General features: G+C 36.1%; 2 protein-coding genes across 2 annotated transcripts; one reads left to right on the top strand and one right to left on the bottom strand.

Moving 5' to 3' along the window:
* The first annotated feature begins 53,751 nt into the window (after positions 1–53,751).
* On the top strand, positions 53,752–58,065 carry LOC145133309 (uncharacterized). The gene is made up of 7 exons (XM_079068253.1): positions 53,752–54,153; positions 54,883–55,059; positions 55,164–55,313; positions 56,188–56,289; positions 57,181–57,251; positions 57,356–57,423; positions 57,541–58,065. The coding sequence occupies exons 1-7, from the start codon at positions 53,917–53,919 to the stop codon at positions 57,774–57,776; spliced, it is 1,041 nt and encodes a 346-aa protein (XP_078924379.1). The 5' UTR covers positions 53,752–53,916; the 3' UTR covers positions 57,777–58,065.
* Positions 58,066–58,667: 602 nt separating this feature from the next.
* Positions 58,668–64,313, bottom strand: LOC145129353 (Major facilitator superfamily protein). Its single transcript, XM_079064051.1, has 4 exons — positions 64,095–64,313; positions 60,433–60,650; positions 59,810–60,354; positions 58,668–59,733 (listed from the first exon to the last, which is right to left on the bottom strand). Exons 1-4 carry the CDS (start codon positions 64,228–64,230, stop codon positions 58,860–58,862), a joined length of 1,773 nt encoding a protein of 590 aa, XP_078920177.1. The 5' UTR covers positions 64,231–64,313; the 3' UTR covers positions 58,668–58,859.
* Between the last annotated feature and the right edge of the window lie 7,776 nt (positions 64,314–72,089).

Here is a 72,089-nt window from a genome sequence, read left to right as displayed (position 1 = left end):
TTTTTGCAAGGTTTGGAACACCGAAATCCATCATCAGCGACCGGGGCATGAACTTTTGTAACCGCACCCTCGAGGTCGTTCTAAAAAACGTATCGTGTCACGCGTTGGGTGTCAACTGCCTATCACTCGCAAAGCAACGGTCAAGCTGAAGCTTCAAACTAACAAATCAAAGGAATAATTGAAAAAACCATAAAGTCAATCAAAAAGAATTAGAGTATCCGTTTAGATGATGCATTATGGGCTCACAGAACAGTATACAAAACACTGATTGGCATGTCACCTTACAGGATGGTTTTTGTAAAACCATGCCGAATTCCGGTGGAATTGGAGCATAGAGTGTACTGGGCTATTAAAAAGTTGAACATGGTTATGGATGAAGCTGGAATGAAGATAAGGTTGGATACACAGGAGTTAGAAGAAATTCGGAACGATGCTTACGAGAATGAAACCATTTATATAGAGAAAACAAAAACCTTCTATGACAAGATGATCTCATGAAAGGTATTTGTAACACCCGGAAAACCAGAAGGCCAATTAAGGAAAGAAAAACCCCAAATCAAGAAGGCAACTCGTCGAGTCCATGGAGGAGAACTCGACGAGTAGGAAAAGATTTGGGACGCGGGTTGGGAAACCTAATCGACCAGTTGGAGGGACCAACTCGACGAGTTGGTCTAGGTTTGGGAAACCTTAAATCTGGGTTTTTTGTACCCTATTTAAGCATCCTATTCCCCACTTTTCAGCCTCATTTCTAGCTTCCATTGTCCAAACCCTAATCCTCGAAACCCTAATCCACTTTGAGAGCTTATGAGTCATTTTTTAGTGAATGTTGAGTGCCTTGGAGCTCGAGGAAGAAGGAGAAGCTTGGGGATCCAAGAAGAAGCTAGTAGATCCAGAAACACCTTTCCTTTCTCATCATTTCTGGGTAAGAAAGTCTTCACCTTGATCAATGAGTACTTAGATCTTCTTAGCACCTTTTCTAGTGGGTTTTGGTCCAAGAAGCTTGACTCTTGGGATTTGGACATCCCAAGTAAGGTACACTTCATGGAAGTCCCATGCAACCTCTAAGCCTCTATTTTGGCCTTTTTAGCTCTAAAAGGCCATGCATATAGATAAAGCTTGAAGCTTTACGTGTTTTGTAGTATCTAGAGCCCAGATCTTAGTTTATATGCCTTGGTTTAGAGTGTTGATGATGGTTGGATCAAGATCTAAGTCTTAAAAGACTAGGGTTTGAACTATAGCCATTATGTGAAAGTATAAACGGGTAAAGCTGGAAGCTTTACCCTTAAAAGGACACTTTCAGTGTTTATGGGAAGTATGAAGCTTAGATATGAAGAGTAGGGGATTAATCCATTCAGAAGGCCCAAACACACGAAGGAACTCAACGAGTCCAGAGCGGGACTCGACGAGTTGAAGCGAATTGTCCCGATTCTGTACAAGGTAGAACTCGACGAGTCCGTGAAGGGACTCGATGGGTTAACGCGTTCAGTCATGACTATGAATAGCATGGGAACTCGACGAGTCAGGGGGATGACTCGACGAGTTGAGTCAACTCAAGGTTGACTTTGACTTTGACTTTGACCTTCACTTTGACCAAGGTTGACCTAGTTTGACTTTTGAAGGTATTTTGGACTAAGTGTTATTTTGGGTATTGATAGCTCGGGGAGCTGAAGGATTAGCAGTTCGGGGAATTGCCAGTTAGCAGCAAGAGGATTATCTGCAGGACTTCAGCAGTGCAAGGTGAGTCTCCTCACTGTTTGCATGGGTCTACGACCACAATGCCGACCCATTTAGTTTATGTATGGTAGGAAGATGCGGGGGTTAGCCCTAGGCATTGTATGATAGTATGTTATTCCAGACTAAGGTCCGATGCCAGGCGGTGCCCGAGGAATGTTTGCATGTTAGATTATACTTGTTGTCTGTGTGATACTTATATATGCCTGGTAGGGAGGTGAGTGTGGGCGAGGTCCCGTATCTCATCACTAGCTGAGTGTGGACGGGGTTCCATATCTCATCAGTAGCAGGACAGGGGCGGGGCCCAAGTTAGGCGAGGCCTTAGGGCATGAAATACATCTAGAATATGATTTATTTATGGGCTAGTATGATTATATGATATTGTTATATGTGTATAGCAGGCGGGGCCTAAGAGAAACAAATTTGTATACCGAACGGGGCTCGATGCTAGGCGGGGCCTGATGCCGGACACGGTCCGATGCCAGGCGGGGCCCGATGTTGGGGCGGGTGCCCAATATATGTGGTTATGTGTATGGTATGTGGTGGTATGGGGAACTCACTAAGCTTCGTTCTTACGATTTACAGTTTTGTTTTCAGGTACTTCCAGTTGCAGAGAGAAGAGCTCGGGATGACTACATTACACACACCAATATGTTTTAGCCTGGGATGGTTACTCTGATGTTTTGATACTATGATAATAACGTTTTGAGATATTTTGACTATACTCTGATGAAATGATATGATAACTATGGTTTTATTTAATGATTTAAAATGAAGTTTTTGGTCATGACTTTTGGGATGTTACAAGTTGGTATCAGAGCCTTGGTTTGAGGGATTCGGGCATACTCTCGGGTGTGTCTGAACTCAAACTGAGGACTTGGTATGAAAGTTTTCAAAAGAAAACCATTTTTATAAAAAGAACTTTGAAAAGAGAAAATAATTTTTAAAAAAGCGAAATGAATTTTGAAAAGAGAAAAGGGTGTGGTGCATGCAATCAGTCGAGCTCAAGTAAGTCTTCCCAAATTACCCATACAAGTTTATGTTATGATATGCTTACGAGAACCGCATGCTAGATTAGGGCTAAGGATCTAGGAAGGATGCCTTATGTGCCTGTTATTTGTGTATGAGCTTTGTGAACTGCATGCTAGTACAAATTAGTCAGTGATGTGATGGCCTGATTAGGATATGCTTGATTATGTTTACTCAATGCTCGAATGCTGCTTGCTTTGTGCTTTTAGTAGTCTTAGTTATCTTTTACTAACTAGTAAACGAATATGTTAAGTTACATATTGCGAGGATTAAATAATTTCGGAAGGTTAGGTTTAACTCTATTTTGTAGCTCTCGTTTAAGTCTAATCGTTGTAGGGTAGGACCTCTCATTCGAAGAATTATCTAGTCTTAGTGATATGTAATGGTATTCACGAGCTAGTTAAGGGGAGATAGCAGGGACTTCTTATGCAGATAATGGTGGAGAGTGGGTTGGTGATTACCCTAGGGCAAGCCTAGGATGAGATTAGTAGAGAGCAGTAGTAGTAGAAGGGACTTGGTGGAGTCAAGGCAGTTCTTGAGGAAAATACGAATAGATGTGGAAGGTAGTATGGGTCGTACTACTGAAAGCAGAGGATCCGTACTCAAATCAAGGAAGGCTGAGTTGAATCCAGGGAACTTTTAGTGTGTGTGATCCCTCGAGTTATGATGAGTATTCTAATGTTTATTATGGTGTATTTTCAGTATGGTGACGCTACGCACCAGACCAGTTGGCAGTTCTGGTGACGGTGAGGTATCAGGCTCGGGTTCTGGAGTCGGGCAGCTGGATGAGTAGATAAGAGACTTTATATCATCTGAGATTACACGCAGTATTATGGACCAGACTCCTGTGATCTTCGGTACGGTCAAGGAGGGCATATTGGGGATTTTGGACGAGAGGTTGGGTGCGTTTCGCACCGAGATGGCGGCCATGTTAGGGGCGTGCACAGTGACATTTAGGGAGTCCACAGCCTGCAGAGCTCTAGACTATCATGTGGCTAAAGACCCCATCGCTAGCAGCCGGTGGTTGGCAGATGTCGCCAACGCCTTTCGTTCTAGCCGGTGTCCCGAGGGGGACAAGGTCCGAATCGCCTCCTGTCTTCTGAAGGACAGAGCACGTGATTGGTGGGAGGAGGTTGGACATGCTATTGGGGATGATTCCGTGTTGGACGCGATGACATGAAGTGACTTCTCGGTCAGGTTCAGGGCCGAGTTTGCACCAGTGATTGAGGTGCAGCAGTTAGCACGGGAGTTTCAGGATCTCCAGCAGACTACAGAGACGGTGAATGAGATCACCGCTAAGTTCAGGGAGAGGGACCTTCTTGTTCTGTAGTATGTAGCGGACGAGGAGATGAAGAAGGCCCATATGCCTCGGAACTCTCTTGCTTAGGTATCCTTTATCACAAAAGATTTCCGATCAAATCGTCCAATTTGAAAAACTTGTGTAATCGGCCTATAACCTGGTTATAGAAATCGCGAATACACCCCGACCATCAAAAGATAACACTAAGCGGTTAGGTATCCTTTATCCCACCAGTGCACACAAGAGACGTGCGTGTGTTTTTCAAAAGGATTGCATAGATTTGAGGTTTGTAAAAAGGGTATTTATATGTTTTATAATTCTAGTTTAAAAACATATGATATCATGGTTATTACATGCATATAATAAACCATGGTATCAATTTTCAAAAGAAAATTACCTTTTAAAGGTTCTATATAAAAAGCTTGTTTTATATAATTAGACGCAATTCAATTTTAATAACCGGTATTAAGTTTGAATGCATTTGAACCTTTTACATCTTTAATAAAACTTCCTTTTATTACTTATATATTTTGAGTTTGTATAAGTTATAAAAATCACCATTTTAAACTTATAATGAAGTATTTCAAAATTTGCCGTTATTAACGATTTTATAAAACCGGGTTTTATTTTAAAAAATAATAACTTGTTACATATTATGTCCAATTTTGAAAACCCAAACTCCATGTAATGTTTATTTTGTCCAAAATTATTTAGCATGTGAAAAAACTAATTTTATCAACCATACAAAATAATGCATAAAATAAACAACACAAACATGCATAAAAAGATATGTGCATAAACATAACCAACTAATGACATTTTTGTGAGCCAACACAAAAATGTAAAGTGCATTCCTAAAGAGACATTTAAAGGGACATGTGTAGCATTCATGACACTTTTCAGAAAGTGTCATGTTCTGCCCGGCACATGTTGAAATCGAAAATTTTCCTTTTGTCTTAAAAAAATGGTTCAAACTTAATTTCTTGTTACATCTTTGTACAAATAAATTATTTCTAAAAACTAATCTATTACTTTATAAAAATAAACAAGAAAAGCTAATCTATTTAATTATTACATACCATATGAATAAATAAATTATTACAACCGTTTTATAACAAAAATAACCAACACAACAACATAACAACACATTGGTCATTGGCTAGTTTATGCACATCATATACATCATTATACACATCAAACAACCTTTGTTTTTCTAAGACAACTTTAAATGACAAAAGATGCATGAAGCTTTTGTCACATAACAAAAAAATTGTCATAGAAAATAGGTATGAACTTGTTTTTATACAAGAACAAGTTATCCATATTCTCCAAAAACTAAGATTTCCAAAAAATCAAAAATCTAACCAAACTTGCAAGATGGCTCTGATACCAATTGTTGGGTTTTAGTTCAAAAATAGTTTCATAAACTTGAAAGATATGGCAACAGAAGACTTTATAATTTGAAATAACATAAACATTTTATACCCACCAAGAATCTTCTTGCAAGTTATAGAAAGATTTAAACACCAACCAAAGAAGAGGTGAAGAAATAACAACCTTTGTAGTTCTTTGGGTCCTCTTGGGAGGCTTGCAAGTTGATGAAGAATGTGGAACCTTTGAGACACCAACAATGACTCAACTTGATGTAGATGCTAGTCCAAAATTCTTAAACCCTCAAGCTTGAAGTTCATAACCAATATAAACTTCAAGAGAGAAAAAGATATGCAAGTAATCTTCAATAACTCAAATCAAAGAAGATAGGGAGAGTCTCCTAGAGAGCTCTCGGCCATGGAGAAGAGAAGAAGAAATGAGCACTCTTTCAAGAATGCAAGCCTCATATTTATATGCAAAAAGTAAAGGTATTAACCATTAGTCCTTAGCACTTTAAGCAAACTTGTCCCCATTGTCATAAGCATATCTCCCATGCCTTTAAATCATGATTAGACAAGTCATACACTTCTTCTTTTTATGCATATCTCGAAAATTGCATAAAGAAGAAGAAAGAAAGTCAAACTTTTATAAACTCTTTTATAAAATATAAACCTTGTCTTTTAGGAAAAAGACAAAAGGATTCAACTAGTCCAAAAGTTTGTACATGACTTATAAATCATACCATATGATATATATATATATATATATATATATATATATATATATATATATATATATATATATACATATATATATATATATATATTAAGTTACTTGCTAATGGAATTTATTATTTCCATCAAATAAATAATTTCCAATTTAATTATAAGAGTTTTATTAAATATTTATTAAAATCAATTTCTAATAAATAATCAATTGTATCAATTTGTTATTAGTGTGACCCATTAGTATCATATGTTATTTAGCAATATCACTTTAATATGACTCTTCAGCATACTAGATCTTTCAGCGTCTTTATGGGCTTTTTGTTTAGTCCATTTTGTATCTAGGTTGGGCCTGTCCACCCGTCATTTACTTTTAGGGTTTTACTATTTAAGATGCATGCATACATCGTGTATTAGTTAATCGTGTCATTGTAAACCCTACATAGCCTCTACAGTAGCAGTTCTTTATCGAGCTCTTTTGAGGCTGTGACTTTTAATCATTCGACACATTCTTGATTCATATTCTGTGTTTGATTGCTTTTTCCTATTTGAATCTATTCGATCTTTAGAGTTTTATTCTCAACAGTTGGTATCAGAGCAGGAGACTGTGTAATCTATACGCATCTCTTCTGTTAAAAGAGTTTTTAGGGTTTCTGCTATTAATCTGGTTCAGCCGTCATCATTGTTATTGACGCTGATCTTTGATCTTTATATTACCCAAAAACAATTTTAGTTTACACATCTGATTCATGCAGGTGTTAATCGATCTTTAAACATGTCAAACGATTCTCACGTTAACTCCATAAATCTTTCAAGCAGCATTGGATCAACAACCAGAATCCCTATTCTTTTCCCCCCGGTGATTATGAAGTGTGCGCGTTGCACTTTGAAGATTACGTCCTAGGGCTTGAAGACAATGGCTATCTGATATGGGAAGCCATTACTATCCACATGTTTGCTCATATAGGAACAATAAGAGAAATTAAAACGCAAGCCGGCTACAACAAGCTTCTTCTTGATGTAATAGACGTACCACAAGATGAGAAGGATAAGTTGATAAGCAACGTTAAAGTGATGAGGATCATCAGGTTTGCTTTTCCACCAGACACTTTTCGTTTGGTGAGTTCATGCGACACAGCAAAAGCCATATGGGATAGGCTCAAGGAACTATACTCAAGGGATGTTGATCTTTAGCATTCTACTCAAACTCTACTGCTTTCAGAGTTTGGAGCCTTTGTACAAAAGCCTGAAGAGAGTCTAGATCAAACTTTCAATCGCTATAATCATCTTCTCGGTAGGATGATGAAGCACGAGATTGGATGTGAACTTAATTAAGCAAAAAGTCATGTTCATGAACGGGCTAAGATCTGAATGGAAGGCTGTAGTTTCTACTGTAAAAGCACATGAGCAGTTCAAGAACTACACGTTGGCAAAGCTTGATGGAATACTGAGGTCACATGAAGATGAAGTGACGAAAGAATGGAAGTTAGTTTCTGGGATGGGATCACTGGCACTTGTTGCGAAGGGTAAAAAGGTTGTAGATAATGATGGTTCGAAATCTGATCTCTCCGATTGTGAACTTTCTAAGGAGGAATTTGCTATGATGGTGTCTAATCCAAAGAGATTCGCAAAGAAAAACTTCAGTCACAACAAAAACCGAAATTGGCAGGGCAGTTATCGCTCTAAAAAGGTAAAGGAGGAGATGCTACTAACTCTCAAAAAGAAGAAGCGAAGAAGGATCAAAAGCTTGTGGGGGACTCCGGCTATGATTGTAATTATTGTCATGGCAAAAACCATCTAGCCAAAGAATGCATGCTAAGAAGAATGAACGAGAAGAAGGAGGGAGAGGATGACGAGACATACTATCTCCGAAAGTTGGAGGAGATCAAAAAGAAGAAGAACGCTGATAACACCATGCATGCTTTGATTGTGCAGGAAAACGAAGCTGAAAATGAGTTTGGCAGAGTCGAGGTCTGGTCGACTGACTCTGAAGATGAAGAGGTTTGCATACCTGCTCATGGAAGGAGCTTCGCGGCGAAGGATGAAGTTTCACAGTTTAATGGAAGGTGTTTGATTGTTACCAATGAAGTGTCAGAGATGAGGGGTTATGCAACTGATGGTGGACGTAGCGCTAATAGATGTTTCGCTGCGAAACTAGTTCTTGAGTAGATAAGCGAGTGCGAGCAGGTGATCAACAAGATAAACTCTATTCTGGACTCTCTGAATATACATGTGTCTAGATATGAAACTGAATTGAACGACTTAAAATACACATTTTCAAGTTTCAGTGATAGTCTAAAACGAACTCGTTTAACAAATTCTAACTTAACCGATCAACTCGGCAGGGTTTCGTCAAAGAGTGAAGAGAGGTGCATATGGATTGAAAAATTGGAGTTAGATTTGTCTAGATCTAGGGATGAGTTAATCTATTTGCAAAGAGACAATTTGATGATTTTGAAACAGAGAAACATATTTTGTTTAATTGCTAAAAGGCTTTATTTCAACATCACCCAGTTACATCTTGATTGTGAGATTGGTAAGAAAATTCATAAAATGATTTTGCCATTCCTTGAATTAAAAGAGGACGAAATAGATGTTGACTGCTACAGGTGCGAATCCATCGTCTCATCAGACGAAGTTTCGGATGCATACAAAATAGGACTGGACAAAATCGAATCTTATATACAGTCCAAAGACTACAAAAACATGCTTAAACAACTTTTGGATGAAAAAGACAAAGAGCAAATTAAATCTGAAACTGTACAGAAGTTTGACTCATTAAGCACCAAGTTGAGTTCAAAAAATAAACATGATGTTGAAAATGTTTCTGAATTCTACGATGAAAGTGATATGAGTGAAATCTATGTGGAGGATGAGGTTGACTGCTCTGAATTTGTTAAATGCAAACCTGAACCTACGAAAATTTTAAGAGAAAACGTAACTGTTTTTCCAAAGGTTCAAACTGTTCCCAATCAAGTTTTCGCAACTAAGGGGCTGAATAAAAACCAAACATCAAAATTAACGTCCATGGTTGAAGACGACAATAAAGATGGTTGCGATGAGTTTTTCTGGTAAGCTCCAATCGATAATGTAAACGAAACCAAAGGTCTATCTAAAATGACCTCTTGGAAAACAAAGAGCATGTACGTAGCAGAGCCGTTGAACAAGTTTAATTCAAGCTACGAAAAAGGGAGTCCAAGTGGAACTAAGAACGTTCCAAGTGACACATCGTCTGTTCGGATCGAAACCCCTACGAGAAAGCCAAAACCTAGAAAGCAGTTCGCAGCTCAAAAACGCCAATCCTCCGAATCCACAAATCCTCTGAGCAGTTCGCAGCTCAAAACGCCAAAGGAATGCTAGATATAACAAAAATCTCAAGGAAAGAAAGCAGTTCTGGCAATCTACGAATCCCAACTTTGTTCATAAAGAAAAATCCAATACAAATGCGAAAGTCTCTTCACCTGTGAAACCTAAGAATTTTCAGCGAAATCAGTCTCTACAGGTTTCAAATCAAAAAGTTTTTCAAAGCCCATCCTTTTCAAATCATACGAAACCTGTACATAAAACCAAATATCACTTCTCTCCTAACACGAATGCTTCACATTCAGCCAAGACATCGCAGGATGTTAAAGGCAATGGAAAGATAGTTTCGGAGCCTAAAGTTCCTCTCAAAAGATCTGAAACTAATCCCAAGATAGTTGAGAAGAAAATTGTCAAACAACAGATCCATAATAAGCAAAGGAAAATATCCTCTAAGGATATGAACCTAAACGATAATAGGATCATAGTTTTTCAAATTAAAAGAAAAGATAGCACCACGTTGGTTAAAATATCTTACTTAGTTGATGTTGCTATTACTTTTCCTGTGAAAACCTCATGAGGGCCCAAACAACTTTGGGTTCCTAAATATGCTTGATTTTTGCAGGTGATTCGTGACGAGCAGTTTGACTCCGAATGGTACATAGACAGTGGTTGTTCGCGTCACATGACAGGGAGAAAGGAAGAACTACGAGAGTTTAGAGCACTGAAGGATGGAGGAAGAGTGAAGTACGGCAACAATTCACTTGGTGAAATCAAGGGTTATGGGATGATAACAAATGGACATTTTCCAATTCGCAAAGTTGTGTATGTGGAAGGACTGCAACACAACCTCATTAGTGTTTCGCAGTTAGTGGTGGGTATAGGATTAAAAGTTTCATTCGACGACGAAGGGTCATAAATCATTGAAAAGGCAACCAAAAATGTTATGTTAAAGTCAAAGCAAAAATGAGAAATGTACCCCCTCAATCTGAACCTCATCAAAGGGAAGCCTTCAATTTGCTTATTTACGAAAGCTTCCACTAATGATAGCTGGCTATGGCACCGAAGGCTCTCGCATCTCAATTTCAAAGATATCAACAAGCTTGTTCTTAGGGATCATGTGCGAGGTCTTCCTCTCTTGAAGTACTACAAGGATCATCTATGTGCAGCCTGCAAAATGGGGAAGCAGAGCAGGAAAAGTCATCCAACAATTGTAAACACGAAAGTCATTGAACCACTTGAACTTTTGCACATCGACCTTTGTGGTCCTTCGGCAATTGAAAGCATTGGTGGTAATAAGCATATTCTTTGTATTGTAGATGATTTTTCTTGATTCACTTGGATGTACTTTCTTAAGCAGAAATCTGAAGCCACTCCAAAGCTCAAGGTCTTCATAAAGCAGATCAAGATACAACTATGAAAGTTGGTTCGCAATATTCGTAGTGACAACGGTTTGGAGTTTAAAAACCAAGCGTTTGAAGAATTCCTTACTGAAAAAGGAGTAACTCACAATTTATCTTCTCCTTATACTCCACAACAAAACGGGGTCGATGAAAGGCGAAACCGCTCGTTGTGCGAAGTTGGGAGAACCATGTTGTCATTCGCAAATCTGCCGCTATACTTATGGGCGGATGCTATTGGAACTGCCTGCTATACCCAAAATCGCTCAATCCTCAATAAGAGATTCTATGTCACTCCATATAAGATTATAAAAAATCGAAAACCTAATGTCAAGTTTTTCCATGTCTTTGGTTCCAGGTGCTTTATCTTCAATTCAAAAGAGCAAAGGAACAAATTCGATGTAAAGGCTGACGAAGGAATATTCTTGGGGTATTCTTTAACTTCTAAAGCATATAGGGTTCTCAACAAAAGTTCCAAAAAGATAGAAGAAACCTACTATGTCACTTTCGACGACAATTATTTGAAGAAGTTTTAGAAGGATAACAATCAATCAAAGGAGATCTTTCCCGAAACAAATCCAGTTACGATCCTACTCTCCAATCTCTACGATGAGTTCATGAACTTATTCGACAAGCCAAAAAAGGCCATCTCCTCCGAATCCAAAGCAACAGACAACAAAGAAGACGAGCTGAAGAAAATCATTGATGAAGCTGCGAAAGATATGGAACACGAACACCCCACTCCAAAAGACTCTGAAAATCAGTCTCAATCACAAGATGCGAATGCTACACCGCAGGGAGAGAGTTCTACATCAACCTCCACACCTGATTCACCTTTGCAGGGGGAGCACTCAACTCCTCCAGACACCCATGAAAATCCTCTCCAGGGGGGAGAATCCTATTCCGAATGAGGAAGTAGAATATACATCATTCGAGGGGGGGATGAAAATACAAATGATGGTAATGATGATTCGGATGCGCAGTCAGAATTTGAAGAAGTGAACGCTGAATTGGATCCAACATATGATCCCAATTATCCTCCGTTGACTAAATGGACCAGAGATCATCTAAAACTCAAGTGATGGGAGATTCATCTTTAGGAGTTCTTACGAGAGCACAACAACAGGCGAAGCGAACTGCATTGTTCTCTAAAGTGGAATATTGCATGTTCAATTCGTTTATCTCGAAGAATGAACCTTAAAACGTTCAAATTGCTCTTGATCATTCTGATTGGGTGCAAGCAATGCAGGAGGAGCTCAATGAATTCGAACGAAACAAGGTCAGAAGACTTATTCCCACTCCAAATGATGCATCTGTTGTTGGTCTAAAATGGGTATTTCGCAACAAGCTGGATAAAGAAGGAAATGTGATAACAAACAAGGCGCGACTCGTAGTTAAGGGTTATTGTCAGGAAGAAGGGATTGACTACAAAGAAACCTTTGCACCAGTTGCAAGGTTGGAATCTGTTTGCATCTTTCTGGCATACGCAGCACACAAGAACTTTGAAGTATATTAGATGGATGTCAAGTGTGCCTTTCTGAATGGGGAACTAGAAGAAACAGTGTATGTGGAACAACCTCCCGGGTTCATAATGAAAAGTATCCGAACCACTGTTACATTCCGGACAAGGCAGTTTACGGTCTTAAGCAAGCTCCAAGAGCCTGGTACGAAACTCTTACTCTCATTTTAAAACAGGCTAAATTTAAACAAGGATCGGTCGACCCAACCTTCTTTCGCAAGAAAGATAGTGACCACTTAATGATCGTCCAAATTTATGTTGATGACATCATCTTCGGATCAACTAACCCCAGCTTAACTGTTGAGTTCCGAAAGTTGATGGAAACTAAGTTTGAGATGAGCACCATGGGTCCAATTAACGTTTTCCTTGGTTTGAATATAAAACAGAGTCAGGAAGGTATCTTTATCAATCAGGAGGCTTATACAAAGACCTTACTTACTAAGTTTGGAATGGTGGGAGATTCGAAGGTGAAGGTTCTAATGGCATTCGGAACGAAACTAACACCATCTCTGGACAAACCGGCTGTTGATATTGTTGGATTAGTGTCTAGGCCCGTAACTATTTAGGTATGTACTTGACCCGGTTGTGCATGGTCCTTTTGGGTTGCCTTCACCAAAGCAACTTGATAGGATGATTTATGAAGAGAAAAGTTTATTATGATTTATTAATATATTATAAGAATAATATATTAAAGGAGAAATCATATTGTTTAATTAATATTAGTCAAGAATTAATAAGAATTAATTTTGTGGCTAAAAAACATTAATTAAATAAAGGGGACTAGAATTGTCAATTGTGTGATAGTTGAATTTTGGGCTAATGGAGTCCATAGAAGTTGGAGTGGACGAAATCTATGGGGAAACCCATTAGAATTCGTCCAAGGCTTCTAAGGAGGGAGTCCATGGGCTGCTTAGGGCCTAAGCAGTCAGATTAGGGTTTCCTAGTTCAAAACCCTAATAGCCTCACTATATAAGGAACCCCTAAGGCCCCAAAAACGTATGGAAGTAATCCCTAAGGGTTCTTAGACGTTTTGGTGCATCTCATCCTCTCTCTTCTTCATCATTCTCTTGCTTTTGGTGTTTGTGAGCCATTAGAGGTGTGACACTTGTGAGACTAAGCTTCTTGAAGATCAAAGAACTCTTGTAACCATTGAAAGGTAAGATCTAAACCCAAATTCATATGTTAATTCGATTATTGTATGCTAGATCTAGGGTTTATAAGCTTTGGATGATTATTGCATGTTCATTAGACAAACTAGATCCAAAAGCTTTAGGGTTTGCATGTACACCATAGGATTGTTGTAGGGCTCAAAACCCATCAGTCGTATCAGAGACTAGGCTGTTTGTTTGATGTATTTGATGCTTTACATGATTATTCAAAGCTGGAAATCGCAAAATCTTGGATCTGAAGCCTGGACTCGCCGAGTCCATAGTTGAACTCACCGAGTTCACTGGCAACTCGACGAGTCCAATGTTGGCTCGACGATTCGGAGTGTCAAATGCCATATTTTTCGGGATTTTTACTGTTTTGGCTGTGGGATAATTACCATAAACGTTTTTTATTGATAAAAACCGATTTTCATTGATATTACGTGATTATCCTTACCAAAATAGTAGATAATTGTCAAATTAATTAGATAACCATTGCCTTATGTGATAAACTTGATTTATTTGAATTATTTGATGAATTATCTTGCAAGTAATTAAATTAGGTCAAATTTAGATAATTACCAATTATTTGATTAATTAGATTATTTGTAATTTGATCTAGATAGTTTTGAAAAGTTTCAAAACTTGCCCTCAAGTTTTGGAATTTAAATTTTTTGATTAAAAAGTTTAATTTTGAAATATTAAATTCTAAACCCTAAGGTTTTGAAAAGTTTCAAAACTTTCCCTCACGTTTTGGAATTTAAAATTTTGATTAAAAGTTTAATTTTGAAATATTAAATTCTAAAACCCTAGTTTTTGAAAAATGTTCAAATTACACCCTTATGGTTTTATTAAGTTAATTAAATGTATAATTAAAAGAGAGTTAATAAATCCATAATGATATGGTTTATATTTAATTAAATTAAAAGGTATAATTTATTAAATTAAACCACCTAGTATTTTAAAAGTGTAAAATACACCCTTATACTATATATAAAATTAAAAGTCTAATATTATATATGTATAAGTAAATGTCAGTCTTACCGTTAGTAGGCCTCATTCACGAAGCTGGTCTCTAAGGGGTGTTTAAGGAAGCGGCCTGTAAAATGACCGTCATTGGGTATCCACTCTTACCCACCGCACTCTTGACTAGTGGAGGGTCGTTAGCCGAACGGGTAGGATATGACACAACCTTCCATTATAAGTATAATGAAGTACGAAGTAACTAAACACATTTATAAATTCCCAAATCTTAGTTACTTTAGGAAAAATGTGGAGTTGGTGCTATTCCATGAAATTACACTTTGTACCCTTGCTAAAACGTTAGTGGAGCGCGTGTGGTTAACCGGCACACTAATTGGGCTCTAAGCAAAGGGGGCAAAGGGTGACTCGATGTTTGTCATAGATCGATGGAGCGTGTGTGGTTAACCGACACATCGATTAGGTGACTGTAACATTGGGGGCACCATGTATATTTGCATGGTTATCCACAACTTGTTTGTGATCCTCGGCATCCCAGTCACAAACGAAGGGCACACTCGAGATTTAAACATGCCATTTAAAAGTTCAATGAATCTAAAAAGATCTAGGAGTTTCAATTCATTTAAAACTTAAATTTCCTTTTCGTTTTTCATGGTGGAAATTGGTAAATCGTCATTTACCTACCTTAAAATGTTCTGCAATTTGGATTACGGCATCCCTCTTCCAAATTGTAGAATATTGTGTTGCGTCCTAGCCTTAATATCTCATTTGGGTGTTTTATTAAGGACTCAATCAACTAACTTGAATTTTCTCCCGTTTTGTAGATGTCAAAGTCTGACAACTATGGTCTTCCTGAATCCGTTGGAAAAAGTTTTTCCACTTGAAAATGGTGTTCCACGCTTGGATTGTGGAAATGGAAATCACTCTTCACTTCCTCCTCCTCCTCCATTAATTCTCCCTGACCCACATGTTCGAAGACTTGAAAAGTTCAAGGTCACTCAATCCCTATTGGCAAAAAGACACGAAGATGGAAAGTCGGTATGCGCTCATCTCTTGGATATGAAGTTGCATATTGATAGATTGGGAATGTTGGGTGTCGACGTCTCAAGGAAGTTGTCTGTTGACTGGGTTCTTCAGTCACTTCCCGATTCGTATGGTAAGTTCGTTAGAGAGTACTATATGATGGACCATGACGTGACCCTCATTGATTTGACTTATTTGCTTATTGCTGCTGAATCAGAAATGATTTGTCGCACTGGTCGAGCAAATTTGTCTGGTAAATCAATATCCCAACCTTCTATGGGCAATGGCAACATTGGAAGTCCAGAAAAGTTTTCTCTACGCAAGAGAAAGGCTGAGTCTGAGATTGTCTCGTGTGCTATTCTGAAGAGGTCCACTTGTTTCTATTGCCAAGAAAAGGGGCATTGGTTACGAAGCTGCCCTGATTACCTGAGAGATCTAAGAGATGGGAGAGTCAAGATGTATGATTCTGCTTCAGGTAAAATCCACTATCTAACTCTATTAAGTTTTCTATTTTAGATTCTTAATACATGATGTGATAAGATTGCATTTTTGATGTGTTGTAGGATCGAAGAAAAGAGAGAAAGCTTAAAGGAAGAAGTGAGCTGAGTCTGATCGTGAAGAAATGGATTTCGATCGCATGATTTGATGATCGGATTTTTGGAGCTGCTACTTTTAGAGTTATGATAGATTGTTTAGGAATATAAATAGCATAGTTTTCATTTGTAATCGCATTGTAAGGACAAGATTTTTCCGCAATAAAATAATTTTTGATTTTGTCTTATTTATGTTTCCTTGCGATGGATTTTATGAAAATTGATTTTGAATGTTTATATTTTTTAGCAATGTTGGAATGGATTTGATTCTTAGTTATGTTATTTGTGGTAATGTTAGAAATTTACCAAATAAGGAATGATTCTCATCGCCCAAGTTTCAATTAGACAGAAACTTGGAATCATGCAACTGGTATTGTATGATGAATGAGAAACTTCGTATTTGGGAAATTAGGACTAATTCCTTGTTCACATAAGTATGTGAGTCAAGTGAAGGACTAGGAGATCTGGTACACAGTGTTGTGCACTGGTTAAGTCCACCACAAAGAACGATAAAATGTTCGTCATGATTTTCTAAAAGATTAGTAAATGTGATTATACTTAAAAGATTAAGTATGATTCTAAATCATTGGAAAAAGTTTCATTGAATAACAGAACGAATAAGAAGAATCAATTAGGCAGAAAGATAAAAGTTTCTCCAATCTGAAAAGATGGGAGAGTACTTAAGTATCTATTTTATGATTAACTTAGTGATTTTGAAACCGTATCACAATTGATCCTCTGAGGACACCTTAGTACACTAGTATGGCTAAGAAGAGGAATCATAAATTGTTGAAATGGTTAAATCAAAAGGTGAATCATACTTCGTTCCAAAATCAAGTCTTAGAGTCATACTCCAAGATTGTGACTTGAGTGACACATCTTAAGAAGTTTTAACACACTAATCAAATGTGAAGCAGAAAATTGTTTTTCTTACTCTTGCACGTTTGAAATTGGTAAGTTGTGATGTCTTGGATAAGACAAAGACCAATTAATACCAAAGTGTGTAGTGTTTGTCTTGATAAGAATCCTCACTAACTCCTGGATATTTGTTTATCAAGAAATGTTTCTTGATAATAGAAACCTATATGTCAAGAGGTCAGTGGGAGTCTAAATGATCTTGAAAAGTTTCAAGAACTAATCAAGGGTAAACCTATTGTTAAACACTAGCACACGACTTGAGGTTTGTAACCTATCGTGTTGACATATTCTTGTTTCTGTGCCATTCCAGTAAATTTACTTATGCATATGAGTTCTACGAGTTCTCAATTGACTACATAAGGGCAAGCACCCTAATCAATGGAAAGTACATTGATAGGTAGGGGTGAGCTGCTAAATATCTTGGAAGCAATGGTGGGACCCTTGATGGCAAGAAATTAAGAATGAACAAGTTCTGTCCATAAGAGTTTGGATTTGTCACAAGCATTATCTTATGATTATGGTTATGACAAATTCACATGGATAGGGACACATACACCATAAAATCTAAGTGTCATAAGGTTTCTCTCATTCATGAAAATGATTGTGAGGAAACTCTTTCACTAAGAGAGACTTTAAGGAGATAGCGATTATGTAAATTGCATTCTCAAATTCGATTATGATTACGGCATCCCTCTTCATAGTTCGAATTGTGAGATTTGGCAATTAGTTTGAACATTCGAGACTTATTGTTGTAAGTTCTAGAATTGTTTAAACACACATGTGAGTTATCTAAGGAAAGGTGTATGAGAAGCTTGGATAAAGGCTTATCGAAGCATATCTTATTGGAAATATGAACTTTGTAAGTCAATAAGTATTGCCTTCTAGAAGTCCAATGGAATACGTGTCAAAGCTAGTGGGAGCATAAATGTGATGCTGGTATGGATATAATCATCATGTTAGTGGGAGCATGATTATTATTTTAAGTGTTGCAAGTTAGCAATGTTAATTATAGAAAACAAAAGGTTCACTTTGCAAAGTTGTAGGGGTTGAAAAGTTGTTTTGCTATAATTAAGGGAGAGAATATTATACTTCGTTTCAAAATCTAAAAGCTTAGATCGAGAACTTTTAATTGAATTTAGTCAAAGGACATATATGGATGTTATGTCGAAAAGATTCAACATAAAGGAATTCTATATATGGCAATATTATAGCAAGAAACCGGTAAAGTATCACGTTTTTCCATTATGGATCGTGTCCCATACGCTTCAGGTATAGGATCGATTGCATATGCTGCAATATTCGACCGTTGAAAAATTTCCCAAATGCCTAGCGCATTAAGAAGGAAAAGGGACTAGAACCGATTTGACTAAAATAATTAAACAACTGTCAAGGACAATCTAAGGTTCGCCAAAGATTGGTCGCTTGTGGACAGCTGGAAGTATACTAATGGATGGACCATATTGACTTTATTATGAATAGATAAGACTCTATTTAGAATGAGTTCTCATATGGCAAATATGGAAATGTTTCCATATTGGGAGTTGGACGTTAAAATTTTATGTCTAGATTAGAAACTTTTATGCAAGAAGGATGTTCAAAGGAATGTACTTTGAATGTGAGACTTCACATCTATGGACTTGTCTTGTAACAATCTCCAATAGAGCATTTTGTAATTTCATTGGTCGAGTCTTGGTGACCTTTGTGCCATGACATTACGAAAGGATCGTTGCATAAAATGTTAGAATCTAACATATTCTAGTAGTGGCGACAATTTTGTATTCTTACACTAATGATTAGGGATTGTGAAATGAGCATCGTTGGAAATGTGTTCAATTGATCTATTTCACAAAGTAAGGACCATAGGTAAACATAATGTGCATGCTTGGAGCATGGGACAACTGTTGTTATAATTCAAGTAAGAAGTTGATTACCCGAAACAACAAATAATGAGTAATCAATATGGTGATTAAATAAACGTTTTTTATTTATACTCAAAGGTTTGAGGCCATATAGTATTAGTATTATTCTTGTGTTTCACTTTGCATGTTTTGACTTCCCGAATAATAAGATTATTCAAACTCTCCACAGTCGCTCATACTTTAGAAGTAGGTATGAAAGAAGACTGGCATGAATCTGACTGTAGATTGTCTAAAGTGTTTTAGACATAGCAAAAGTTTGCTGCAGGGTTCATGAGTGCTCCTATAAGATTAGAGTATTGGATCAAACCCATGCTCACTTAGATCGCTTCATGGATTTTATCACGAGTGATTGGTGAGACGATAATATCTTATATTCTTGAAACCGAGACGTGTGAGTTGTATTCTACAAGTTGGTTGCACATTGATAATATGTAAACGCACCAGTAACTTGGTGTTATAAAACATATTGTTGTGCGTGATTTGATGAGTAGGTACAAGCGAACATTGAGTCAAAGTTTATCCATTCCTTTTACCCAAAGTAGGATAAAAGCGATATATGTGGGCCCCTCGATGATTTAGTGATGACACCCTAAGCGCTTGGCCAAGCCTGGACTAAGTTGATGTGTTCAATTGTAGTTTGTTGCCAGTCATCATAAATCGGAAATCGGGAAACAACACATGAACAGAGAGTATGATTAAAATCCATGTCTCAGTTCATACAACATCTAGAATGGAGGAATATATGATCCCTTATCTAAAGGACAAGTTACTGATAAGATCAGATTTTGACAACGTCTTTGAGAAGCTACGATTACTAATCGGATTGAACTTGCACTATAGTTACTCGACTTATCCAAGTGGGAGACTGTTGGATTAGTGTCTAAGCCCGTAACTATTTTGGTATGTACTTGACCCGGTTGTGCATGGTCTTGTTGGGTTGCCTTCACCAAAGCAACTTGATAGGATGATTTATGAAGAGAAAGGTATATTATGATTTATTAATATATTATAAGAATAATATATTAAAGGAGAAATCATATTGTTTAATTAATATTAGTCAAGAATTAATAAGAATTAATTTTGTGGCTAAAAGACATTAATTAAATAAAGGGGACTAGAACTGTCAATTGTGTGATAGTTGAATTTTAGGCTAATGGACTCCATAGAAGTTGGAGTGGACAAAATCTATGGGGAAACCCATTAGAATTCGTCCAAGGCTTCTAAGGAGGGAGTCCATGGGCTGCTTAGGGCCTAAGCAGTCAGATTAGGGTTTCCTAGTTCAAAACCCTAATAGCCTCACTATATAAGGAACCCCTAAGGCCCCAAAAACGTATGGAAGTAATCCCTAAGGGTTCTTAGACGTTTTGGTGCCTCTCATCCTCTCTCCTCTTCATCATTCTCTTGCTTTTGGTGTTTGTGAGCCATTAGAGGTGTGACACTTGTGTCACTAAGCTTCTTGAAGATCAAAGAACTCTTGTAACCATTGAAAGGTAAGATCTAAACCCAAATTCATATGTTAATTCGATTATTGTATGCTAGATCTAGGGTTTATAAGCTTTGGATGATTATTTCATGTTCATTAGACAAACTAGATCCAAAAGCTTTAGGGTTTGCATGTACACCATAGGATTGTTGTAGTACTCAAAACCCATCAGATATGACACTCTATCGCCAAATGATAGGTTCATTAATGTATCTTACAGCTAGTCGTCCAGATATCATGTTTTCTGTTTGTTATTGTGCTAGGTTTCAAGCGAATCCTTTCAAAACCCACATTACTGCTGTTAAGAATATCTTTAGATATCTTAAGCGAACATCCTCACTAGGAATATGGTACCCTTCAAGTTCAGGTTTCTTTGTGCAAGCATTTTCAGATGCAGATCTAGGAGGTTGCGGTTTAGATCGAAAGAGTACAGCGGGAGGATGCCAATTTATTGATGGCAAACTCGTAAGTTGGTAATCTAAAAAGCAAACTTGCGTCTCCCTATCCACTGCTGAAGCAGAGTACATAGTCGTTGCCTCTTGTACTTCACAAGTAATCTGGATTCAAAGTCAGCTTCATGACTATGGCATAAATATGAAGCGAATCCCTTTGTATTGCGATTCTGAGAGCGCCATTCACATTTTTCACAACCCAGTGCAACACTCAAAGACGAAACACATCGCACTGAGGTATCACTTCATCAAAGATAATGTGGAAGATGGAAATGTCGAGATACACTTGTAAGATCTACTAATCATTTAGCCGACATCTTCACGAAAGCCTTGCCTGAGCAAACCTTCAATCGCATTCTTCAAGGCCTAGGAATGATAGAGGCTGAATCTGTTCCGAAACCACCTTCGCAGTTATAAGTATTTGATATGCCTACGAATTGATGCAAACGTTCGCAGTAACTCGCAGTCAACTGTTCACACTGCGAATTGGTGCGAACGCTCGCAGTAACAAGTAGTCAATTGTTCACGATGCAAATGTTCATGGTCTACTATTCATTCGTGGTTAGGAACATCATGTATCCTTTGTACATTTTCTTTATTTCTTTTTACTTATTTCTATTTTTATTTACTTTTCAAAAAACCAAAAATCCAAAAATATTTCATTCCTTTCTGTTTTTTTAGAAACACAAAAGTACAAAAATATTTTATTTATTTTATTTATTTATTTCTTTTCATAAAATGATCAAAAATATCAAAAATATAAGATACTTGAGCATGTTTGAAGATTCATATCTTAGTGATCTCAATTACGAATGATGGGACAGGTATAAATTTTCTAATCTATGCACTAGTTTAGTGTCCCTACAAGCATGTTGTTGCATGTAGACCAAAGCCTCAAAGACTCTCTATGTTGAAGCCTTAAGGAATCGATAACACCAATCGTTTCTTCCCAATAAGGCTGTTCATTCACAGAAGTCAAGAGCTACCTGACTCTTCTCACATTGAGTTAAGAGTTAACTGCTTAGTCACTTTCGCATAGCAGAGGTACAATATTTCTTTGGAACCACCTCATATCATTTCTCCATCACTTTTGCATTCATAAATGTAACCCTTGAGATTCTCAGAAATTACCATTGAGGTTTATGGTTATCACAAATTCTGTATTTATGATCTTAAATTCGTTATCGCCACTTTTTAAGTGACCCAAAATCCAACACATAATTACGAATTGACGGTGAACAATATATATGTTCTAGCTTTTTCACCATGGAATTAACGAATGTCCACCATCATGGTCAGTACCAAGAAATATCTTTTTCTTTTTGTGCGATCTTAATGAAATGTTCTAGACCTAAGACGTTTCTTCCCAATAGATCCAGTTTTTATTTTTTTCTTGAGATTTCTATGCTAATCCTAGTTACCTGAAATAATTCCAAAGTATACTTGTCTTTATGGCTACACTAGTCACACAAGTACTTCATCCGAACGTTCGGACTTATATCAAGTTTCGTAGTTTGGTTGAAGACAAACCCACCCTTAAAGCTTAATGAAAAGAAGCCTTTCACTGTTTCTCAACAGACAGGTGATCGTAATTCACGGGAAACCACACAAACACTTTAGAGTCTCTCTTGACTCCGAAGGAAGAAATCATTGCCCGGGATCCATCTGCTTCATGTCTTGATAGACATCACTAGAATCCCTTAGAATAATATTGATTTATTTCTTTATCTTTGGCAAACTCTCGCACGAAGATCCTTGTGATTTTCTAAAGTCTAGTTCGTGGTACTTATACTTTCTTTTAGTTTTGCAGAACAGCTAGTGGCACATAATTGCGAACGGTGGTTCATGATATAACTGCGAAAGGGTAAAAAGGAAGCGGCAATTTTAAAAGATAAGATTTGATTTGGGCGCGTGATTTTCAAAACCGACACTTGCTTTTCGCCGCCTGACACGCATTATAGCTGCCAGTCACGTCTTTTTAGGCGACGTTTCATCATTAAAACGCTACCGTCACCCTGATTTCTCTCTTCTGTCTAATGGTATAACGAGTTTTTGGCGATTTATTATCACTCACCAGTCTCAAAAGATTTTGACAATTCTCAGGAGATTTTTCTCTTTCTACTATTCATCTCCTTCACCAACAATCATCAATGGCAGGTTCTTCAGAAACCCCTTCTGTCCAAGAACAATCAGCGCAATCTTCGATTCTCAACATAAAGGCAAACCAAAACATGATACTCGACCTTGATCTGACCAAATATGATGGATTTCTTCAACCCATTGTCGAATTCCTGAGATACTCTCCACTAGTCATTGCTTTTATTAAATCTGAGATCGTTCCCATGGTTCTCCTGTCAAAGGCATACTCAACTGTCCGCTATCAAAAAGAGGAACAAAGGATTACGTTTGAAGTTTTCAACAGGAAAACCCACACCACCAAGTCCTGCTTTTGTTCTCTACTAGGGCTTCCACAAGAAGGAGACTTAATCGACCCTGAATCCATCTCCAACTCCGCCGTCATGGAGATGTTCTTCCAAATGTTCTACAAGGAGGTCTTAACTGTTGTTTCCAAGTTTAAGAAGCCCAATTTACCACCAATATGGAAGGGGGTGTTTACCCTCCTCTACAAGAGCTTCTCTGAGCGTGTCACAGGCTCAGATTGTGCCAACAAGCTCTTCATGACCCTCATGTATGGGGTTTATTCTGGAGAAAATCTCGATTATGGTGCAGTGTTATGGGCTCAATTGGTCCAGAGTACTCTCTCTACTACACGAAACAGTGAGATTTCATGTGCTCGTTTCTGGACATTGAATGTTCAACGAGCTATTGATAAGCTTTAAATTCCTGTCATGCAAGATTCTCTTATGGTTACGATTCAGATTTTCCATGCAACGAATATCATCTTGGTTGATAATTCGAAATTCTCTTTCATAGGCTCAATCCCTAAGACAATGTTTCGTGATGTCCCTGTTGCAAGTAAAGTCGTGGAAGCTTATCGTAAAATACCAGTTTCTGGCTTTCGCCCATTGAATGATGAGATGCGAAAGACCCTTGAAGAAGCAGACAAAACCAAGAAGGGAGGAAAGAAAAAGGGTGCGAAAGTTGGCCCATCTGAACCGGCACAATCACCCAAGAAGTGTAGTAAAAGGAAATCTAACGAAGGACCCTCCGGCTCTCCTCAACCTCCTAAAAAGAAGAAGGTCAAGAAAGTGGCTCGCAGACCACGATCTCCAACTCCGAGTGACCATGAGGACTCACATTCACACACAATCTCAGAGATTCTTGTTCAGAGTGAGGTTCATAACGAAGATGATGCTACATCTCAACCAAAGGTTTCGGAGCCTACAACTACGACTCCTGAGGTAACCTTTGAGATCCCTATCTCTGTTCCAATAATATATGAATTCTTTCAAGATTTTTCTGTTCCTTCACCAACATCCATTATCTCCACCCCAATCACAATTTCTCCATGCCCACCAGCATCCATGGGAATTTCGCAAACACAAACCCCATTCTTCACAGATTCAACCGCCACTACAACAACCACTGGTGAACCTCCAGTGTCTGTCAATGCATCTGATGTGGGGGAAAATACTTCAGGTTTCGTTTTTGGCCATTCTACACCATAAAATTCTCCTCTTAGACAAGATGATCCGGATACCATTTTTGGTGGTGATGTTCATTTTGAAGATTTTACCTTCAGTCCTTTCCATGTTCTTGACGAAAGTGATGATGATGCTCAGTCACTCAAAGGCAAATCAAGGCTATTAATGACAAGCTGGACTCGTTATATCAATCTTTCAGTGCTTCGCCCAACAATGCTTATTCTCAGGAAGCAGTAAAGGCCTTAATCAAAACAACTTTAAAGGAACATGCTGCGAATCTGGAGAAAGCGAACAAAGTTGTGGAGTATTCTGCTGTCACACGCAAAGAAGCGACCGAAAAAGTCGATAAACTAATTACTGATGCTCGATCCTTCATGAGCACCTTCCAGAGCTCTTTTGAATCCAATGCTGCCAAAGCTAATGAAGCTATTTTAAGTCTGAGTGGTTCTCTTCGCACAGAGAAGGAGGCTCTCGAGAATGTTTGCACTGAAATCAAATCTGAAAACTCCGAGCTCAACACCTCCATCACATCCAAAATTGTAAAGCTTCAAGAAGACTTGGCTATTGAGAGTATCCTAATAGATGCTCTCACACGCAAGACAAAAAGAGTGAAGGTATTAAACATCAAGCTTGAGACTGTTGAAAAGAAGATCGAAGAGCTCTTATCTGAGAGAGTTGTTGTAAAAAGTTGTGTTTCGGATGTGAACTCATTGTTGTCTAATAACATTGAGGCTCGTGATCCTTTGATCCCTATCACTGTTCGGAAGCATCTGGCAGACAAGCTCACGTCTGCATTCGCAATTATCAACAGGCTTGAAGGTGTTTCGGAGTCCACGGTCCTTCCAAAACATGGGGAGAGACTACAAAAAATCAATCAACGAAAGAACCAACTCCGAAGGCTGCTGGTACTTCTGTTAAAACCAATTAACCTAAGTCAACAAACGAACCGAAGGGTAATGTAGCTTCGGGTTCAAGAGGAAAGGAGAAAGTGATAGAAGATGAAGAAGAGGAAGATGATGAAAACAAGAAACTGAAACGTAAGGCTCATGATGCAATTCTAGATGAAAATATACGTATTGTGAGAGAAGCAGAAGAAAAAGAAAAGGCTGGACGTGAGGCTCAGACTGCTTTAGCTGCAAAGAAAATGTTATTTTCACCTTGGTCCATGGAGCGAATTTTGAACGAAGCAGTGGATAATCCAAGCCTTCACTGGTTGGAGCCAGTTACTTCATTCGAACTGGAGAGCACTCTTGATTCACAACTCAATTTCCCCATCACACCGAAAGCATTCCTATTTTGTTGTTTTGATGTGATTGCGAACGTTCTAGAAGTTGATGCGAATGTTGATAAGTCACTGATGACTTTTTACTTGAAGTATGACAAACCTCAGTTCCAGACCTGGAGTTCGCAGAAGATAAATGCTGTCAAATTTATTGGACCTATTCAAAATGAGAGTTTCGTTAATATTAAATTCAAAACCAACTCAAGGTTCTGCGAATTCAGTGTTTGAATTCTCTCTTGCAGACTTACCATGCTTAAATCCTTATGACTGGATAATCCTGTTGCATTTTCTGATGTAAGACGAGAAGAAATACGAACCTGTTGTTGTTCACATCAAAGGATGTTGGTTTCGTATATATATGAAGTTGCGAAGTTCGATGTTGAAATGGCTTCGGTATTACGAAAAAAACCAACAGTCCTTCCCTAAGGCTCAACAAGTGATATTGAGAAGATGTAAATGGGGAAAATCAAAACTGCTAGCTGGACATTTATGTTTCAGAGAGGTTCAAGAGAGAGAGGAGACATTCAGAAATGTCGGTTTGCACTGCCAGATAAGCATCTGTTTTCTACAGTTTGCTTGAACTACATTTTGGACATCATAAGCAGTTGCAATGCGAAAATTGATGCTGCGAAGAAGTGTTATTCTGACATGATTCGCTGGTACATTACCTTTCACAGTACTCTTCTCAATGTTATGCCCAAGCTTTTCAAGACTCAGAAGCGCGTTCAACCATGAAGGTCTCCCTCCCAATCGATGCAAAGGGGGAGATTGTTGGGTATTTAGTGTTGCGTCTTTGTGGGCTTTTTGTTTAGTCCATTTTGTATCCAGGTTGGGCCTGTCCACCCGTCATTTAGTTTTAGGGTTTTACTATTTAAGATGCATGCATGCATCGTGTATTAGTTAATCGTGTCATTGTAAACCCTACATAGCCTCTACAGTAGCAGTTCTTTATCGAGCTCTTCTGAGGCTGTGACTTTTAATCATTCGACACATTCTTGATTCATATTCTGTGTTTGATTGCTTTTTCCTGTTTGAATCTATTCGATCATTAGAGTTTTATTCTCAACACTTAGATCTAGTATGTGTGACTTTTTGGTTCATTTTGGTCCCATTGATGAGATTTCTGTTGGGTTTTGAGCATTCTAACACTCCTATGGTGTACATGCAACCCTATAAACCTTGGATCTATGTTTTCTCTATTATACATGCAAATATTAAATATTCCAAGGTTTCATCCTAACTAGCATATTATGAAGCACCTATACTACAAAGTTCTAGTTAAATGACATACCTTTTGATGTAGCTTGATGTCTTCAAGCTTTAAGAGCTTAGCCCTAACAGTGTGGAAGCCTCAAGTGGAATCACAAATCACCAAAACACCTTGGAAAACCTTTAGAGAATATGGATACTTGGCTCACACTATGAAATCGGTTATTGCCTTCTTTAGTGTATCCACACTAGCCACTAGCATAATTTCATGAACCATCAGACCCTTTATATAGTGTGGAGGATTAGGGTTAAACCCTAATACCCATGACCTTTCATTTCCTAGGATCCATGGGTTAAAGCTCCATGGACTATCCATGAAGACTTAGCCCAACCTAAATGAACTTAGCCCACTACACACACACACATATATATATATATATATATATATATATACATCTAAGAGTCCATATTTAATTAGTTCTTTTTTATCACTTAATTAATTCTAAATTAATTCTTGATCAATACTAATTAAATAATATGATTATATATCAATATATTAGAACTTATAATATATTAATATAAATCATAAATATACTATTCTCAAAAGACTATCCATATAAATTATGCCGGTGAAGTGCAACCCAAATGGACCATGCCGGGTCGGGTCAAGTACATACCAAATATAGTTATGGACTTAGACATTAATCCAACAGTCTCCCACTTGGATAAGTCCAAAACTATTATTGAGTATGACTTCAAAAACCAACTGGCAATCGTAGCTCTTAAAGCCATTAGATAAGGGATCATATATTCCTCCATTCTAGATATCATATGGACTGAGACATGGATTATAATCATTCTCTTTGTCCATTTGTTGTTTCCCGATTTTCGATTTATGATGACTGACTGATTGAAAAATCAAATCAGTCCTGGCTTGGCCAAGCACTCACATGTGTCATCGCTAAATCATCGAGGGGCCCACAGATATCGCTTTTATCCCGAAGGTAAAAGGAATGGATAAACTTCGACTCATATGGCTTGTTCTACTACTTGTTGAATCATACACAAAGGCACGTTTTATAACATCGAGTTACCAAATGCGTTTTCGTGCAATCAATGTATAACCAACTCATAGTAACAACTCATATCTCTAGGTTTGAAGAATATAAGATATTATCGTCTCATGATTACTCGTGATAAAATCCATGAAGTGATTCAAATGAGCGTGGGTTGAATCCAATACTCAGAACTTATGAGCACTCATGAGTGTTGTAGCACCACTTTGTCCACTAACTTGGACCTCTACAAACCAACCCATGACAGTCTTGATTCATATCTACTTCCAACATATGACCGACTGTGGATGGTTTGAATAACTTAATCATTCAGGAAGAGCGACTTAGTTATTCTGGAAGTCAAAACATGCAAAGTGAAACACAAGAATAAATGAATCAAATATGGTATCAAACTCTATGAATATAAATAAACACTTTTATTTATCACCATACTGATTACTCATTATTCATTGTTTCGGTTTTATCAACTTTATACTTGAATTAAAAACACTAGTTGTCCCATGCTCCAAGCATGTACACTATGTTTTTATTAAACAATAGCTTTGCCATACACCAAGTATGCACTCTATGTTTGTCTATGATCCTTACTTTGTGAAATAAACCAATTGAACATAATTTCAATGATTCTAATTTCACACTCCCAAATCCTTATCGAAAAATGTGAGAATTTCAAATTCCTATCATTTATCGAAATCTGTTTAGATTTTAAACTTATATGCACTGACCCTCCTGTAATGAATATGTACAAAGTCACAAAGACTTGTCAACAGTCATTATAAGGTATTCCAATGGAGATCAACTCCATGGAAACTAATTCTCATATTCAAAGTACATTGCTTTGGACATGCTTCTTGCATTAAGTTTTCTAATCTTACATAGATAACTTCCACCTATGGAGACAACTCCATATTCTCATTTTGACTATCACTTCTGAATAAGAGATGCCTCTTTTCAGAATATGTCAATATGGTCCTTCCAAAATTAGCACTATACTTCCAACTGTCCCTGAGCAACCAATCTTTGGTAAACCTCATATTGTCCTCGACAATTGCTTAATCATTTTAGTCATATCCAATTCTAGACCTTTCCGCTTCTTAATGCCTCTGGGCATTTGGAAAATTTAGAAATGACAAATATTATAGCACATGCAATCGATCCAGTACCCAAAGCAAATGGTACACGATTCATGATGTCTCACATAAAGACATGATTATAGACCAGTCTTTTGCTACAATATTTTTATTTGCCAGGTTTTCAAAATTTGACTATGAAGAGGGATGACGTAATCATAATCGAATTTTGAGAATGCAATATATAGAATTTCCTTAAGTTGAACCAATCCAACATGAAATTCATATATATATTCTTGACTAAAGATGATTAAGGTCTCAATCTAAGCCTTTAGAACTGAAATGAAGTATATCCTCTCCCTTAATTATAGCAAAACAACTTTTTCAATCCCTGCAGCCTCACGAATTGAAACTTTTGTTTTCTATAAATAACATTGCTAACTTGCAACACTAACAATAATTATCATGCTCCCACTAACATGATGATTATTAGCATAACACTTATGCTCCCACTAGCTTTGACATGTACTCAGAAATCAGCTGGACTTCTAGAAATCAATACTTTATTGACTTTCTTACCAAAGTTCAGATTTCTGATACGAGATGATTTGATAAAACTTTATCAAAATCATACACCTTTCCTTAGATAGCATGCATGTGTGTCTAAACAATTTTAGAACTATGAAAAGGGATGCCGTAATCATAGTCTCAATTGTTTAGACCTTTTGCCATCTGCTTCAAATCTACTTGGTGGAAGTGTTTCCTCACCATCATTTTCATGAATCGGAGAGAAACCTTATGACCCTTAGATTTTATGGTGTATGTGTTCTTATCCATGTGAATCGTCAAAACCATAGTCACAAGACAAGGATAATGACAAATCCAAACTCATATGGACTGGACTTATGCAATCTTAACTTCTTGCCACCTGGCAGTACAGGGCCTGCCATTGCTTCCAAGTTGTTATGCAACCAATTGAGAACTTTCAGAACTCCTATGCAAAGCCAACTTTAACTGGAATGGGCATAGCATATGTCAACACGATAGGTTATAAACCTCAAGTCGTGTGCTAGTGAAGAACCTCAGGTTTTATTCTTGATTAGTTCTTGAAATTCTTTTTAGGATCTTTAAGACTCCCACTATCCTCTTGACATATAAGACTATCTTGCCAAATATTCAAGAGATAGTGCGGATTCTTTATCAAGACAAACACTTCACACAATTGGCCTTAGTTGGTCTTTGTTTTATCCAAAACATCACAACTTACCAATTTCAAATGTACAAGAGTAGGACACTTTTACTCTTACATTTGACAAGTGTTTTAAACCTTTCTTTAAGATATGTCACTCAAGTTACAATCTTGGAGTATGACTCTAAGAATTGTTTTGGAACGAAGTATGACTCATCTTCCTGATCTAACCATTTCAACAATTCATGACTCCTCTTCTTAGTCATAAGAATGCACTAAGATGACCTTTAGAAGACTAATTGTGATATGATTTCTAAATCATTAAGATGATCACAAACATGATACTAAAGTACTCTCCCATCTTTTCAGATTTGAGAAACTTTTATCTTTCTGCCTAATTTGATTCTTCCCATTCGTTCTGCCATACATTGAGACTTTTCCAATGTTTCAGAATTATACTTAAACTTGTAAGTATAACCATATTTACTAAACTTTAGTAAATCAAATAGTATTAACAAGCTTTGTGGTGGACATGACCAGTGCACAAAAATGTGTACTCGATCCCTTTAGTCCTTCACTTGACTCACACATCCATGTGAACAAGTAATTAGTCTTGATTTTCCAATGCTTGAAAGTTCTCATTCATCATACTATTCAACTTGCATTATTCCAAGTTTCGGTCCAATTGAAACTTGGGTGATGAGGAACTTTCCTGATTTGGTAAATTTAGACACTACCACAAATGAAAGAATCAAATCCATTTTCCAATATTGTTGTCAGTGGAATCATATAAGCAACAAGGATACTTCAAATAAATAAAATTAAACAATTTTCTTTTATTTTAAAACTTTGCGGAAAAACTTATCCTTACAATCCACATGGAAAATTGTTGTTATCTATTCCTTAGCAATATATCATAACTTCTTAAGCAACTGCTCAAAATTCTGATGCGATCGAAATCCACCTTCGCGATCAGAATCAGCATATACTTCCTTTAAGATTTCTCTCTATTATTTGATTCTTAAAACATCAACATGTGACCCCAGTCACATCATGTAATGAGGATCTCAGAATAGAACTTAACAGAGTTAGATAATGGGCTCTACCTGATGTAGAGTCAAACTTATTGACTTTAACATCCTTAGGTAAATTTGGCAGCTTTGCAATCAACGCCCCTTCCTTTGGCAAAATAAACATATGGAACCTTTGGTAATGGGACTATCTCAGACTTAGCCTTTCTCTTTACCATTTGGTCAACCGGGTTGACTATGGCCAATTCCTTTCCATTGGGAAGAGAATGCTTTTTCTGGATTTCCAGTGTCACCATTGTCACTGTCCATAAAGTTTTTGGGAAGTTGATCTTCTAATCAAATTTGCTTTACTATCGTTCCAAATCATTGTTGATTCAGCAGCACCAAGCAAATATATATGATCATTAAGGTTCATGTCATAGTCTGTTTCATAGTAGTCCCAAAGGAACTCACTATGTGACTTAGAAAGTGATTGAACATCCAACTTTCTCAAGACTTTGACACCCAACTCTTCCGGCTTGTCAATATGTGACTTCATCTCTAAGATGTGATCACACATAGACGTTGCTTGCCATTAGGGCTTGAGTGACCTTGAACTTGTGGGTTAGAGAGAATAATTGGAGGAGGTGGAGGAAGAGAAGTATGACTTCCATGAGCCAAACTCGGGAAGTCATATTCATTAGGAAAGCTTGGTTTGGGAAGATCATTGTTGTCTAAACCAGACATCAACAATGGTAGAAATTCACGTAAAGTTGATTTAAGTCCATAATATAACACCCAATATGATATATTAAGGCTAGGACCCAACAAACTATTTTATAACTTGGAAGAGGGATGCCGTAATCCAAGCTATAAAATATTTGAAGGTAGGTGAATGACGATTCACCAATTTCCACCAAGATAAACGAAATGTATTATTAGGTTTTAATTGGTTTTGAAACTCCTAGATTCTTTTGAGATTCATTGAAGTTTTCAATGGCATGTTTCAATCTCGAGTGTGCCCTTCAGGTTTTGTGACTGGGATGCCGAGGATCACAAAACAAGGTGTGAAGTAACCATGCAAATATACTTGGTACCCTTAATATTTACCCCTCAATCGATGTGCCGGTTAACCACACACGCTCCAACGATACTATGATAAACATTAAGTTACCCTTTGCCTACCTTGTTAAGTCCAGGTTAGTGTGTCGGTTAACCACACACGCTCCACTAATTGACTTAAGCAAAGTGCAAAGTGTAATTTCATGGGTTAGCACCAAATTCACATTTTCCTAAGTAACTAAGATTGGGTATTAATAACAGTTTAGTTACTTAGTATTTATCATTAATACTTTTAATGAAGGGAGAATTATAGTCCTTGTCCTACCCGTTCGGCTAACGACCCTCCACCGGTCAAGGAAGCGGTGGGTGAGAGTGGACACCCATTAAACTGCCATTTTATAGGCAGTAACCTTATACCCCCCTTATAGACCGGCTTCGTGAATGAGGCCTACTAATGGTAAGACGACTTTACTCTTATACATATATATATATATATATATATAAATATTATTAACTTATAATATTATAAAGTATAAGGGTTGAATTTTAACTTTTAAAATTCTAAGGGCTTAACTTGGAATTAAAATATTCATAAGTGAAAACTTTACAAATTCCAAAACTTGAGGGCAAGTTTTTGAAACTATTCAAAACTTTTCATTTCATAACTTATGAGTTTAATTAAGGTTTAATGAAAAAAAAATTCAAGTTCCATAACTTGATGACAAGTTATGGAAGATATTAAATCATTTAATGATGACATTAAAAATAGTGACTCTTCTATTTTCATAACCTATGAGACTTAATGACACTTTAAAAAGAAAAACTCTTCACTTTCCATAACTTGAGGACAAGTTATGGAGTTCATAAAAACCATTAAGATCAAATATTCCAATTAACACAATAATCAAATAATTTTTCTATGATCTAGATTAAACTCATAAGTAAAGATAATTCACATCAACAATTTTCAAGAAATTAGATAATCATATAAACTAATACAAATCTTGAAACTTTGACAATTATCCTTTGAAGACTCTTGGAATTCATAACCTAAAGAGTTAATAAATGAGACATTTCACATCCATAACTTATGGAAGTTTCAAAACTCTTAAGATCATAACTTTAAAAAAAAACTTTTGAGTTCCAAAATTTTATGACAAAATTTGTAACTCCTTAAAACCATTTAGATCAAACTTTTAAAACAAATAAAATAATCATATCATTCTATCTTTTAATAAATTGACCTAATTCAACTCTTGTAGTAAAGTGACTCAAATTTTATAAATAATTAGTTTTTCATAAAATCAAGTAATTATCATAAAATTTGACAAACTTCATGTTTTTTTTTTCCTTCAACTTGAAAAAAATACATTTGCATCAATATAACAGAAAACAACCCATGTCTCTGATACCACTGTTGGGTTTTGAGCATTCTAACACTCCTATGGTGTACATGCAACTCTATAAACCTTGGATCTATGTTTTCTCTATTATACATGCAAATATTAAATATTCCAAGGTTTCATCCTAACTAGCATATTATGAAGCACCTATACTACAAAGTTCTAGTTAGATGACATACCTTTTGATGTAGCTTGATGTCTTCAAGCTTTAAGAGCTTAGCCCCAATAGTGTGGAAGCCTCAAGTGGAATCACAAATCACCAAAACACCTTGGAAAACCTTTAGAGAATATGGATACTTGGCTCACACTATGAAATTGGTTATTGCCTTCTTTAGTGTATCCACACTAGCCACTAGCATAATTTCATGAACCATAAGACCCTTTATACAGTGTGGAGGATTAGGGTTAAACCCTAATACCCATGACCTTTCATTTCCTAGGATCCATGGGTTAAAGCTCCATGGACTATCCATGAAGACTTAGCCCAACCTAAATGAACTTGGCCCACTACACATATATATATCTAAGAGTTCATATTTAATTAGTTCCTTTTGATCACTTAATTAATTATAAATTAATTCTTGATCAATACTAATTAAATAATATGATTATATATTAATATATTAGAACTTATAATATATTAATATAAATCATAAATATACTATTCTCAAAAGACTATCCATATAAATTGTGTCGGTGAAGTGCAACCCAAATGGACCATGTCGGGTCGGGTCAAGTACATACCAAATATAGTTATGGACTTAGACATTAATCCAACAATTTCATGAGTTCATATCGTTTCTGAAGCTTAGAGTCGCCACTCCTGGTGTTATTTTGGTCCTTGAGTCATAAAGTTCCTATTTTTGAGGTCTAGATCCATTCATGCATGAATTGGGGCCATTTTCAATGAAGTAGAATGTTATATTTTGATTTTGGGTTCATTTGGGGCATGAAAAGTTACCAAGTCAGTGACTTTATGGGTTTAGACATTGATTATGACTCAGATCTATGGTTTGGACCTTTGGGCTAAGCATTAAGTGCTTAATGGCAAAAGTTGGCTTAATAGAGGAGTACGATGGGCGTACAAGTCTGTACACGCATCGTACAGCTGAGTACGCCCTACGTATTCAGTCATAGTGGGCTTCGCACCTTTGGGCCTCGGTTTGGGCCATTTCTTGGACCTAATTGCTTTGGGCCTTCGTGGGCCATCTGAAAGCAGGCTTTTGGACTAAGGTAATTATTGGGCTTTAGGGTAAGGCCCATTGGAGGGGTCTGGGCCCAATTTGGAACATTTAGCCATAATTAGGCCTTGGTTGGTTATTTGACTTTTGGGCCCTTCAGGTTATAAGTTGGGCCTTGGTCTTGGACCAAGCTAGATTAGGGGTAAAATGGTCTTTTAACCCTGAGTATGGATTTTTGGTTATGGTTTGGAACCTAATTGGTAATTGGATGTTGTTTTGATATTGATAGTTTGGTAATCTGTCAGACAACAGCCAGGGATCGACTGTGTGTTTCGGCAGTGCGAGGTGAGTCTCCTCACTGGGTTTAGCAGGTCGAATGCACCAATGTCGGCCCATGGTTGTATGTTAGGATGCTAGATGTATGTTCGACTCTTGTGTGCGTTATATGATAATATGTTTACCGGGCAAGGCCCGATGCCAGGCGAGGCCTGAGGAGGTATCATATGTTAATTATCATTATGATGATATGATTACCGGGTGAAGCCCGATGCCGGGCGGGGCCCGATGACTGTATGGTATGTTATAGTCTTTGTGATTATTGCATGTGCTAGTATGGTTATATGTTATATGATTATATGGTTATATAGTTATGTGTGTACTCGGCGAGGCCCGATGACTAGAACATATGCTAGTGTTTATGATCATTTTATATGTTAGCATGATTATGTGATATATTGTATGTGCAGAGTGGGTGAGGCCCAGGGACTGGCAAGGCCTGAGAATAACAGATCTGTAATCCGAGCGGGACTCGATGCCGAGCGGGGCTTGATGCCGGGCAGGGCCCGAGGCCGAGTGGGACTCGAGACCGGGTGAGGCCCGATGGAGGGCGGGGGCCCAGTATGTGATTTATGTATGTGTGGCATGTGGTATCTTGGGGAACTCACTAAGCTTTGTGCTTACGGTTTTCAGTTTACGTTTCAGGTACTTCGGATTTCAAAATGGAAGAGCTCGGGATGATTGCAGAACATACACCACATGTTTCTGCATTCTGTGAATTACTCTGATTTAATGATATTTTGCTAAATCTTGATTACCTTGGTTGTACGAAGTTGTTGTGTATTAACAATTTATTAATCTAAAAACAGAAATTTCGTGTCATTATTTTGGGATGTTACACCTTGTTCGCATCAACAACTGCAAGAGGAATGAAGTTGAAGACAAGGCAGAGATTTGGAAGACGATTTTGTGGTATATAAAGGTTCGCAATGTACTTCTACAGACTTTGAAGCTTATGGCATAATTTCGACTGCTCTCACTAAGGGGGAGATTGTAGGGGTCGAAATGTAGATAGTGAAGAGTCGAAATACATTGAATCGGTAAGGGTTCGAAATCCAAGTGATTTCGACTCTATATGTATTTACAATGCACATTTCGAATTCGAATCTAGAAAGTATAGTCCTTGTATTTTTTATTGTGTCTGTAATACCCTATAAATAGGGTAAGTATTAGAGTCGAGAGTAACTTTTGTGCTCTTCAAGTTTGTAAACACTCTCAACTTCTTGTACTCTTTACAGACTAATACGAGTCAATTTGATCTTATTTACATGATGTGTTCATCCTGTTTTCTTTGATTGATTACGTATTCGTTACTCAATTCTAACTCACATCAAGTTATGGTTACAGAACCGACAGTTTCGAGACGGCTTTGATTCCAAAAACGAATATTCGCTATTCCTGCTCACCCCTAGCTATAACGACTAAAAAGACCAAATCCTATGGATTGTAAAATCGTAAAAACCATTTTTCTAAAAGGACCATTTATATATTAAAAATGTAATCATACCTCCAAAAATACACATACTAAATGGTATAAACGTGTAATTTACCCTAGATAATAAAGATTGGAATGATGTTGGGGCTGTTTTTGAAAAGACAGAAATTAGATTTTTGAGGTTTGGGAATTAAATGTCCATTGGGTCCCACATTCGGTCAAAGATTCTAATTTTTCCCTTGCCTTTTTAAGTCAAGTCCCTTAATTTTTCTTTTTCAGATTTGCTCCCTATTCACCTTTTTCATCTATGCCAATTACCAATTATTGATTTTCGTTTATTATTTTGGATGTATCTACGATTTACTTATGAATAGATCGATTATGGTTATTTTTATTTCTAACATATCTAAATAAAGCTGAACATAAAATTTATATAACCAAAAAAAACAGGTCAAAGGTGCTACAATTTGTACAAAATAATTATTAGATGCATAAATAGTAGGTTGTCAACATCGGGATCCTACGTGAGATCGTTTTTTGGTTTGCAAGATCGGGATCGGGATCTTAAGATCCCACAAAATATAACATAATTTTAATTTATAATTTTAAAACATGAAAAATATTTCAAACATTTAATTTTTCGTTCAATAGTTATAAAAACTTTAAAATATTAGTCATAGTCACAACACAAAATGATAAACTGTAAATTGGTAACGGTAAAAGACATAAATTGGTAAAAAAATCAATTGAAAAAAAAATCAAGGAAATGTAGGATTGGATCGGATCCCGATCCTACGATCCTACCTGCAATCCTACCCCAAATACGATTCGTTTACGATCCGGCTCATTTTTCATACCTAGGATCGTAGGACCATACGATCTTACGATCAGGATCGCGATTTTGACAACCATAATACATACGATGTCTAAATTGTATAATACAAAAAATTATATCAGTGTTACAATGATATGATTCTTGTAATCATATTTAACATGTTAATTGTTTATAAATAAAGATAAAAAAGAGGCTGTACAGAAGGATATCAAGTTATATCAGTCCACCACTGTCTATTCCATTTCAAACCGTAAGAAATAACCTATTATTTAAAGATATGTTTTTTCTTCACATTACAACCAATTTTATAGATGATTATTTTTGGATAAGAGTAAACGAATAAAGAATTAGACAATTTTCACAAAGAATATGTTAAATACCTTAATTTTTTTTATCGATGATTTATATTATATATTCAAGTTGAAATTGAAATAATATATTTTTAACAAGTATGCATATGAAAGAAAAATAAACTTATCATTAACTAGATGTTGGTTTAACCACGGCGTGACTCTTATAATCTCATGTCTCTTCAGATTCCACGACATGGCTAGAGAATACAACGGCGTGACTCTTAGAAGAATCTCAATTATGTATATGGTGATGAAGCTCACGACGTGAGCATTATAATCTCACGTCGTGAGGATAGAAGTTCCAGAAGATAACTACGATGATAGCAAGTTTCCTTGTCAGACACGGATTTGTACTTATTTAAAACAAAAATCTTTCAAAAATAATTATATGTTTTCGAATCTACAAGAAAAACATATTGACTTAATATCTAATAGAGATACTTAATGATCATAGATACATAACATGTGATAGATCGACATTGTTTAGTAAGTTACATATGTATGCTATTGTTTATAACATTTACATATATCTTTCTAACCATTATTAGGTTACCCTTTATATGAAGTGCTTACGAAAAAGACCGTGTGTGATGTATATTGGGTTGATCGGGACATATACATTGCATGTCTATAATTATATCATATTACATTATTGGACAAAAATATTGATTTTATATGATATTTAGTAAAAGAAATTATTATAATATGAAATTAATTTCTAGAAAAATATTTTTTTTGGAATATCTGAAAAGTTCTTTTGTGTGTCAGAAATATGTAGGGTAGAAAGCAATGGTGGTACTTTGAAGAACTATCAACATCATGAAAGGCTTTTAAAATTCATGATTCCGGTCTCATATCAGCTATCACTTTACAAATATGATAATTACAATAATACTACTTTTAAAATTATATTTTGTATTTTTTTTTAAGTTTAAAATAATTTTTTTAAAGATAGTTAATGTTTAGAAATTAATATCACCGAGTTATTAGACCGGTGGGAGTGACTACGGTCTTTACCACACCTCCGATGTCACACAAGCACAAGCACCGCCCCTTGACTACGATTAGGGTGCGGCTAGGGCCGCACTACGGTATCCCATGAGAGCGCTCCCTTTGTCCATTTTCCAAACTTCATGACCGTTGAACGGTCGAAATTTTTAAATTTTTTTTTCCTTTTTAACCTTCACTCACTCATATTTAAACCTCTCAAACCTTATAAATTCTTCACCAAACAAAATCACAAACACTTCATATTTTACCATCTTTTTGTTTCCAAAACCTTTAAAAATGTCATTTTCCAAAAAAGCATACGAAACAAAAAACATCAGGATTGAGCTTCAAGTTGTTTTGACGATGAATGAGGACGTCAAAAAACATTACGCTAATCGTTTTTAATTTGTAGTTTTTTTTCTAAGCTTTTAATCATTTGATGTGTTTTTAAGTTGTATTTTAATATTTCTAGTTTGTTTTTCTAAATTTTTAGTTTTTTTTTAAGTTATGCATTGTAATGATACTTTTATTTTTAGTTAATGAAATATATTTTTTTTAAATAAAGTTTTTATTTATTAAATAAATAAATAAAATTAAAAAAATTAAAAAATTAAAAAATTAAAAAAAAAAAGAAAACCAAGTGTGTCACCACTCATTGGGTATGACAACAAACCACATTTTTGTGGTAAAAACACACGTGGCGCCTACGTGGCAGTGTAGTTTCATGAGAGAGTGTGACACCACTCTCTCCAGCCTTAGTATCATCGAGTTAGTGATTCGTCAACGTCATGATTAGATCATGATTAGATCTTGAGACATCCAATATATATATATATATATATATATATATATATATATATATATATATATATATATATATATATATATATATATATATATAATTTGTTTAACCAAAAAAATTAAGGTTTCAGATGCTTATATGCATATTTTTTCAAGCGCATATATTCATATTTCTTATACTATAATGTTCGTAAGTAAATAATTTTTTTTAAAAAAAAACTCGTTTTTATTTACCAATCTATAAACACAATATTACAAGTATTTTATTTGATACAAAATAAAATATAAAAAAACAAAAAATGTCACAAATATTTAAAGTGATATCATTTTTTCGTGTTAAGATTTCCATATTTTCTTCAATTTATCACTTTTCACATCTTCAATATTTTTCACAAAATTTTCCAAATCTACAAGAAAATTAAAAAAAAAATTGATTAATGCAAGCACACTCACAAAAATGCATATGTATATATCATGTAAGATTTGCATGTGATTATATCATGTAAGATTCACATCTGATTATATCATATAAGATTCACATGTGATTATATAATGTGATATTCCCATGTGATTGTATCTTTTAAGATTCAAATGTTAAATTCAAAAGAAAATTTTGAAAAAAAATTAACGAAGAACACTCACACAAAATGCATGTGTGCTTATAAACATAATTCATATGTGATTCACTTGTAATTTACATGTGAATCACATGTAATTCATATGTGATTCACTTGTGATTTACATGTGAATTACATGTGATTCATATGTGAATTACATGTGATTTACATATGAATTACAAGTGAATCACATATGAATTACATGTGATTCACATGTAAATCACATGTAATTCACATATGATTCACATATAGTTCACATGTAAATCACAAGTGAATATGAATTACATTTTATTTGATACGTTTCAAACCAACAAGATGAAAATATAAAGGAAGACAAATACAAAAGCAATAATCTTAAATTCTAGATTATTGCTTACATATTGTTTTTAATATGATGCTTACTGGAAGTTATAGTAGACTAATAAATCACAAGTACAAAAGCAATATTCCTTTATCCTGGAAGCTGATATTTTTCTACAAAAGGACGATTTGAATTTGTACAAAAGGTATTAGAGTTAGGTACAAGTGACATTAAAGAGCATGTTAATCTTGTGTTTTATTAATGTCATTATCTCCTAAAGCTTCTTCTAAATCAAACAATCCAAGACAATAAAATGAAATTGTTCTACTATTTATTTCCAATCAAAGATGGTAACTAGGAGTAGACAGAGACTCTACGAGCAACATGAAATTGAATTACATAATCTTAACCTAGGAATCAGGAAAGAAGACAGTTAGTTACATTGGTCAAAACCAACAACTTTTGCATCATAAGTGGTCTGATAAACCAAAGTTACCCTGAACAAACATTTATCAGTTCAATCTTAGCAGATAAAAGTTATGGATTCATAGGGAAAAGGTAATTAACCAGCCACAGTTCAACACAATGGAAATACGAAACGCAACAAACCTGAGATCGGATGCACCATGTATAACATGATAATTTGTGACAACGTGACCTTTGGTATCCCATACAAAGCCTGGTCCACATCCTTAAGGAACCTCCAACACATCCACAGTAAACGCATCCTGTCTAAACCACATAATATTAAAGCTCAGTTGATTCCACGAAATCAATAAGCCAAACGTAAGCAATTAAGCATCGTAGGTTCATAACATGTAGCTTTTTCTAATATACTCATGAATGAGAATTAAAATTTAAAAATATATGCAAATGTGTTGGATCATTTACGGTTACACAATACTACAAAAACAATTGTGCTCAATAATTTGATTTTATTACTCTACATCAAATCCAGCACACACAATGAAGGACAAAAAACAAGTATCCATCGAAATCGGAACAAGTAAGATAAATACCTGGAAGCTAAGTTGGTAATGTAGACAACAAAAGGAGTATTCTCCTAGAAAATGACGAACAATGGCGAGCTCATCCGTCAGCAACTTCCTAGGCACAACGACAACGAAAGCGGCAGTTGAGTCCACACCGGTGACGAAGACAGAGGCGAAAAGAACTATTTCTTTTTGGTTTATGCTTATGGTCTGTATCGATGATTGACATCCCGAGTTTTTGTAATGTAATGAAAATATATTTCTTTAAGAAACGCTTTGATAAAATTTATATCATATTTTGTTTTGGGAACAAATTCCGCAATACTTTTCTTAAGAAGTTACTCTGATTTTTATTAAAAAGCATAAACGAAATCGGTCTTTTATGGCCGTAAAAATGGGGATGTCACACGTTGGGCGTACTCAACAGGTATGCGGGCGTATTACGCGTTTGACAATAGTCGAGGGGCTGACCACGTACGCGCAACGTACCCTTTGGTACGCCCAACGTACACACTGCCACCCTTTCTTCCCATTAAGAGCTTAATATTTAAGATCTTTCGTCCAAAATCCAGATCTATCCCTCAATTGATGTTCTTAATCATAAAGTTTCCAACTTTATCATCTTGCATAGCTATTAAGTACTCAATACCAAAAATCCTAACTTCTTAACTCTTTAAGACATCCTAGCTCATGCATGGAAGCAAACTAAGGTCCATGATCACATTTTTATGGTTCCTAATAACTCCATAATGGATAAAGTTTCCAACTTTATCCATTAGAATACTCCAAACAACCAAGATCTAGCCTTTAAGTCTCAAAGGGACCAAAAGTGCAGTTTTTCCAACTTAATCCATTAAGTCCAAGTCTCAAGCCTTTGGATCTAAATCAATATGATGTTTAGATGGATAAAGTTTTCAACTTTATCCACAACAAGGCCACACACTTTTAAGATACAAAATTTATGCACTAAAGTGACCAAAAGCTCATAACACCCAAAACTAGCTAGATCTAACAAATGCATCATCAAGATTCAAGCTTTATACCTCTAGAAGAAAGATCAAGGGAACAAAGTGTGGATCTACAAGCTCCAATGCAACCAACATTTCTCAAATGAGCTCCTTTTTCTCTAATATGCACCAAGAACACTCCAAATCACTTAAAAACACCTTCTTTTTGCTCACAAGGCTCAAACTAGGGTTATGGTTTCAAGGGAGGGTGTTGAAGAGGTGGAGGCTGAGAATGAAATGGGTTTGGGGAAGTTAAGGAGCTTAAATAGGGCTCAAACAACGAAAATAGGGTTTTGGGCACTGATCGCGTACGCCCAACGTACTCCTGGTACGCCCAATGTACTCAGGGATGCCCTAGTACGCCCAACGTACTTCCTCATATGCTCAGCGTACGCGGCTAAGCCAAAAACCTTCCTAATTTCAAACGGTCATAACTTCTTCGTTCCAACTCGGTTTTCGACGATCTTTATATCCACAAAAAGGTATTTCAGAGACCCACAATATTATCTAGATATCTTGGACTATAAACTTCCCGAACAAAAATCCATATTTCATGCAAGAAGTTCAAAACATCACTTTTCCCGTTTTACCCTTTGACTCCAACACAAACCAAACTCTTGGATCACATAATCTACATTACCCACATCCATATGGTTCTAAAACTCTTTTTCCCCAAAGCTCGAATCCTTGTGATACTTTATCTTTGGTTCAGGGCCCCAAATTATGAAACGACTTCAAACAGGGTATTACAACTCTCCCCCGCTTAAATTAGATTTCGTCCTCGAAATCACTCCTCGCTACTTTCCAGGCGGTTAGACGATCCGACCATAACTTCCAGATCCATGATAAAAGTCGACCCTAACATACGATGACCTTCCAATAATCGAACCCATCCTTAGCAAAACTCACATAGTGACGAATATGAATCCTTGCTCCCGCTGACCTTAAGCAATAAAGGACATCCATCACTACTCAGCTCAAGTCCAGGAATCCAATACCTTATCTGACTTTTTAACATACAAAACCATTATGAATCACAACCAACATGGATCCACTTCTCAATCTAATCTGAATGAAATCCTTACGACCCTAAATTATCCTGCCAACCAAACATTCACATTTTCGATCTATCCAAGATTTGTTGAGCTCTGAGTTGATCTATCAGTTATCTGAAGCGTCGGATTCACAACCGTCGCTGAAACCGACATCCTTACAAACGTCTGTACCACGAGATTCTATCCAAGATTCTATATGGCAAAGCTACTCTAACTTACTTGTATATAAGGCTTCAACAACCCTCCTATTCCAACCAGGGATGACATAACCAACCATTACACCGATGCAACATAATCTACTTTGCTCTAAATGAATGCTACATGCCCAGCTGTAGTCTTACATCACGACCGGCCCCAGACGTCCCACAACCTTCCTCAGTCCCACAAATGTTGTGGCCTTCCCACAATCTCGCGGCCCATCCTACGATGGTCTAATTCCACCTAAAGGAGACTATGAGCCAAATCGTAGATTCACCACACTCCTACAAATGCTTAAGGACTAGGTGAATGCTACGGGTCACCCCACAGTCTTACAACACTACAACACTCCCTGCCAACCTAGTGAATGCTACAACCACCCCCACAGTCTTACAACACCTCTATACTACCATGATCCTAACCCATGGTTTTACCGCTCATCTACCATACCAACCATAATCATCATGAGTCGAACCCGCATCCGACTATACCCTAACCAGGTGTTTGGTTATGCTTTGAACCCTAAAGCCTTAATCAGACAAGAGCATGCAAAGAGGCCCTAACACAACCCTTAACCTATTCCTGATTACATACCCACCATGTGTCACTACTGATGTGCAATGTAACCTGAATATCCATTCTTGTGCAACCCTTAGACCAAACGATTCTCCCCCCACTTGGATTTGACTACGCTCTTCCAATCCACAAAAATGATGGATTTCCAATCCATCTCACAACCTTACAATTCAAACTGTCGACAACCTGAGCTTACAAGAACTAACATTCCCTTACTAGCCAATCTTAGCGATCACACACATTCCAAAACCAGATGACTACTTCTTGAAATCTCAACGAGCTCAATAATCCCAAGTACTTCCCATGATACAAATCTAAATCCTTAGCCACTTCAGCTCGGGAAAAAAAACTGTAACCCTCGACCGAAACGAAAAGGATCACCAACAAAACTACCCATTTGCCGAAAAATAGATGCACTCAAAACATCTCTAACAAGGTCCACTTACATCCTCTTAACAATCCCAACATCTGATCAAACTCATGCGGCCAGTTCATCACCCACACTCTGAAGTGATGGTTTACAACTACTCTTGCCCTACTAGCAGTAACAATTGGTTCAAAGCATGACAACGATCAACTAACATCCATCCTGAGAGATACAAGTGCTCCTGAATTTTGACTTCGTTGTCCCATATGGGGACAACCAGCTTCCACGAGATCATTCCTATGAGCTCCTGGTGTGAGTACCACATTTTCATTCCTGAAGACATGAATTTGAAGTTACTCATCCGACACTTGCGTTCTGAATAATCCTTTACACCTATCAATCGTGACAAATCTTCACCAGCTCGAGTTCCAATAATCTCATGAACTTGTCAACTACTGATCTTACACCCACGATCAAACCAACTCCTCATTTCCTCGAAACCAGGAAGAACCCTTACATAGCATGCCTTCAAACCTGACATGCCCACCTTACGAATTCCTTGAATTCTTGTTGATATCGCCAAATACCAAATCGATTGCTGATCTTTTCTCACCTTAAGCTTGTTCCGATGATGGTCGATGCCTCCCATATCGAAATCCAAAACTAGCTCGCCCAAATATCTCCTAAACATGGCTTTCGGTATGCAAAATGGCATATGAAGATTCTCAAGATAAAATGTCTAGACCATCATGAAGAAAACTTTAATTTCTAAGTGGAGACTTTGATAAACCACGCATAATGTATCACACACAAACATACAATCATAAACACAATTAATAAGAACATGAAAGAAGTGAATACAACACCTACCTGCGACGTCTATTGATGGAACTCGGATCCCCCGACCTATGAATGCAATGCTCAGCTCCTCACCACATGAACCTCCACTCTACCCTCATGACTATCAGTAATACTCAGAGTGGCTGGAGTAGGTGTCCTCACCGCTCCACTTATTAACTCCGGACAGTCGACCTTCTTGTGGCCCACTTGGTTGCAGTGAAAACACAACGGACCCGATCTACGAGGGAAATCCCTACTGAAATGACTCATTGACCACAAGTGAAACATCCCTTTACTGTCTCCCGACAACCTCATTCATGGGTCCTCCCACACTTGGCACAATAGCCTTGGCCCTGATGGCCTCCCAAATGCAAATCATGGGTCTTGGGTCTCTTCGCAGAACCCCCAATTTTCTGCACCTGCTCTGGCTTCCTCTCCCCCATGTGCTCTAAATCAATCTCCTGCTCCCGGGCTCTAGCAATCATGTCCTCCAAAGTCCGAAAAGCTGAAAAGGTCACAAACTCCCTGATATCGTCTTGCAGCATATCATGGTACATTGTCTTTTTCATATCCTCATTTGCGGCATATTGTGGAACCAAAAGAGCCCTCTCCGTAAACTTGGCGGTGATCTCCGCCACAGTCTCAGTCGTCTGGCGAAGGTCTTGAAACTCCCTCGGCAACTGCTGTACCTCAATAGCTGGTGCAAACTCTGCCCTAAACCAGGTCACAAACTCAATCCAAGTCATCATCTCGATGGCTTCGCCTCCCAAAGCGAAGTCTACCTCCTCCCACAAATCTCGAGCTTTGTCTTTCAGAAGACAAAAAGCAAATCTGACCTTCGACCCCTCAGGGCAGAAACTTGTCTGCTGGGCATTCTCCATGTCAGCGATCCATTGGCGGCTAGCAATGGGGTCCTTAGCTACAAAGAAGTATGGAGCTCCACAAACCTTAAACTCCCAAAATGAGGGAGTTTGCGTTCCCAACTGTCCGACGCGAACTCGGCCCGAAAAGCCCTGAGTCGCTCATCTAGGAACTCCATACTCCCAGAACGGTACGCATCCAGACAGTCCTGCATAATCTTCATAATCCTCTCCTTGATTGTACCAAATATCATAGGAGTCTGCTCCAAAATACCGCGGGTGATCTCTGACGAGATGAGCTCCCGCATCTGCTCATTAATCGGCTCAGTTCCAGCACCATAACCCAAACCTCTTCAATGAGTGCTCATCACCATTCTCAAAAGCAACCAAACAATACTCAGAACATACTCAAAGAGTCCTCATCCCACATGCTTCCTAGATTCTTCGTGCCCATCCTTGATTTGAGTATGGATCCTGTGCTTCCAGTAGAACGGGCCCAATACTACCTTCCACACCTATCCATACTTTCCTCAAGAATTATCTTGAATCCTCTAAGTCACCCTATCAAACTGGTACTCTAAATACCTTCTGAACAACACATCTATACCCACTAAAACACCTCCTAGGCTCTCCTAGGTTCCTCATCCTCAACCTGCCATCAGCTGTTGAAGACTCCCACTAATGTCAGCTAACTACTTCATGAATACAATCACATGTAACAAATCTTAGATAATCCTTCGAGTAAAAGGCTTAACCTTACAACGGTTGGACTCAGACGAGAGCTGCACAATATGGTCAAATCCATAACTCTAATATTATTTAACCTTTGCAGCATGAAACTTAACATATTCATGAAATAATTAGCTCACATTAGTATGAGTCCCACAAAGCACAAAGCATGCAACATTCGGGCATCGGAAAAACTAACCAGAGCATCACTTAATCAGGCCATTCTATCCCCAATCATTTGAAAACCATATTAGCATGCAATTCTAAAAGCTCAAACAACAGGCATATAAATGCATCTCTCCTAATCTTGAAATCTTGAGCAGATCCTTAGCCCTATTCTAGCATGGAATTCTCATAACATATATCATAACAAACATGCATGGGTATTATGGGAATCACTTACTTAAGCTCGACTGATTGCACGCATCACACCCCTTTTTTTTATAAAAAAAAAATCTTTTTTGCTTTTTTTTCTTTCAAAAGGTTTCCAACTCCTTAGTTTGAGTTCAGTCACACCCGAGGGTGTGCCCGAATCCCTCAAACCAAGACTCTGATACCAACTTGTAACGTCCCCAAAAATTCATAGTAAAATTTTCATTTTTAAAACAATAAACCATACAAACGAGTTGTTCTTAAGCCGATCAAAGTGAATATATTATTTAAACATCAGAGTAAATATTGAAAATTTACAATGTAGAAAACTCTCGTGGATGCGGTGCAGTCACGCCGGGCCCTTACCTTCCAAACCGAAAGTACTTGAAACCATAAACATAAAACCGTAAGCACAAAGCTTAGTGAGTTTCCCAAAATACCCCATACCATACATGCATAACAATCAAACATAAACGGTTCTATTTCACCCCCTTCGGTATCTTTCAACCGGTACTTGGTCTATTTCACCCCTTTCGGTATCATTCAACCGGTACTAGGTCTATTTTACCCCCTTCGGTATCTTTCAACCAGTACTGGGTCTATTTCACCCCCTTCGGTCTCTTTCAACTAGTATCAGGTCAATTTCACCCCTACAACTAAGCATACAATAATATAAGCAATAGTCACAAAGACAACAAGTACATACATGCATAACAGTAAGTGTCACAAGGACAACTATCATCCTGCAAACATAATCCAGTGGGCCGACATTGGTGCCTTCGACCCACGAGTGTAGTGAAGAGACTCACCTCCCAATCTGAAAGATCGTTGAACAGGACACTGCTCCGAATATCAGCTCTACCGGTCACCTATTCATTAGAAGATGACCAAGCTTAACTTATCATCAATATACCTAAACTACCCCTAAGTCAAAATTGGTCAAAGTCAACCAGGTCAACTCGGTGAGTACGCTAGGCGTACTCAACAGGTTCGCGGGGTGTATTATGCGTTTGAACAGAGTCGAGGGGTTGGCCAAGTACGCGCAACGTACCCTTTGGTACGCCCAACGTACGCGGCTACCACCCTTTCTTCCCATTAAAAGATTAATCCTTAAGCTCTTTCGTCCAAAATCCAGATCTAGCCCTCAAATTATGTTTTTAATCATAACGTTTCCAACTTTATCATCTTGCATAACTATTAAGTTCTCAATACTAAAAATCCTAACTTCTTAACTCTTTAAGACATCCTTGCTCATGCATGGAAGTAAACTAAGGTCCAAGATCACATTTTTATGGTTCCTAAGAACTCTATAATGGATAAAGCTTCCAACTTTATCCATTAGAATAGTCCAAAAAACCAAGATCTAGTCTCTAAGTCTCAAAGGGACCAAAAATGCATCTTTTCCAACTTAATCCATTAAGTCCAAGTCTCAAGCCTTTGGATCTAAATCAATATAATGTTTAGATGGATAAAGTTTCCAACTTTATCCATAACAAGGTTACACACTTTCAAGATCTAAACTTTATGCACTAAAGTGACCAAAAGCTCATAACACCCAAAACTAGCTAGATCTAGCAAATGCATCATCAAGATTCAAGTTTTATACCTCTAGAAGAAAGATCAAGGTGACACAAAGTCTGGATCTACAAGCTCCAATGCAACCAACACTTCTTAAATGAGCTCATTTTTCTATAAGATGCACCAAGAACACTCCAAAGCACTTAAAAACACTTTCTTTTTTCTCACAAGGCTCAAACTAGGGTTATGGTTTCAAGGGAGGGTGTTCGAGAGGTGGAGGATGAGAATGAAATGGGTTTGAGCCTTGTGAGAAAAAAGAAAGTAGGGATGCCCTAACGTACACCTAACGTACTCAGGGATGCCCTAGTACGCCCAACGAAAATAGGGTTTGGGAACTGATCGCGTACGCCTAACGTACTCAGGGATGCCCTAGTACGCCCAACGTACTTCCCCGTACGCCCAACGTATGCGGCTAAGCCAAAAACCTTCCTAACTTCAAACGGTCATAACTTCTTCGTTCCAACTCCGTTTTCAACGATCTTTATATCAACAGAAAGGTACTGAAGAGCCCCAAAATATTATCTAGATATATTGGACTAAAAACTTCCCGAACAAAAATCCATATCTCATGCAAGAAGTCCGAAACATCACTTTTCCCATTTTACCCTTTGACTCCAACACAAACCAAACTATTGGATCACATAATCTATATTACCCACATCCAAATGGGTCTAAATCTCTCTTTCCCCAAAACCCAAAGCCTTATAATACTTGATCTTCGGGTCACGGTCCCGAATTATAAAACGATTTGAAACAGGGTGTTAAATTTATATCAAAAATCTTTTTTTGAATGACTGAATATCTGACTACCAATTTAAATCATTGGAAACATTTTTTCACAAAATTAAGGGTTTTATGGTCGTACGTATTCGAAATAATCATTGTAATTCTAAAAATCTAAATCAAAATTAATTATCAAATAGTGATTTATTTAAATTATAAGTAGTTATATTCTAAAAATCAATTTTCTTATAACATATTCTAAAAATCAAATTTCTTATAACAATCCTTACATACTTATTCAGAATAGATCATATCTTAAAAGACCAAAACCCTAAACCCAAAAATGTTTATAACTAGGGAAGATTCCCGCGTTGCGGGATTGGATACGCCAAAGTAATCCTAAGCCACATTTCACCCATTTTAAGTTTAAACTTTTAAAAAATCTATCAAGAATTTAACAGGTAACGTACAAAGTAAATCATCACTATGAAGATCATAGAAATTGTATGAGCTCAACTACAAACTTTCCCTTCTTGGTTTCGTTCACTTCTCCTATCTGTGCAAATACAAAACACGAAGGTGTTGTTTGACAAAACCAAAAAAATTGTGTTTCTTTTTTAACCAAATACAGAAAAAATGACTTAAAAGAGAAAGTTTGGAAAATAATATACTTTCCCCATTAAGTCGTGACCTTTCACAAAATTCCCCTCATCCAAACAATATACCCATAGTTACATGAAGTAAGAATTCTTTTCCATTGCGTGTCACAACCAAATTAAAGATATGTTAAAGAAACTTTTTAAAGAAGAAATATATGTTAATTTGCAGCGAATACAGCATACCAATTTGTGTTTCTTGAACACCATCATTGTCCTATAATCAAAAGCAAAAAGGGGATAATGAGAAAAGAAGCAAAAAAGCTATTTTTAGAATGTATATTAACTTCATAAGTGTCAATTAATTATTAAAAACGATGAAACCTAAATTGAAGAAATTGTAGTAGGATGTTTACAGTTCCCACGAAACCCATCTTGTATCACTTAGAAATTACTTTATGAGATTCGATCAATAAAATATGTGGGATAAAAAAAATGGTTAAATTTTATGATCCATAATTGTAATACTTAATTTCTATGGTTTTCTTTCTTTCAATTTGTTGTTTTTTAACTAATTATAAAAGTATGGGACCAGGATGTTACCGGTTTCGGTTCCAACTTTTTAGGAACTGCCAGTCCAGTTCCGGTTCCTTGTAATTTGGTTGGGTACCTACATATGCTGACTGTTACATGTAATGCTGGATAATCTCTTTTTTTGCCCTCTTAGAATTCCAACATGAGAAGAGATGTCGAGATCAAATTTAAAAGGGTTATACAGAAGAAACTACTTTTTTTGAAATATATCAAGAAAATTGTCAAAGCTTTCTATCTTTTAAGCTCTTATTGCAACAAAAAGTAACTTTAGTAAATGACAACTGATTTCATGAAAAACCTTGTAGATTTACATCATGCATCTCAGCTCCATCTCCACCAATGATGACAATTGATTTCTTGTATCACCTTTTTTCATAATACAACTACATAGTTCATCATTAGAAACGTAGGTTTCCTCTGCAGCAACAACTTTGGGGTTATTATTTTTTTTAAAACAGTTGAAAGTAGGTTTGTCAAATTGGAAAAAAAAGAGGTTCAACATGTTGGTTTGGGTAAATTACTTTAATTGTGGACCAGTTTTCCCTTGTTATCATTTAGCCTCATCAAAATGGAATAACACATGCATCTCGTAGCTTGGGATGCAAAACAATAATAAAGATTCAAGACTATAAAGGACAGTGATAGAGGGTAATAAGGGAATTCACTAATGTTAGAAAGCTACCATCCCAGACATGACTATATACATGTTACTATTTCCCCTTCTTTTGATTAAGTGTTATATCTGGGTACATAAAAGAATGAAATCATGATTTTTTAGAAGTAAAATCAGACATAATAGCAACTTAATATGCATACTTGTAAACTTATACACTGTAAGTTTCGTTGGTAAATTACTGGAAAGTCATGAATACATAAAGACAAATACCCATTTATCTTTATTTTATTTGTGGAAAAGAAAAAATATTACCAGCTGTTGAGAGGGAAGTCGTCTAAAACTCTATCATGTTATGCAATAAAATCATCACACCACAATCTCAGAAATGAAATTAATATCGTTTCAGAACAATACAATAAATAATTTGATTAATATTTTTCTTTTTGTTTCATTACCAAAAATTACCTTTTCATATTCCAGTGCTTGCAAAATCATTTCAACCTGGAAAATAAAAAACGTAAAATATTTAAATAAAAAAATATAAATGTTTTGAAAACAATTAAAACATGGAGATTAAGTAGAATAAAATAAACATACTTTGTCAAAATCTTTCACAAGATTTGGCTCGTGGGAAGCATTATCCTCATATTCTGTCTAGAGTTCTTGAATTTCTTCAGCTGTATACCAAAAGTACCCCTCATCCCACCACCAAGAACATTTCACATTTCATTTAAAGCTGTTTGCTGAAGTGTATTCTTTTCAATCTTAGGTACACCATCAGAAGGTGTTATATCTCCCACAATAGCTATAAAATTCAGATTATGTTATCAAGTTTTAATAATCCACAAATACAAAAGATAAATCATGGAACAAATGGTAATTTTCAGGAATTAATTGTGTACCTTCTGCAATGTCGTGCACAATTGCAATCTTCATATACTTATTCAAGATTATACAGAAAAGTTGTGTTTTGATCGATGATTAGTGGAAAGATTGAAATCAGAAGAAGCAAAATGTAACTAAATCGAACCTTCCCTGTTGACTCTTTTTCTCCAGCTTCTTTTTACCATTTATGAATGGGCCCGGAACAGGCTGAACAAAGATGGTCATCCCGATTAACATTTAGTGCCACTGAAAATACCTACCACAAAACCCTACTTAATTTCCAAAGGCACAATCCTAACACAAAGAACACCGAAAGCATGGAGTTAACAAATGACAGAGGACTGAGGGGACAAAGTAGAGCAGAGGGAACACACCTGGAAGCCGACGGCGAGCATGTATTGGCGAAGAGGAGGAATCAACACAAACCGAAATGAGAATCTCCACAGCGAGCAGCGGATGCAGCGATGATATCATTTAGAAGACAAATTGAAGAAGGAATCATCACCCAAATATAGAAAGTTAGGGCTTTTACCATGCGCTTTGGCTTAATCGGAGGAGCTACCTGCAATATTTAGGGAGTGAAATTAATGGTGAAAAGAAACTGGAAGGTCGACATGAGGTGTGCAACAGAAGCAAATAAGCGAAAGGAGAAGCCAACTAAGGGAGAAAAGCAGTGGAGATTAACCTAAGGCGGTGGAGGAATAAGCGAAAGAAGAAACAGTGGACAGAAATCTAATGCCTATTGGCTCAGTCGGTTGCCATTGGAATCTGGAGACGGTGCGATTGGAATATGGAATAGGTGGAATGAGCCGGAAAAAACACGTAGATGGTGGTTGGGGATTTCAAACCACGTGTAAAGCAATATCTAGAAAAAGGCAAAATATAAAAAAATTAACCAAAATTAAACCCATCAAATAAAAAAGGAAAACCCAAAAAAAAACCCACCAATCACAGCCAAGTACCGTTCACCTGGCACTAATTTATATATATATATATATAATGATTTAATGATTTAATCGGAGACATCCATTTTTCAAACAAATTAAAACACCCTTTAGCGGGCTTGGGGTTTGCAGGCCGGGTCAGGGTCATTAACTGGACTTTGTTTAACAAAAAATGAAGAGTCATTTGCACGCAACATTAGGGTTTTGCAGGGGTTTCTCCCCTCTTCGAGTCTAGACGCTCATGAGCGAATCGTATGAATCATCTACGAATTTAATTTCTAAGTTCAGGTTATTTCAATTCTGAGTGTTACAGTTTTCATCGCACAAATTTCTGTGGATGGAAGCTCAAGTGGGGATGTCTAGTCATGGGGGAGTCGTGGACGGCAGTACAGCGGTGAAGTTTTTGCAAAAGCAGCAGGCGGTGGCACCATCTCCTTCGCCACGTCAACACCAACAACAACATCAACAGTCTGCGGAGATAGGCACGGTACCGCAGCTTCTAGCCGGAGGTATTGCTGGGGCTTTTAGCAAAACATGTACAGCTCCACTCGCACGCCTCACTATTCTCTTTCAGGTCATCATACCACTTGATACTTACGATTCTTATTAACTTATAAATTCGTATCTTAAAATGAAATGAAAATTTGGAAATTGGACTTGCGGATTTTGGGGTTTAAGATTCAAAAGTCTTGTAGGTTTATGACCATGGTTACTAAAATATCATAAGTGTAGGCATCTGTGCGTTCTTCTGCCTAGCTGTCTTCTAAGCAACCGTCTTCGAATTTCCTGTTCTAACAATTTGGTGCTACATTCATGATTCATCCTACACAATGAAAAAGTTTACATACCTATTATCTCAACTCCTAATGACAAGCATAACATTGCCTCCTAAGTCTCGATTAAATTTTGCTAATATTCAAGATTGCGTCTGACCTAAGTTTGTTGTGAAATGTGAGGTGCCTTGCATTGAATTTGATAAAGTCGTCACTTTTAACATTCAGTGACACTTGAGGATTATGAAAGGAATGTTTTGAATTAACTGAATGTAGTGTCATCAACTTTCTCTTGGAATCTTGCAGAGCTTTTTAAACACTTATAGATTAATTTAAGTTTAATAGGAACAAACGGAAGGGTTGCATATCACATGTAGTTTTGGTTTGGAGGGAGTATGTTTATCTTGGTGATACAGCATAAAGATATTAGCTTTATACATTTTTGTGGTATATGCCTTTGGGCATTATAATTGATGGGCACTACTGTAATCTTTAAATTGGTTTGTCATTTTTGTGTTTGACTTATGTAGGTGCAAGGTATGCATTCTGAGGTTGCACTGTTGAGCAGGCCTTGTATCTGGAATGAGGCTTTGCGTATTGCTAATGAAGAGGGTTTTAGAGCCTTTTGGAAAGGAAATCTAGTTACTATTGCTCATCGCCTTCCTTACACTGCAGTTAACTTCTATGCCTATGAACAGTTCAAAAAAGTGAGTTTTTTTTATCCATATATATTACTATTTTGTTTAATATCATGTTACACTGCTGTTATAATGAGTGATGACCATTAACTTGTTTCTCTTATCACTTGCAGTTGTTAAAGTCAATTCCAAGTATTAGAAATAACAGTGAAAGTGCAGCTGCAGATGCTTGTGTACACTTTGTGGGTGGTGGAATGTCAGGAATAACAGCTGCTATGGCCACTTATCCTTTAGATCTTGTCAGGACACGTCTTGCAGCTCAGGTGTGAAAAATACCTAAAAATTTTATGACTATTCTTTATGTTTTTATAGAAATGTTTGTTAAGTTTCTCGATATATCAGTATTCTCAGCTTTTGATGTTATTAATAATGTATCAGTGTTCTAAAATGCATTAGGTGGAGCTTGGTGGTTGACCAAGTGCCCAATGTTTAATTGGTCAAACTGGGATTAATTGGATAATTAAGTGGACAAATTAAACAATCCACTTTTAATGTATGGAATCTGTTTGGTACTTGGTACAGATAGCCTTCAATGCTAGAATTACATATTTTCCTATCTATATTATTATAATATATATAAATATGTGCTATCAAAATCAATTCTACTCTCCAATATTTTTAATATATTGTCTATATTTTACAAAGATTAAGCAATCTCTTCTAACAAGTTAACATTCTGTGAAAGTGAAGTAGTTCGTAAGTCTATGTTGTTGGGGGTTCTTTATCAGAACCACATAACAAAATACACTTCTTTTTTAGTTTCTTCTCTCAATCAAATATGATTGACTTTGTACAATAGTCTCTTGATTCTCCAATTCCACTTGGAAGATGGAATTGAAACTTGCAAGCTGAGATCAGAACTCAGAAGACAAAATCAGAACTTGGAACATGCCAGATGGATTCTGTTGCAGCAGGTAAGTAATATGTTTGTTTAATCTGATTGAGCTAAACCGCTTAATTTTCCAATTTGGTCATAATTGGAGCACTGTTGTCTCTTCCCTCTTTGCCTAATCTGATTTTTAGAACACTGGTTTTTATCTAGTCTTGTTAATAATATATTTATACTCTCTTTGAATACCAATCAAGTTATTCTTGTAGGGGCTATATGATCTTACATTTGTTTATTTTGTGTTGCAGAGAAGCACAGTATACTATCATGGAATTGGGCATGCACTTCGTACAATTATCAGAGATGAGGGGTTTGTTGGCTTGTATAAGGGACTTGGAGCAACCTTATTGGTAATGTTTAAGGCCCCCTTCCTTTTTATTTTTTTATTTTTTTATTAAAGCATCTCCAATCCAACACCAAATCCCATTTTATACACCATTTTGGTGTTAAACTTTCATGTGTACATATATATGTTTCTTCGAGTTTGAGTTTTTACATTTCTATATAATTTAATCTGTGTAGTTAAGTAGTTATGTTTTTAAATGTAATACTTGGTACTTGTAATATTTTTTTATTATATTAAATTGATAGTAATTAATCATCTATTATTTTAATCTTTATGTTTCAGATTTAGTTACTTTTGAAAATTGACATTATATATATAATTTTTATGGTTATAATTATTCGATAAGATAAGTTACAAAGTTATTGTAAAAGAAAACAGTAAGACGCAGTTATAAAAGCTAATAAGTATAAGGTGTATTTTTGAAAGTCTATACAAGTTAGAAAAAAGGAATATACTTGGAATATTCTTTTTGGTTTAAAAAATTGTAAATTACTCTTTGCATTAAATAAATAAACATACCACAGGGACAGTTTCTGTAATTTACTCTTTTGTGTAGTTACTGCAGAAAGAAAAGGCTCTCTGATTAAGTAGTAACTATTTACAAATTTGCCCTCTTTTTTTTTCCTTCCATTTCCTCATTTCCCCAAAGGTGCTGTCATTTTCTCAAATATTTTTAAGCATTATATAGCAAGACAGCCTTGGACCATCTCCAACCCATAACACCATTATAAATCATGCTTTGGGTCCCTTGCAACAATTCTTAACCCTTTTGGTCCCTTGAAGATGCTTTTATAACATTTTTATCCCTAAGTTGGATGCTGTTAGTTTGGCTGTTAAGTAAACATGAAATGACTATTTTACCCTTACTAATATACTTTTTTATGTTTTCATGCAGGGTGTTGGACCAAGCATTGCAATAAGCTTTTCCGTTTATGAAATGTTGCGATCAAATTGGAAATCTCAAAGGTCCACATTTTTATATACTCTATAAACCAAAAAAATACAATCTCTCTCTCTCTCTCTCTCTCTCTCTCTCTCTCTCTCTGCATTAACACCCTTATCTACAACAGGCCAGATGATTCCACTGTGATGGTGAGTTTGGCTTGTGGCAGTCTCTCTGGCATTGCTTCTTCTACAGGTGAATTTTTCAAAGCCATAATTTCTACTTCCATTTTTCTTTTTATTCCTTTCTCTCTTTTTTTTTAATATATATATATATATATATATATTTATAATTTTCATCGTGTATTTGCAGCAACATTCCCGTTGGATCTTGTGAGAAGGAGAAAGCAGTTGGAAGGAGTGGGTGGGCGGGCCCGTGTTTACAATACAGGCTTACTTGGGACATTTGGGCACATTATACGCACTGAAGGCTTTCGTGGTCTATATAGAGGAATACTTCCTGAATATTACAAAGTTGTCCCAGGTGTAGGAATCGTATTCATGACATACGAGACACTCAAGAAACTTTTTTCAGATAGGCCGGTCTAGGTTACAACTTTTAACATATATTTCAATTCCACATTTTCAACGCCAGTATCATTATCATTATCAGTATCAGTATGAAGATCTTTTAGGAAAAATCTAATGCTCTTTGTAGGTTACACAGGCAGGCTATGTTGTCATTGCTGTCTTGAGTTATATTTATCGTGTATATGTTGTAGATCCGGAATTGCATGTGTTCTGATTCCGGTGCTTTTTTTTTTTTTTTTGTTTTGGTTTAGGACGGCAACCTGAAAATTTTGATGGTATAAATTTTGATGATATGTTATCTGTTTAATGTTTTTTTTTCTTGGTTCTAATTGAAATGTAGAAAATCAAATACAATTGATCTGAAACAATAGGAAATGTTTGGTTCATTCTGGCAGATAATAATGGAATTGGAATCAGAGATTTTATTCCATTGTGTGTTTTTGTGATCTTTTAAAATTCCATGCTTGATTGATTTTTCTCTCAGGGTGGGGGGAAAGGAATTCGATTCCAAATAAAACGACCAAAAAAAATCCAAATTATATATGTACATATGTTCAAATAGTTAAAAGCAAAATGTTTAAATATAATTGAAAATTTAAAAAGTATTCAATTTACATTATTAAATTATTAATTTCATGAACCAATTCTCAAAGTATCAGATTATTTTTTATAGAATAAATTTCATTTTTGATTGTCGAGTCTGATTATTTTAGTCTTGGGTTTAAAAAGTTTTTTTTTTCCCTTGGTGTTGGTACTTATTTGAAGTTTTGTCCTCGTTTCAATTAGAAAGATTATATTTTTGGAAATAAAATTGTAAAAATTTGATATAACGGAGCCAAAAGATTAAAATTTTTACAAATTAAAAACCTCAATTACAAAAAAACAACTTTTAAAACCAAAATAATAAAATTCATCCAAGCTAATATGATTCACTTTAACTTATTTGATAGATTTTTGAAGTAGTTTGCAGAACACAATAGTGCGACACGTGCAACATGCACAAATAGAATATATTACAACAAAAATTTTCTACTAAATGGATCAAATAAAACATACCAAACTATATAATACGATTTTACTGTATAACATAACACATATATATCAAGCCCTTGCCACGTGGCCGTGACCTTGGTAGCAATCGGCCACAGCCACCGTCGTTGATTTCTGTACGTTCTTGTACGAGTATCTGCGCGCTACAAATACATACACACACAGATTCACTGCAGCGATTGCCGCCAGCAACCAATAAAAGTAGTCGAGACGGCTACCATTCAAATCCTTCCCAAACCAACTTTTTCCTGACACTTTTGTAGTCACATGATCCACAATTGTGATCAAGAAACTACTCATAAAGTTTCCAGCTCCAATCACACTTAGGTAAAGAGCGATTCCGATGCTTCTCATGGAATCAGGAACTTGATCATAAAAGTATTCTTGAAGACCAACTAAAGTGAACGCATCCCCAATTCCGATGATTAAAAACTGTGGTGCTAACCAGAACACACTCATTCCGGCCGACCCGTGTAACGGATTGTCTCCCACGACGGCTAGACGCTTTCTTTCAACAACGGCGGAAACGACCATTGTTGTGACGGAAAACACCATTCCGATTCCGATTCTTTGGAGGATGTTGATTCCTCTTTCCGTTCCGGTTACCCGCCTTAGCAAAGGGACTAGGATTCTATCGTAAATTGTTACGGAAACGATAATTCCGAGAGCGGATAGGCCAAATATCGATGCGGGTGGGAGGATGAAAGTATGGGTGATTTTGCGGTTTAGTAACACGCCTTGTTTGATAAAGAACGTTGTTGATTGTGCCACACAGATACCGAAAGGTAACGATGTTAGCCAAATAGGGATCATGTTTAAAAGCAACTTCGTTTCTTCTACTCTTGTTACTGTCGATAGTCGCCATGGATCTTGTTTCTTGTCAGCAAAATCTTCTTCTTCGATCACCGCGGCTTTATCAAGAAACCTGTAAACGGAAATGTTACTAAACTAAATGACTATTTTAACATTTTGTCTAAATTATAAGCAAGAAAATTGTTTACTTGAAGGTGTTTGTGTGGCAAAGGAGGCGCTCTCGGGCTTTTTCTGATTTTTGGACCTCATATAACTCACTAGGGCTAGTAGGGTAAGGTAATTTTCTCTTAGAAAATGCTGCAACACATACTTGTACCATAGGCTTCAACGGGTTCACAGGCTTGCGGTATCTATAGAAAGGCCTACCGATGATGAAGATGGCCACCGAACAAGCCATAGCCATGGTGAGAATGATATCTGCTTGACCCCAACCAACATGGTCTTGCATGTACACAATGAGTGTTACACCGAGCAATAGCCCTGAGCAAAGGGCCACACTCCACCAATTGAAGAATGACATCTTTTTCTTGCGTTCTTCTGGATGATCATCATCGAATTGATCAGCTCCGAAGCTTTCTAACGAAGGTTTGTGCCCACCCGTGCCCACGGATACCAAATATATTGCAATGAAGAACACAACTACATGGATCTTTCTAGGTTCTACACAATGCCCGTGGTTTGCACAAGGTTTTAAACTCGGAATCATACTAGACATTGTCAACAGAATCAAACCCTGTAAATAAGAAATACGTTAAAATTAATCTCGTTTGATAACACTTGAGGAGTTAAAGGAGAGTAGGTTACAACTTACCATTAGATAGATAATTGATGATAAAAGAACTGTTCGAAAACGTCCCAAGTAACTGTCGGCTAGAAATCCTCCGACAAGTGGCATTAGAGTCGTTACTCCGGCCCATTGATTAGCGTTCTTAGCCGATGTTTTTACATCTTGATGAAGGACTTTAGTGAGGTATATAATCAAACTTGTCGCTATCCCAAAGTAACATAGCCTCTCTGCAAACTCGATGGCTACAATCACACAAACATTGTAAACGATATTACAACTAATGATTATATCCTGCAAACCAAAACCCTAAAACTGTATGAAACTCATCATTTGGCACAAGTGATGTCACGGCATACGTAACTTGAAACGATATCAAAATGTAAGTGAAACAGAATCATTAGAGCGTCTCGGATGTCAAAATCATTGGATATGGATTTGTATTAAATCTTTTTAAATGATGACATATTTTTTAAAGACATAACTTTCTTTTCATTATACATGAGATGATAGGAATAAGTCTTTTGAATAGTTGATAGATTAACCAAATACTCAAATAGCCAATTAAAATACAACTTTTACTTTTTAACTTTGCTTTTGGGTGTAGCAGTGGGTCATGCCAAGACCTTCAAAAATCACCCCGACACGGACAATCCCATCTCAAGTCTGGGCCGAACAGCTGCAAAGGTACGACCAAGTCCGGGGCTCTGGAAAGACGTTAAAACATCCCGCCACAAACCTGATATTCACGACTCTGCCACCAGATGTGTGTCTCTCATAACTCTCCATTCCAGATAAATATCTGAAAAGGACTCAATACTATACTGTATATACGAACACACCATAGGTGTGCCTCTTCACCAACATTATAAATGCCTTATTTATAGGAGGGACCAACAAGGAAACAATTTACTCCCAAATTTTCTGTATTACTCTCATACACTCTCTTGTATATACACAACTAACTTTAGCGTGAGAGTGACAGAGTGTAATCCCAACACCCGATTACATATGACCCTAGTGCCTCTTTGTGATTAACAAGTTTTGGAAAAGAAACAACTCCACTCTATATCTATCCTTTAATACTAAAATCCCTATCTCAAATACTTAAGTTATGACTCAAAGTATTGTCACCTTATAATTTTATTAATTTTAACATCTAATTACCTTTCCAATGATTAATCTTTTCTAATTATTATTATTATTATTATTATTATTATTATTAATTTTTTTATGTTGTTTATTTTACTATTTTATCATTATCTATTTGACATGTTTTATAAAACCCTCATGTTTAATTAATCATTTTAAATACAAATCATATTTTAATACAAAAATATAAACACAACCATATCAAGTCTATTTACATACACAAAATACGAAAAAAGTAATAACTTTATATTTATAAAAATTAAAAAAAAAAGTTGAAAATATTGTATACTCGTTATAAAATTTATATTTCATAAATTAAATTGCATTAAATATTTAATATAAATAATTAGTTAGTAAAGGGATACCGTTAATGATTAAGGTTAGGCTAATACCCATTAGGGTTTAACTTAGACGAATATCTCATTTTGTATTTCTATTTATATGAGGTTAAATGCTCATTATCGAACGATATCAAAGCATCCTATAATATAACATAATATCAAAGCTCTAGGTTAAAACCCTACTGATGACAACAACCACATCCGTCACCCTCCACATCCGACGACCTTCTTTAATAGTTGTTGGAGGTGCCTTATTACATTTATTTTTTCTTCCAAATAATAATACAACTGCCGACACCAAACCAAATCTCCTTCATGGACTTCTTCTACTACATCGTCTGCTTTTGCCTCCTCCTCAGATGGCCTTTGCCTCCGAGCCTTCTGTCTCCTCCTTGGATGGTTCCTACCTTCGAGCCTTCTGTATCCTCCTTGGATGGACCCTCTCCTCGACTTGCCTCTTCTTCACTTCTTCACTGGATCTCTTTTCCGAGTTAGCCTCTTCTGATGCCGTTGTTGCCTCCTTCCAATGACACCTTCTCCGTAGGCAGTCTCTGATCTACAATGCTCTCTCTCTCTCTCTCTCTCTCTCTCTCTCTCTCCCTATATATATATATATATATATATATATATATATATATATATATATATATATATATATATATATATATATATGGTCGCCGATCTCGTCGAAATTGACTCCGTCCACCACAACTCGAGCCTTCTTTCTTTATCGCTGCCTTTCTTTAGACTCTTGTCTCGCCGACTCCATGATAGTCACCGCCGCCGACGACTCTCGCTTCTTCTAAAATGGACCCACTTCTGACTACCGCTTATTCTCTCTTCTTTTCCGACAAACAGTCACTATAGCCGCCATCGTAAGATCTCTGTCAACGCTACTGCCACTGTTTTCATCCATTTTTTTTTTCCGGTTTAGTTGCCTCATAGCAATCAAACCCTAGGGGGATATTAGTGATTATGGTTACACTAATACCCATTAGGGTTTATGTTAGATCTAGCGCTGATTTTATATTTCTATTTATATAAGGTTGCTCATCATCGAAATATATCAAAGCATTCCAAAATAGAGTAGATACAAAATATTTAAAAGTAAATATAATTAAATGGGTAAAATGAAATATGATTAAATAAAAGAGTTGGATGTAAAAAACATTAAATGATCAAGAACAATAAAACAAAATAGTTATATGTTCCAATAGCATTGTATGGTTAATACAAAAAAATAATGATATTAATTAGTTATAAAAAAACTCTCATTAAAAATGCTCTTAAGGTAGCGTGTAGTCGTAGTATGGGGGTCGGCATACCACGATGGACACGAACACACACACCCCGTCCATAGTCTCTCTCTCTCTCTCTCTCTCTCTCTCTCTCTCTCTCTCTCTCTCTCTCTCTCTCTCTCTCTCTCTCTCTCTCTCTCTCTCTCTCTCTCTCTGAAACAACAAATATAACCTACTACTAAATTATACTTTTTAAATCCATCTATATCCACGACGGGACTTGAACTCTTAACCTCAATAAGAGAGAACAACATTGGATACCGTTGGGCTAACAATGTATAATTATAGCCTTCCTTTTCAAGTACTATACTACACACTATCCTTAGTGAAATATGATGCAATATATTAGTATTTGATTTAATATATATTTTTATAAATATTTTATTAAAAGTAATAACCGACATTTTTATAAATCAAAATTAAAAAACCCCAAACGAATATTACTATATATTAGTTAATATTAATGAACTAATATACAAATTTAAACTGAAATATTTGAAAAGTATTATATTTTATACTAAAAAAGATAAAGCATGATTTTTTCCCGATGTCACATGAATCATGTTACTTGGATGGATCCTCTACCATCGATTTGGTGTTTTAGGGAACAAGAAGAAGCTAATATACATTTCAAAATAAATATGATAGATAACTTTACGTATATTTAATAGAACTGTCGATTAATTATACTCTTAAACATTTCAAACTTAAAATATACAGCAAGAAAACGTCAAAATACGAGTGAATGTTGCAAAAAGACCCATTTTTCATGAATATAAAAGTTCTTAAAAACCAATAATTAAATTTTAAAACCAAAATGTACTGTAAGATTTTTTTTAAAAGCAACTAGCTAGAAATTGAAGAAAAACAAATAAAATTAGGGTGGTTGATTAATTACCGATAATGAACAATGATGCTTTCCAAGCACCAGTCGAAGAACGAAGAGGTGTTTGTCCTCTATGATCAAACGAGGAGTCGTAAACCCATTTTTGTTCGTCAATTTCTACTTGTTGACCTTTCTCAAGATGCTCCATAAATCTCTCACCTGCAAAGTGTAATTTAAGTTTGGAATATTGATGAAGAAGATGTGTTTTTAATGGGAAGCTTTTGTGTTGTTTATATAGTCACAGATTCTGCCTTATCTCCCCTTTTTAGTGGGTTGGTAATTCAAGTATGAAAAAATGTTAAACTAATCATTATATTTATGTATGGTATGTATTTAGATGTGTTTGTAACAATAGAATTACGTGATTATACTTAGTTAAGTGGTTGGTTGATTAGAATTCAAACAAAAATGATACAATTAATATCGTCTAAGAGTATGAATAATAACTAGTTAATATTGATTTATATACTAATAAATAATTGAAAAGATAAAAATACAGCAATAATTCTATCTGTTTGTCATATTTGCATTAGAAATAGTCGACCTTTTCTTTTGGTGAGCAACTTATGAGGTCTTAAATGACCGACAAAAAGTACTAAATACTATCAAGTTAATGCTAGCTTTTATCTTTCAGTAGTCCAAGTACACTTGTTTAATGAACTGATGCATGTATATATGTTTTTTTTAGATAGATACGTTAGATAATGTTATACAGTAAATAATATGAAGAACAACGACCCAATTTTAAACGAACGGATTGTTTATATTTGGCAATTGGCATGGAGCATATTACATAGCTATTCAGCATGTTTATGAATAAGTAAGAGCATAACTCGCATGTTAATTGTATCGGAGGAGATTATTTGGCTCGGTGTTGAAAGAATTCCTCTACGAGCTTGGTCTACTAATTCATTCAATTAAGAAGACGGTGGAAAGTGGTGCATGTGGATGATTTTCAAGACGGCAACTTGTATAGTTGGTGTATAGTTGGAGAGTGTAAATCAAATTCACTAGCATTACAACCATATCAGAATCGGTCAAGGTCGATATGGATAATAAATGGGTTAGGGAGGTTATGGGTTGGTCTCATATGATCAGTGAACAGGATGAGAAGTCTGTTAAACTTAGGTGAAGTATCACTCTCGTACATAACGAGATACCCTAGTTGGATTGAGGGGATTTGAGTAATACAAAGCACACTTGCACAAAGTTGTCTTTTACACTACAAGAAAAGTTCTTTTTAGAGACCAGTTTTTGATGACACTTAAAATCTGGTAAACAAAATAGCATCATATAATGATATATTAAGTTGTCCCTAAATGTTGGTAATGCTACAAATTTAATGACCGATAATATGGTGATAGTCACTGACCGTCCACTAAATATTTTTTTTAATATTATAAAATATACTAGTGACTAAAATAATGGCTACTGCATTATATGAAAATTTAGTTATTATTATTATTTATTATTTATTTTTTTAACCGGCAAATCTAATATATTCTTAAAACTAATGCTTAATATTATCTATATCCACCACATGACTTGAACCTTCGATCTCACTGATTGAGCTAGAAGCCCTTTGTAAATCACTAAAGAAATTTAGTAACCATATATAAGTCACTAAACAATAGGAAAGACCAAATTGCCACATTTTTTCATTTTATTTGTATTAAAAACCACATGACCTTTCTGCCCTTTTCTTTTATTCTTGCACAAAGGGTACCAATAACCTATTTTCCATATAAAATCTTTTAGGGTAAATGTCACTATAGCCACTATCGTCATTTATCCGATTTGGTCACTAAAGTATTTTTTTTGCTCGATAGGTCATTAAACTTACAACTTACATGTCTATTAAGTCACTTTCATTAGTTTTTAACCGATCCTCCGTTAATCAGTTAGTATAATTTACAAGAATGGTCCCTATGGTTTCAGTTTTCTTTTGTGGTTGGTTCTTTACCAGCATCGTTCATCACATGCACCACCACCGTTCACTTCTGGCACCCACCAACATTCACCTCGAGCAACCCCCACGATTTTTGATTTAGAGTTTAGTTTACCGGTCAAATTTAAGTAAAAATATGATATATTTGGTAGAAACTCCAACCACTTAAATCCCTTAAATCGACCAAAAATATGCTAGATCACTAAAAAGGGTCATCTTAGAAGTTTGCAAACTGCATTTACTATTATTTGGTGAAATAGTTGCATTAAAAATGATCAGTTTTTTATATGAGGTTATTGTCTCAAATAAAAATGTATACGTTGGTACTTAGTAAACTGCATTTAGTGTTGTATGGTGTAACAATTTCATTCGGATAATCCAATTCAAATATGCATGTCATGTATATCATTTGTGAAGGTAAGGAATATTGATGCATTCTTTGTAAGAAAAAATTAACTCACGAATATCTTGTTGGTAATTAATTTCTTATTTAGCAAATAGATATTGTTACACTTTCATTCAATGTTGATTCTAAACATTTTTTTTAAATTGCATTCTTTAAAATTGAAACTCGCTGAAATTATTTTTTTATGAAAATTAAAATCGTTTGAGATTTTTTTGTGAGTGATCGTATTTTAGAATAATGGTTAAGGGGGTTGCCCGAGCTGAAGGGTGGAGGTTGCCGAAATTGAACGTTAGTGATGTCGGTGATGAACTGTGTTGATGTGGGAACAACCACGAAAGAAATTGAAATCATAAGGACCATTCGTGTAATTTATAATAATTAGTTAACGGAGAATATATTAAAAACTAACGAAAGTGACTTAATAGACAGGTAAGTTGTAAGTTTAATGAACTATTGCACAAAAAAAAATACTTCACTGACCAAATCGAAAAGTTGATAATAGTTGATTGGGCTATAGTGACATTTACCCTTAGTTTAAGCCATACCTTTTATAATTGATGAAAAGAAGATAACTTTGCCCTTTGATTATCACCACACTCCACCTCCTGTTAGCAAGTTTTAGTTTTTCGGAAAGTTCCCATCAAAATCCGCACCTAAACAAATTTCTAATCATTTTAATTGATCCAAAAATAACCCTTTTGCCTTTTTTTTAATTACTTTGTCGATCAACTTGTAGCCATCCCCTTTCATGTTATATCTTTCATTTTTTTGTTAAAAGGTCATTTTGCCCTTTAACAACAACCACTTAATATAATAATGTTTATATCTTTTATGGATCAAATAATCATTTTCATACTCCTTAATAGCAATGATAACAAAATTCATCATCGATAGGTAAAAAAGTTACTTATAAATCCCTTTTTAACCTAATTGAGATACACTACTAGAAACAAAGTATCATGGATAACTCTTTTAGCGACGACATCAGACGAGACACGCCTGGTGTCGCCGCTAAAGTCAGTATCGTCACTAAAGATATAGACTGATGATCCGTAGGATACACGTCACTGTCAATCTTAGCCCTTGGTTTGGAACATGATCCGATGGATATGGTTCACTCTTGTGGAAGGCAATAACGACGACACCTTTAGCGACGACATGTCGCCGCTATTGGTGTCGATCTGTGTGACCTACATTAGACGCAATCTTGGCCCTACGATTCTTACACAATCCAATGACCAATAATCACCAGAAAAGGCACGAGTAATTCCCTCTAATGTGTCGCCGCTAATGGTGTCCCTCTTTTGACCGACCATTGTCCTAGTTCTGGTACTCATTGCATTGTTTTCTCTCTTCAAGCCTCCGACGACCGAACACGATTTTCACCGTCGACCCACGCCGATTTTCACCCACAGTCACCACCGACCGACCTTCACCACCAACTGGCCAGAATAGTTTCAACCCTTTCGCTAGATTTCTTTCCACACCCAATTCAACAGCTTCTCCGACTTCGATCTGTGGAGACGGTATGCGCTCAACGTCCTCATTTCTCTTTCTTTTTCTCTTTTGACCTCGATGTCTCTTTTAATTTGTTGAATTTTGTGGTTTTAAATCACCACAACAGCCACCGTTGATTTTTACAGCGACCACCACCATTACAACACCACATTTCTGCATTTTCCGGCCACAATTGTGTTTTTCAGGCATCTCTTCTTATTTGTTGAATTCTGTTACTTATATGTGGTATGTGTATTTGTTACACATATGAAATTGTTATATGAAGTTTGTATATGAAATTGTTATATGCAATTGTTATAAAATTATATATGAAATTGTTAGAAATTTTTATATGCATATTGTTTGTATCTAATTGGTATATATAACGTATTTTTGTGTTTTGAAATTTGTATATGAAAATTGTATGTGAATTTTATATGAATTGAAAGTGTTATATGAATTGTATATGAATTGAAAGTCTTTTTATGAATTGTACATGAAATTTGTATATAAACTTGTTATTTGAAATTAGTATATGAATTGAAAGTGTTATATGAAATTTGTATGTGTATGTTCTTACATGAAAGTTGTATTTGCAAGTTCAAAGAATCAGATTGGTATATATGAATGTATTGTGTGTTTGGTATATATGTTTTTTTGTATATGATTTGTCTTTAACGATTTTTTAGGTTTTTGTGGTCAAGTTTGGTAATGTCATAAAATGACTCAACGATTTTGAGAATGGTGAATGGATATGTATTTATAAATATGTGTATTTGTTAAGTGTGTATATATGTATTTGTATGCATGCAAAAAAATTTGTGTGTGTGTATATATATATATATATATATATATATATATATATATATATATATACACACACAAATTTTATATATATATATATATATATATACACACAAATTTTATATATATATATATATATATATATATGTATATATATATATATATATATATATATATATATATATATATATATATATATATATATATATATATATATGTGTGTGTGTATTTGATATGTGTGCAAAAGTAGTATGCTATAATTGACAATGTCATTAAAGTATAATATTATAATAGAGAACAATATAAGAAAATTAGTCTAAATAAAAAAATTGTGAAAAAGTACAATGTCATCGATGAAAAATCACGACATAAGAAAAGATGCTAAAAACTTAATTATTTAAAGTACAATGCTATAATAATAAAAATATGTTTTTGTGTTTAAGTATCTTCCTTTTAAATCGTCAAGATCCTAGAATACCCGCCCAAAATTGATTTAGAAATTAATTTCGGGCTGTCATCGTTTTGGGACCGCTTTTTGACTACTTTATCTCATTTAGGATGTGAATGTGTATTACATGATTGATTTTTTAAGAAATATTCAATTGCTATTTTCTCTTTGCTCCTCATTTATATATGTCTATATATACTTAGGAGCTAAGGGGAAATGCTGCCGAATTTTTCTTAGACGGTCAATCATGTAATACACATTTGCATATGAGGTTAGGTATTCAAAAAATGGGTTTAGAAGCCTACCCTTGTGAATACTCTTTTCGTTGTCCGATTTTTTGTTATTGTTTCGATACTACTTTTTGAATCGTCGATTTACTCTACCTTTATAAATATTCCACCCGATTTAGCTGTTACTCTATCCTTATAAATATTCAAACCTATTTTTAGTTCTTGTAGAGTAAACACTACAACCTAAGTTATGTTTCAGTTGCAACATGTCTATAGATAAAACCTGGACTACTATTGAAAACCATAACTCTACCGTGTTCCAACAAGGGCTCAAATATTTTCTCGAGAGGTCCAAACCACACTTTTATAACAAAGGTCAAATCAGATGCCCGTGTAACAAATGTAATGTCAATAAATTTATGCTATTAGCCATAATGAAATTCCATATGATTCAACATGGTTTTAGTCCACATTATATTATATGGAAGTATCACAACGAAAATACAGTTCAAACGGTTGTAGAAGACATAACGCGCAGTAACAAGATGACCGATGTTATTGCTGATGTTATGGGGGGTGTGATTGAAAACGATACCAACCGCAACGAAGAGAACCCGTATATAGAGGATCGCAGTGTCGATGATGGATTTCAAAAGCTGTTACAGGAAGTCTAATTAAAATTATATCCTGGATATTCATTTTTATCCCTTGACTTTTTAGCAAAGCTGATGCATATCAAGGTGATCGACAAATGGACTGATAGTTCATTTGATCAGCTTCTTGAGCTGTTGCAAATTGCATTTCTTCAAGTAGACAGGGTCCACCATCACATTATGAAGCAAAAAATACACTTAAAAAGATCAGCTTGGGTTATGAGTCGATACACGTATGTAAAAACGACTGCTTTCTTTTCTGGAAAGAAAACAAGTTGTTGCCAAATTCTCTAGTTTGTAATGAGAGTCGGTGGGTTGATGAAAATACAAACGGTAAGAAGGTGGCTCATAAGGTTTTATGATACTTTCTCGTGACCCCCAGACTACAACGCTTGTACTGTTCTAGTCACACAACTAAAGATATGATTTGGCACAGTACCGGACGATCCAAAGATGATACGACGCTTCATCCCATTGATGGTACTTCATGGTAAAAATTTGATATGAAGTATCCTAACTTCTTGAGGGAACCCCAAAATGTACGCTTAGGGATTGCTTATGATGGTTTTAAATCATTTGGTAACATGTGTAATCCTCATAGCACGTGACCCGTCATACTCACCACTTACAATCTTCCACCATGGCTATGCATGAAAGAGTCCTCCTTCATGTTGACCTTGTTGATTCCCGACCCCAAAGCACCCGGGAAGGACTTGGACGTGTTCCTTAGGCCGTTAGTGCATGAGTTGAAGCAGCTGTGGAGTTTTGGCGTACGTACTAAAGACGCAACGACAAGTACATTCTTCAATATGAAAGCGATGTTGTCATGGGCAATAAATGACTTTCCAGCTCGTGGTAGTTTATCCGGTTGGAATGGACAAGGGTACAAAGCTTGTCCGACTTGAAATGAAGACACTCCCTCATACTTAGTATCAAATACAGTCGTATATGTTGGTCATCGCCAGTTCTTAGATGCTGACAATCCATGGAGAAAAACTTTGGACTATAACGGCCAACATGATACAAGAGACCCTCCAAGACAATTTAGTGAGGAAGCAATACAAGCGCAACACGCTCGTCTATTGTTTCGTCCACCGGGTAAAGTAGCTGCTCAATGAGCTGGTATTAAGAGAGATCGTAAGGATTTCGATTTGAATTGGTCTAAAAGAGCATATTCTTTGAACTTGAGTATTGGTCTTCTCTGGAGCTGAAGCACAACTTCGATCTTATGCATATTGAAAAAAATGTGAGTGAGAGTATTTTGGGTACTTCTCTGATGAATTTCATATGATTCAACATGGTTTTAGTCCACATTATATTATATGGAAGTATCATAACGAAAATACAGTTCATCCGGTTGTAGAAGACATAACGCGCAGTAACAAGATGACCGATGTTATTGCTGATGTTATGGGGGGTGTGATTGAAAACGATACCAACCGCAACGAAGAGAACCCGTATACAGAGGATCGCGGTGTCGATGATGGATTTCAAAAGCTGTTAGAGGAAGTCTAATTAAAATTATATCCTGGATATTCATTTTTATCCCTTGACTTTTTAGCAAAGCTGATACATATCAAGGTGATCGACAAATGGACTGATAGTTCATTTGATCAGCTTCTTGAGCTGTTGCAAATTGCATTTCTTCAAGTAGACAGGGTCCACCATCACATTATGAAGCAAAAAATACACTTAAAAAGATCAGCTTGGGTTATGAGTCGATACACGTATGTAAAAACGACTGCTTTCTTTTCTGGAAAGAAAACAAGTTGTTGCAAAATTCTCTAGTTTGTAATGAGAGTCGGTGGGTTGATGAAAATACAAACGGTAAGACGGTGGCTCATAAGGTTTTATGATACTTTCTCGTGACCCCCAGACTACAACGTTTGTACTGTTCTAGTCACACAACTAAAGATATGATTTGGCACAGTACCGGACGATCCAAAGATGATACGACGCTTCATCCCATTGATGGTACTTCATGGTAAAAATTTGATATGAAGTATCCTAACTTCTTGAGG

This window comes from Lactuca virosa, chromosome 8 (assembly GCF_052849685.1).
Source record: "Lactuca virosa cultivar CGN04683 chromosome 8, Lactuca_virosa_CGN04683_v6, whole genome shotgun sequence".
NCBI classification, from domain to species: domain Eukaryota; kingdom Viridiplantae; phylum Streptophyta; class Magnoliopsida; order Asterales; family Asteraceae; genus Lactuca; species Lactuca virosa.
The sequence above is the reverse complement of the archived record's forward strand: the minus strand, read 5'-3'. Positions and strand labels throughout refer to the sequence as shown.

What these genes read in the sequence shown, in the direction of transcription:
- LOC145133309 (XM_079068253.1), top strand. Translation starts at nt 53,917, where the DNA reads ATGGAAGCTCAAGTGGGGATGTCTAGTCATGGGGGAGTCGTGGACGGC. An exon ending in GCCTCACTATTCTCTTTCAG is followed by an intron (nt 54,154 to 54,882) that starts GTCATCATACCA and finishes TGACTTATGTAG; the next exon opens with GTGCAAGGTATGCATTCTGA. An exon ending in TGGCATTGCTTCTTCTACAG is followed by an intron (nt 57,424 to 57,540) that starts GTGAATTTTTCA and finishes GTGTATTTGCAG; the next exon opens with CAACATTCCCGTTGGATCTT.
- LOC145129353 (XM_079064051.1), bottom strand. Translation starts at nt 64,230, where the DNA reads ATGGAGCATCTTGAGAAAGGTCAACAAGTAGAAATTGACGAACAAAAA. An exon ending in AGCATCATTGTTCATTATCG is followed by an intron (nt 60,651 to 64,094) that starts GTAATTAATCAA and finishes GTGTGATTGTAG; the next exon opens with CCATCGAGTTTGCAGAGAGG. An exon ending in CATCAATTATCTATCTAATG is followed by an intron (nt 60,355 to 60,432) that starts GTAAGTTGTAAC and finishes TCTTATTTACAG; the next exon opens with GGTTTGATTCTGTTGACAAT.